At 33.6% G+C, this 72,089-nt stretch overlaps 5 protein-coding genes and 5 pseudogenes across 5 annotated transcripts; 6 read left to right on the top strand and 4 right to left on the bottom strand.

Annotated features, from left to right (window-relative positions):
• LOC120192127 overlaps positions 1–6,850 on the bottom strand; it is a 23,963-nt pseudogene extending 17,113 nt beyond the window's left edge.
• A 9,017-nt stretch (positions 6,851–15,867) lies between these two features.
• On the top strand, positions 15,868–17,068 carry LOC120191753 (probable 2-oxoglutarate-dependent dioxygenase AOP1). Its single transcript, XM_039194676.1, has 3 exons — positions 15,868–16,233; positions 16,319–16,640; positions 16,726–17,068. The coding sequence occupies exons 1-3, from the start codon at positions 15,887–15,889 to the stop codon at positions 16,990–16,992; spliced, it is 936 nt and encodes a 311-aa protein (XP_039050607.1). The 5' UTR covers positions 15,868–15,886; the 3' UTR covers positions 16,993–17,068.
• A 6,215-nt stretch (positions 17,069–23,283) lies between these two features.
• On the top strand, positions 23,284–26,471 carry LOC120192126. The gene is made up of 8 exons (XM_039194962.1): positions 23,284–23,446; positions 23,867–24,070; positions 24,230–24,585; positions 24,697–24,986; positions 25,268–25,339; positions 25,433–26,009; positions 26,106–26,130; positions 26,257–26,471. Exons 1-8 carry the CDS (start codon positions 23,284–23,286, stop codon positions 26,469–26,471), a joined length of 1,902 nt encoding a protein of 633 aa, XP_039050893.1.
• Positions 26,472–28,677: 2,206 nt separating this feature from the next.
• On the top strand, positions 28,678–30,575 carry LOC120191958 (annotated as a pseudogene).
• Positions 30,576–30,728: 153 nt separating this feature from the next.
• Positions 30,729–31,876, bottom strand: LOC120192125 (receptor-like protein 19). Its single transcript, XM_039194961.1, has 3 exons — positions 31,651–31,876; positions 31,340–31,559; positions 30,729–31,092 (listed from the first exon to the last, which is right to left on the bottom strand). The coding sequence occupies exons 1-3, from the start codon at positions 31,874–31,876 to the stop codon at positions 30,729–30,731; spliced, it is 810 nt and encodes a 269-aa protein (XP_039050892.1).
• A 1,095-nt stretch (positions 31,877–32,971) lies between these two features.
• On the bottom strand, positions 32,972–58,313 carry LOC120191957 (B-box zinc finger protein 25-like). The gene is made up of 5 exons (XM_039194813.1): positions 58,306–58,313; positions 44,303–44,308; positions 33,885–34,073; positions 33,272–33,574; positions 32,972–33,191 (listed from the first exon to the last, which is right to left on the bottom strand). Exons 3-5 carry the CDS (start codon positions 34,065–34,067, stop codon positions 33,045–33,047), a joined length of 633 nt encoding a protein of 210 aa, XP_039050744.1. The 5' UTR covers positions 34,068–34,073; positions 44,303–44,308; positions 58,306–58,313; the 3' UTR covers positions 32,972–33,044.
• LOC120191959 lies at positions 55,812–57,548 on the top strand (annotated as a pseudogene).
• A 2,745-nt stretch (positions 58,314–61,058) lies between the features above and the next one.
• LOC120191956 lies at positions 61,059–64,586 on the bottom strand (annotated as a pseudogene).
• A 699-nt stretch (positions 64,587–65,285) lies between these two features.
• LOC120192161 lies at positions 65,286–68,441 on the top strand (annotated as a pseudogene).
• Positions 68,439–68,879, top strand: LOC120192162 (probable dolichyl pyrophosphate Man9GlcNAc2 alpha-1,3-glucosyltransferase). The gene is made up of 2 exons (XM_039194993.1): positions 68,439–68,541; positions 68,633–68,879. The coding sequence occupies exons 1-2, from the start codon at positions 68,439–68,441 to the stop codon at positions 68,860–68,862; spliced, it is 333 nt and encodes a 110-aa protein (XP_039050924.1). The 3' UTR covers positions 68,863–68,879.
• The last annotated feature ends 3,210 nt before the right edge of the window (positions 68,880–72,089 follow it).

Raw genomic sequence — 72,089 nt, 5'->3', positions numbered from 1 at the left:
TCGCGTCAACGAGGAACAAAATCGATTGGGTTTTGTTCGTACGTCGCCGTTAAAGTTGATGAAAATGGCGATGAACGGCAATGCCGACTAGATCGACCGTAATTTGACAAAAACAATAGTGAAAATTTAGGGTTTTTGTAACGTGAAAAATCATCGATTCACGGCGATATAAGGCATTTCACGACACGACGATGCTCGGGCTTTGGTCAGGGCAGTACGGCAGTTCGAATGGGGGTGACAGTACATCGAACGGGGATTTGGTTTTGGCTAGGGATTTGTGGATTAAAATTGGGGATTTTGGGGCTTCACCGATCAAGGTGGTAAGTTTATTTTTCACTGGTATAAAAATGGTAAAATTTGGGTTCAAGACCCTGAACTCTCTACAGGTTTCAAAATTGAGCTACAACTTATAGAAAATTACAATTTGGTCCTCGACATTTTCCATTGTTACTACCTTAATTCGATTCTTAAGATTATTAAATTTTTGCCCCTAAATTGGGGTGTTACATAAAGTAACATTTTCGATTGCCAGCAGAAAATGTTATGAAGAATGTAACATTTTCAGTTCAACAAAAAATGTTAGAAAAAGTTAATATTTTAGGTTGCGCTCAACCTAAAATATTATGATTTTTATCACATTTTCCACTGTGTCCCAAAATCGCCTTTTTTTACCTTAAATTAGAATGCCGCTCCTTATACTTCCTCGATCTCTCTAGAATAACCAGTCCAAAGAAAAGAAGAGATATAACAATTGTACCCTCCTATGCATGTATCACATTTTGTGTGATGTTTGACAAAAGTAAGTACCAAATATGTAATGCCAGACATATTTAGGTGCCAAATTGATTAAAAAGGAAATTATGTGTATCTCATTTATAAAAATGAAAGAATATACTAAATGTATAATGTTTGATAAATATAAGTACCGAAGTAGTTAAAAATATAAATAGTAACTTTTTTGACAAATTCTAAATCTAATCATAATTCTATGTATAAGAGAGGGAAATGGAGAATTCTAGTGGAAGAAATGAAAATATTTCTAGTGAATCTAGAAGTCATGACCTAAGAGAATATATAAAAAAAATATTAACAACTTGATAAACTGATAAAATATATTTATTTATAAATAACATATTTTTAAATAACAAGTTGAGATAAAATAATTTATAGTCTTTCTTCTTGATATTGAACCTTACTATTTGTATGTTTCTAAAATAAAATTATTGATGGAGAAATTAAAAGTCGAATAAATATGATAAATGGACTTTAAAATCTTATATTTAATTAATTAATTGGTATTAAAAATTAAAGTATCCATCAACTATTTGTTTACATTATCTTGAAAACGATATGATACAAACTGATGACATTGATTAGGTAAACCTATACTAATGTATTTCTAGTATATATATATATATATATATAATGAATATTTATTAAAATATTTAAAAGATAAAAAATTAAGAATTACTAATCACATTTGTAAATTAAAATTTGAATATGTAATATCAATTTAATATAGCTTTAGAGGATGTCTGTTTGAACAAACTTAAGTCTAATTGTTTTAGATTTAAAGATTAAAATAATTATAGATAATTTAAATGCTAAGTAAAAATAAATATGTATAAAAGTTAATATGTATAATTAAAAAATGAAATCAAGTAATAAATAGTAAATCCAAAAATATTTTTAAAGACAAATATATATATATATATATAATAATATATAATAATAGAATTTTTTTTCGCTTAAGTATTGCATTCACCGCTTTAACTAATTAAATTTGCACATATAATTCTCAAATGTCAATTATGGAATCACGAGAAGTTAAAGAGAGACAAAACGACCTATACACAATAACAAAATAAACGAGAAGTTAATAGGTAATTATTCCATTTATTAGGTGGAGTTTTCTTCTTTTCAATCATTATCGATATTCATTGTTTTTTTTTCATTGTAGGTATCTTTGATTGTTCTTGTTTTTTTTTAATTTTAATAACTTTATCTTTATAATATGTTTTTATTTGTTTTAATGAGATGATTTTTTTATGATATGTTTTTGGTCGTTTGACTGTTATTTTTGTTTGTATTTTTACTAAATATTTCGTGCTTTGGGTTCTTGAATTGAATTGTATATGTGATTTGCGTTCATGGATAGTTTTTTATGTCGCTCGACTCTAATTTACGTTTTTTCAGTGATCTCTCAATAATTTGACTACCTTTTATGATTCGTTTGCCAATGCGATCAGATTATATTCGTGTCTATTTTTTGTTCGAAATTATTTTATTAGATTTTTAACATTTTTATTACATGTTTCTTTTTTTATCTTATGTGGCTAATTTTCTTGTATTAATGATTATAGGAAAATGTCTTTATTATATATATAGTTTACATATATAATTATAAATCTTCATTGTAATTTATTTTTTTCTATTTTTAATAAAACTAATTTTGATAGTTTATTACATAATAAACATTAGGTACTAATTTTGATTGAGAGAAAAATTTAAATATTTAAATAATATGTATAGATAGTTTAGACACATACTTTATATTAAAGTCTCTAAATTTATATAATATAAAAGGTCTTCAGAAACATCTTTGAATCACAAACTCTACAACAACAACAACAACAAAACTCAATTCCCATATGCAATGGGGTAAGGGGGAGGTAGGGTAGTAGGCTGCCCCCAACGCCAGGTTGAGAGTAGCTTCCGTGGAAGACCTCCGGCAGTCAGAAAATTAAAATATAGATAAAATGCAATGTATGTATAAATAAATACATAGTTGAAAAGTATTCATATATAGTCATTAATATCATATGCGTGTCTGTAATGGGAAGTAATCCCTGCGGGAAAAAAAACTCTGCATATAGACAGAAACGTAAGACCCGGATAAATTTAAAAGATAAAACATGAAGAGAATGATACACATAAGTCAACGATAGCAAGCCCAGTTCTAAGCCTTCATAAATATCAATAACAGAAACGTATAAAAAGTAGAAGTCATGGGAATTACTACAAAGGCATTAAAAGAAGACAGAGATGATACACCCTATAGATGTGACCCACACTACTCGACTACCCTAGTCTTAAGTCTCCATACTTTCCTATCAGAGGTCATGTCCTTGGTAAGGCTAATCATCAAATCAGATCTCAAGCAGTCTTCCCACTTCCACCTTGGTCGTCCTCTCCTTTCTGGCACCGTCGATGTAATCGACTCTACCCTTCTGACCGCATCCGATGGTAGTCACCTAAGGACATGCCCAAACCACCGTAGTCTTCCCTCCCTCAATTTTTCGGAAACAAACACCACCCCCAAGGACATCCTAATAGCAAAGTTTGTTGTCATATCCCACAGAGTCCTACCACATGTCCATCGAAGCATTCTCATTTATGCGGCCTCTATCCTCCTTACGTGATCCTTCTTGATTGCCCAACATTCTGATCCATACAACAGCGCTGGTCTTATTGCCATTCTATAAAATTTTCCCTTAAGTTTTAGAGGCACCTTCTTGTCACACAAAACTCCAGTAGCGGCCCTTCACTTTAGTCATCCCGCCTTTATACGGTGTGTAACGTCATCATCTACACCCCCATCTTTATGTATCATAGATCCTAGGTACTTGAAACAATCCTTTGAGGGGAGAACGTGTCCTTCTATGCATACTTCTACATCTTCATCGTTTTGGTTCCCACTGAAGTTTGAACATAAATACTCTGTCTTTTCAATATTGATCCTTAGACCTTTTTCTTCCAAAGCAGTCTTCCAGATAGTCAGTCTACTATTCACTCAGATTTTGTTTCAGCAACTAGGACAATGTCGTCAGCGAAAAGCATACACCATGGTACACCGTCTGGTGTCGCACAATAGATGCCATCCATAATCAAGGCGAAGATGTAAGGGCTAAGGGTTGACCCCTGGTGGAGTCCGATTTCCACCAGGAAAGCCTCGGTGTCGCCAACTGTAGTCCTGACGTATGTAGTAGATCTATAGTACATATCACGAATCGCCCGGATATAAGCAGTTGGGATCCGTCTCGTTTCCAAAGTCTTCCAGATCGTATCGCGGGGAACGCTATCATAAGCCTTCTCAAGGTCAATGAATGCCATGTGAAGATCTCTAGACTTTTCCCTATATTTCTCCATAAGCCGTCGAAGTAGATGAATCGCCTCCGTGGTAGACATGTCTGGCATAAAGCCAAATTGGTTTTCCGAAACCCTAGTAACTTGTCTCAACCTAGCCTCTATCACCCTTTCCCATAACTTCATGGTATGGCTGAGTAGTTTAATACCTCTGTAGTTACCACAACGTTGGGGATCTCCTTTATTCTTATAGATTGGTATCTCCGTAGACTCTCTCCACTCTTCTGGCATCTTGGCAGTCTCTAAAATAATATTAAAGATGTTGGTCAATCACTTAACTCCCTCTTCTCCTAGGGCCAACCACACAGTGATAGGAATTTGATCAGGACCGACAGCTTTGTCCCTTCCTATCTTTCTAAGAGCCATTTTGACTTCCTCAAACCCAATCATACCTGTAGGGCAGTCATTGGTCGTAGTATGATGGCCGACTGACCCATCAACGATACTATCTCTACAAGGAGAGGCACCGTCATTAAATAATTCAAAGAAGTAACTACCCCAAACCCTCTTAATATCATGATCTTTCGCTAAAAGAGCACCATTATTGTCCTTAATAAACCTAATGCTACCTAGATCATTTTTCCTATTCTCCCTAGATTTTGCAAGCCTGAAGATACTGTTTTGTCCTTCCTTAGTGTTTAATCTCTTGTACATTTCCTCGTATGCCTTATCCGTTGCTTTAGCCACCGTTTTCTTGGCTTCCCTTTTTGCCTCCTTGTATCTTTGTTTAGCTGTCGACCTTTCTTCGTCTTCATTGCATTGTAGAAAATCCTTGAAGCAAGTTTGCTTTGTCTTCACCTTAGTTTGGACTTCGTCATTCCACCACCACGATTCTTTATGTTCCTTGGCCTTCCCTGTCGACAACCCCAGGGTATTTTTGTCCACATCTCTGATGGAATTTGCCATATTTTTTCATAACAAATCTACATTATTTGAGTTTGTAGTTCCAAAACCTGTATTAGACAAAACCATACTCCTAAAGTCATCAGTTGTCGCTTCATATAAGTTCTTCCAAAGGATCCTAGGTTTACCAAGTTTAGCCCTCCTATGAGTGCTCCGCCCGTGGGGTACGCGAAACACCAAAACTAACAATTTGTGTTGTGATGCACATGTCTCTTCAGGGAACACCTTACAGTCAATGCAAGCCCATCGATCCCGATTTCGAACCAGGATGTAGTCGATCTGGGTACAATGTCCCCCGCTATGAAACGTAATCAAGTTCGCATCTCTCTTATTAAAGAAGGAGTTAGTGACCACCAAATCGTGTGCAGTAGCAAATTCAAGCAACGTACACCCCTCATCGTTCCTGCTACCATTATCGAAACCCCCATGAACACTGTCATACCCGTCGGTTGCACTACCTATATGACCATTGAAGTCTCCTCCTATGAAAATTCTTTGGTCCTCTGAAATGCTCCTAAGTAAATCATCTAACTTATCCCAGAAGCAACGTTTCTCCCCCTCCCCTAGGTCAACGTGTGGGGCGTATACTGAAAGGACATTCAACACTTCCACTTTTATAATAACCTTAATCATCATGATCCTATCCCGGTATCTACAAACTTCAACTATATTTTCCTTGAACCTAGAGCATACTAAGATACCCATCCCATTCCTAACATTATCTACGCCTGAAACACCAATAATTATCATAATCCATTTAGCACTGTCAAAAAATGATACAGTAAAGGTGAAACACCTCCTAACAGTGAAAATGAAACACCTGTAAAAAAAAGCAAAGAAAACGACCACAAGCATTCTGTTCACACTGATCCTTCTTACAAAATATATCAGTAGTAGATGCATTCTCTTACATGGAGTAAATTATAAGATTGAAAATGATAAGATTAATATGAGTAGTTCAACCTCGGATTGACAAAATTCAAATCGAAACTTGATTAAGTTATGAATATAGATCTCTCTTTAGCAACCTTAAGCTATAGTCAAGGTGGACAGAGGGAATGATGGCACTTCATAAAAAAATTTAAATTCTCTTATATATATTTTCTTTATATTTTATATATATTATTATTTTCATGCCTACAATATTTTATAATCTCACCCCCTTAAAATTTTATTATATTCGTCCGCCTTATACAAATTTCTGTGTCCGCCTGGACATAGTTGAACAGTGAGATTAAATTTTACAACAATAAGATTGAAAACGAGAGTAGATCCATTAATTAAAGTAGCTGAAAATGCAGTTTTAGTACAGTGGAAACCACAAACACAACTAAAGAACAACCCTCCAAGGGCATGAAAAACTAGAAGAATCTCCCAAGAATGGAACTGATTGGGAGATCATATATGCCTTATTTAAACATTTGGCATGCATGCATGAAAAGCCTAAACACGTGGACCAAGCATGTTGTTAAAATATCCCTTAGCAAAGCTTAGTGCAGAAGCAGCGGCTCCGGAAGCCTCGACATTTGCCGCCTGAGAAGCCTTCGTTTCTGCACACCAGGGCGCAGTTGTGGCTACTCATACACGCACCCTTGAACTTATGGCTCTGTGACTGGCAAACCCTCCTCGCTTCTGCTGGCTGCACCCCCCATTCTGCATCCACATACCCAAACATTCATACACAGTCACGTACATGGAAGAGAATCAGATGATGAAGAAGATGAAATATATATATATATACATACTTACCGGAGGCCAAGACAATGAGGAGCAGAAATAAAATCCCCAACAATCTTTTCATCGTCTTAAGCTATTAACACCAATACTAATTAAACCTTGACTAGCTCTTGATACAAAGACTCTTGTTTCACCCCCATATTTATAGAAAGGGAGTGATGTTAGAATTCTAGAGGGTTCATTGATGGGATTAATTTAGGCTTTTTAAATATATATAATAATACTTTAATTATAATATATTATTTTATTGAATTTTATTATTATTATAAGTTATAAATGAGATCAGAAGGTGTCGGATCAGAGTCTGAGAGAGTGGGAAAGCTCAAGAGTGACAGAGTGAAAGCAAAAGCAATGAATATAATCACGTGGGTTTGTGCAGAAAGTGGTGAACCATCCATCTCGTCCACATAAAATCTTTGTCGTCGTATCTGTTTTCTTTGCTCCCCTTTCGAGATCTTGGCTATGTCACACTCATGTTTCCTATATGGTTTTCGTTTTTCACCATATACATGCACGTACGATACATGTGAAGAACTGAAGATACAAGAATCTTGGTTTAATTTGTTTTGAAATTTTTTTTGTTGATATAGTGATTATAAGATGTATCTATTTGAAAGATTTTTAATTAATTAACAATAAATGTTTAAGCATTTTTGTAAATATGGTATTCGAGCTTAAAACATATAAGGATGATAATAATTCCTTTAATATTGAAATCAATTAATTCATGTTGTTTTTAAACATTTAAATAGGCATAAAGTGAGAGAAAATGTATCTAAATTTGATTAAATAGTTATTTTAATTTATATATTTTTTAGAATAGTTTATTTTAATTTATTTTTATATTTAATTAAATAGTTACTCTAATCTTTATTTTTTTCAATCTTAACATCTTAATTTAAGTAAAAGGACCATATTTTAAAACATTAATTATTTATTGACTAATAATTTTTATCTACGATTGAATCTTTTTACACAAAATAAAATATGTTTAAATGCTCTAAAAAGAATAAAAATTAACTGATAAGGGTACTTTTTATTATTATGCCCTGTTAAATATTTTGATTACTTTTAATGACGAGATGTAATGGTATTTGAATAGTTTATGCTTAATCGAAGTGAAATAAATTATATATTTAGATGATTTATTGTTTAAATAATTAGAAACTATTATTATTATTATTATTATTATTATTATTATTATTATTATATTATTTATTATACAATACAAAAATATTATCCTAGTTTTCTCTCTTAATTTTCTCTCATTAGTAAATCGTTCATCACTCTATCTTTTTGTCTTTATTGATCGCTGGTGGCATCAATTTTAATATTGGTTGTCGATCGTTTGTATTATTTATTTTCTCTTATTTTTTGTTTTCAGTAAGTCTGCCTATATAACACGTTTTTCTCTACCTTTATGGCATATTTTCTTCTGCTTTTTGATACGCTTTTCGACTGTTTGGTTCTTGTTTTCATTTATCTTTTTCTAAGGGTTTATTAGACATCGTTACGACTGATTAAGATTGTGTTTATCTGATATATCATTGATATTCTCTGCTTTGGACCCTCGGATTGGATTTGGATACCCGTTATGCGTTCGTGGATAGTTGTTCGAGTCTGATTTGCGGTTTGTCGGTGATCTTCTAGTAGTTTTATCCCCTTTTGTAGTTTATTTGTAGATAAGATCAGATCTGTTTGTATCTATCTTTGTTCCAGTTTTTTTGTTAGATTTTAATCTTTCTTTGTATGATCCTTATATGATCTTAATTTGTTAGTTTTGTTTCAATGATTATAGGAAATTGTCCTGATTATTTGCTTAATTTACGGTTATAATTGTAATTTTTATTGTAATTTAGGATATTTCTTATTTTGAATAAAATTAGTGATTTTTTTAAAAAAATCATGATTATTCAAGGAAATATAATATTTGAATGATCTATTATTTATAAATCATTTTTATCGTGCTAATATAAAAAAAATGAAAACCAAATGTTAGGGGTTGTTTGTTTACTTCAGAATGATTAAGTGCTGAATGATTTAAATGCTGAATGAATTAGCTATGAATGTGACATGTTGTTTGTTTACTGGCTCTGAATCATTCATAATGTACTTCTGTGCTGAATTATTCAGCACTGTTTTGCTGAATCAGTCAACACTGAATTATTCAGAGGTGCGAAACAAACGTGTTGAATACTGAACGGTTCAACATTCAGCGCTGAATGGTTCCATTAAGAGATAAACAAACAACCCCTTAATCACAACTCTAATCATGATTTAAATCAAATTATTTATTGGCACTCCAATGGGCAAGATGTTGAACGAAGAGCGTATATTGTAATAAGAGCATCGACAACGGAGTCCGCCTACGATTTATTTAAGGAAAAATTACTTTAAATACCATCAAAATTGAGTACTAATTCGTTTATATTATCAATTTTTTAATTTTATCAATTTTAACATTAACGTTTAGTTTTATATTTATTTATATCATTTTGTCATTAATGACTTAATAAGATGATAACATGACAGTTACATGTCGTTACATAACTAGCAGTTACTAAGGTAACTCTCGCATCAGAACGATATCATTTTGGTATGACTATTTTGATTTCCAAAACAACATCGTTTTGCTTAAGAAAAAATGTTTAATATATATTTTAAAGTAATAATTTTTATTCATTTGACATTCCACAACGGTATGAAAAAGTTCTTATCATGTAATACCCAAATTCGATCCATCTCGAAATCCGGAAGATTTGGGTATTATAAGGGACCACTGAAGTGGCTAATCATTTTTTTAAAATCATTAATAGCATTTGAAATAAACCATCCATAATTTAAAACATAAACATTTAAGTTTTACAAGTGGGGAGCTCCCGAAATAACATCTCAAAATAAAACATCAGAGTTTAATAAAAAGTTACGACTCAATTATACAAAAGTCTATAAAATGCATGCCTTTTAAAATAACCGAGACGTAATATGAGGCTCGACTAAATCTGAAATCCATAATATGGTGATAAGCTCTTCGAACTGGCACCTAAGAACAATCAAACGAAAACAATTCCGAACGCTGAGCTACGCGTTCAGTGCCACACAAATAACTTTACTATACTTAGGGATGGAACCAGAACTAAATATTGACAGGGGCCAAAATATTGGACTATTTAAAAATTACATAAAGACTTATTAAGTATTTAAACTCAAAATTCAGCAGGAACTAAGCAACCTTAGTGATTAAGGGATTGTTGTTATCCTTAAGGTCTCGAGTTCGAGCATTGCTCATGTGGGGGTATGAGCGTTCATGGTTAAATAGTTTAGAGTCTTTATACATATATTACCTTGTATTCACCCTAGATTTATTAAAAAGAAAAAAAAAACTCAAAATTCACAAGATAACACTTAATTTGTGTAATATTAAAACTTACAATGACTCAAATTGTTATTATACCAAAAATCTTGAGAACACGGGATTATCCATCATTAGTTCGGTCATACTTGATTAAATATTTAATAAATTTTTATATTTTTTAATTTAAATATTTATTTTTACATGAACCAAAACACTATTATACCAAAATTATATCAAATATACAAATTTAACAAGGGACGGGGCCCCTTTGGGCCCTCACTATGCTCGGCCCCTAATTATACTACATTCATCCATCAAATGAGTATGTTAGCAAGTATGTCCATGAAGCAACTGAATTCAGAAAACATAGATCACAACACATCATAGTGTGCTTTCAGAGATATGAAGTCTAGTAGTGTTGCCATCGAATAACTAAAGTGTCGTAGAACTCATATTAAAGTGCCTTAGTATTGATATGGAAGTTCAAGTGCACGGATACTAACGTGCCTTAGCACTATTGAGAATATATTCATATATCGCACAACATATACTTTAGATGATCATCATACATTCAAGTAACTTAAGTGTCTTCGTCGTTTTTCGAGTATCAAACAAAGGCATAAGTCTTATGACATATTACCTCATAACGTTCTTATGCTTATCACACAAAATTTAGGGGTTTTCAGTTTTATTATAATTGGAGGAAATCTAATGGCTCTAAACCCTCTTCTCGAGCTATTATCTAAAAGTTAGGCTTTTTGTCCAACTCAGCATGATGGTATCTATACTAAGCCCTTTAGTATTGATATCGACACTAAGCCCTTTAGTATCGATATCGACCTTTCAATATTAGTACCCACCCTTGGTACTGATACCAAATTTGCATTTTGGAATTTGAGAAGTTCTGGTAGTATCGATACCCCTATATGGAGTATCGATACTTTTATATTAGGGTATCGATACCAAATTTAGGTTTGATGTTTTGAAATTTAAGTCAGTATTGATACCCTTTCCTAGGATATCAGTACTACCTCTTGGAGTGGTATCGATACTCCCCAAGTATCGATGTCAAATTTGGCTACTGGAATCTACAATTGAGTGTTGTTATAGATATACAACACTTAGGTATCAATACCCTATGAACAATATCGATACCCTATGAACAGAATATCGATACTACCTCACCAAAATCCCTTGATTTTAGCCTATCATACGAATAATATTGATACTATTCATCCAGTACCGATATCTAAAACCCATAAAACTTTTTTTCCACTCGAAAAAATATCTCCTCCCATACTCAAAGCCTTCCTAAGACCCTTAAACGTTATTTAAAGCTTATGGGAGTTTAAGAGCATCATAATGTCATTTTAATGCATTAGAAACAACAAAACACCCCATTTCCCTCATAAATCACAAGTAACTCATAATGCACTCATGCACTCGTACAAGCAAACAATCTTACACATAATGATATACAAGCATTATAGACAAGTTAGGAGTGTGTTGCCTTAATCCTACTTGTTGGAAAACAACTCAAGGTCACCTAAGCACAAACTTCTTGTTCTTGCTTTTGGAGTTTTCTCCAACTTCTTTCATTAATCAAAAGCAAGGGAAAAAATTACTACCTTACTTAAGGACTTAAAAAGAATATAAACATGATTCCCCACTCCTAAAAATGAAATAGAATCGTCCTAGAGCCCTAAAACCCAAAACCAACCTCTACCATGGCAACCTTTGCCAAACTTAAATATGATATGCTTGAATTGAAGCTCTAGAGGAGGAGATTAAAAATCTTACCTTTGTAAATTCTGAGAGGACACTAAAATCAATTCATTTGGTGAACTTATGAGGAGATGGAATGAAGGGATGAATAAGAGAAAGACGACGAAGAAGACAAAGGAAAAGTTTCCCCTTCTCAACATGTGACATATGCCTTGTAAAGGGAAATCAACCTTATTTTCAAACAATGGGATAATTACCAATTTAATTTCTCGTCCCTTGACCAAAAATTAAAAATACCCTTTTTAATATCTTTTGGGCTCAATACTATCTCAAACTAATCCCAGACTTGACCCACACTTAATGATGGTCCATTATAATCACCTTAAGTCCAATTACCTAAAATTGCTAACATGATATTCAAGGTGTTACAAGTCAATAAATTGAATAAGATCACATATGTTTAATACATATATACATTGTATTGAAGAATATATTTTTAATCATCATTCCCAATAATTTACAAATTGCAAATGTTCATCTCAGAGATGATAATAACTAAATGTAAAATTCCAATTAATAAATTAAAAATTATTCTTGGTCTCTATTAAAATCTTTCACAAAATTAGATAAAATATGTTCTTAATTCTACTATTTTATTATAAAACAATTCCTCAGAAACAAACATAATTACTTAAATAAAAATTAGGGTAAACTATTGAAATCGTCACTTACATTTATATTTATATACTTTTAGTCATCAAAATAAAAAAAAATTAAATTTTGATCACTGGGACGTTGAATCTCGTTTAGTTGATGACGTGTCATGTTAGTAAAAAGATTTAATTTTTATTTTAGCCCTTAAACTTTAGATGAAATACTAATATATGCCTTTTTGTAAATCCAAAATAATTTAGGGATAAATTATCAATTTACCCCTTTGGTCTTCTTCTCCACCAACAAATCCATGTAGAAACCCTGGATGTTGCTAGTTTGCTCCATCTCAACTTTGTAACTAATCATGATTTCTAGGCCACCACAGCAACAATATTGGTCTCAACTTTGTAACTAGATGTTAACAGTAAAGGCTTTAAACCAAGCAAGGCTGGAAGCGAATGTGGTAACACATGGGAGATAAAGTACCAAAAGAAATGGCCAAGTCCTTTTGCAATAGCTTGTGGGTTGATGCTTTTTTATATCCCTTTTCAAGTATGTGTACCGTCCTTTGCAATGGGTAGCTGTGGCCGCGGTGGCTAGGGCTGTAAATGAGACGAGACAGATCGCGAGCCACTCGAGATCGACTCGATCAAGGCTCGATAAATACTCGGATCGAATGGACTCGAGCTCGACTCGAGTTCTTAACGAGCCGAAACGAGCTACTCGATATTCGACTCGAAAAGCTCGTGAGCAGCTCGAAAAAATGTTATATTATAATTTTAGATTTTTTAAAATTACATTATTAAAAATACATTATTGATAATTATAAAATTTTAAAAATATATTAAAAATTCTATAATACAACTACCCTCAAATTTTAATTTTAATATATTAAAATTATTTATCTAATGACAAATATTTAATATATTTCTAATGATAATATTTTTAATAACTAATTTTTTAAATTATTGTTATATTTTGAGGTTTCGGGTTCAAATATTGTAAATATCAAGGATTTGAACATTTAATATCAAAATATTATATTGTACTTACCTCATAACTAATTTTTTATTTGACAATAAATATAATATAATATAATATAATAAAAATATGATTCAATTTAAATATTAATAATTTAAAATATATATATCAAAATAGAGTGTAACCGATTTTATAAAGAATTAAGAAAGAAAAAACTCATTTAAACTTACATTAATATCTTAATTAACAAAATTAATGGCATCAAATCATATTTGAGAGAAAATGATCATCCCTACTACTAACATGTATCATATAAAGTAAAACAAGACAGATATATATGCATTACTATATTCTACTATGAAAAAAAAGTAATAATTGCAGAGTTGGAAAATCGAAACAGTAAATAAAGAGAAGACTGAGAAGAGAAGAGGAGCAGAGATAAAAAAGACTACAGCTTCTTATTAGATTTTTGTTCTTCAGAAAGCAAAAGAAAAACAAGACTATCCTCTCTCCTTTCACTAAGCCATCTCATTCCTTTTAATTATGTGATATGGTTTAGGGTTTAAGTTATACACATTAAGGTAACATACAAATTATGCAAAATGATGTTATGTGACTCCTAAATAAATCATTCACATACTTATACATAAACATATCAATATGCAAAATAAATATACACAACTAATTAAAGAAAACAATCCTAAACAGAGACTAAATTAAGAGAAACCTAAATGTGAGGACTAATTTAAGCAAAATAAATGACACCTGAACATTTAAAACAAATAAGAAAATTTAAACAAATGAGGGACTGTTTTGTACAAAACACATAAATCTAGAGGGCCTAAAGCTAATTTACCCCTAATTAAAAATAACATCAAGTTGAACTCAAATATCTTAAATGTTTACTTGACAGAACCCTAATTTTCTCACAATCAATAACATCAGTAATAAAAATTGATTTATTTAAGTTATTTTTTTTCAATTCAAATTTTCTAATTTTTAAAACTTGAGTCCGGATGAATTTTACAACTTAAATTTATGAATTTTTACAAATATCACTTAAATCTCTGATAGTTTAAATATATATAAATTATTCCTTCTCAACAAAAATTATAAAAAATATTTAAAATCTTAAAAAAGATTGTATACTATTCTTAAAAATTCGTTAAAACTTAAAAACAAAATAAAAGTTTAAATTAAAAAATAAAATTATTCCAAAATAATAAATTCTAGGCATTATATAAATAAAAATATTTATTTTACTCAATTTATATAAGAATATTTAATTTAATTTAAAATAATAAAATATCAATTTAATTACTTTTACCAAAAATTATCCAATACTTACATTCACCCAAAACAGAGAAAAAAAAAAGGAAAGTGAAAATGAAAATTGAGAAATTAAAAATATGAAACTAAATAGTGCGCAGGTGGCGTGAGAGTGGTGAATTGGTGACTCAGCAGGATCCATTTGAACAAGCAATGATGAAGAAGCAGCTCTACCACTCATCAGCTGGTTCAACTCTTGTTTTCACCTACACAAATTCCTTATTATTTTAGGAAGAAATGCTTCAATTACTGGAGGATTGACGGAGTAGACTTTAAAGGACACGATGAAAGGATGGAAAATAGATAGTATATTTAGCAGAAGATGGGAGTTTGCTGGAGAAGGGTCAGAGAAGCAGGAAAGACAAGAATCCCACATCTTTAAGATAGAAGCATGTGCTTCACAAGTGAGTCTATAAATTAAAGCGCTAACTCAATGGTTAAATTTACGGAGTCGTGTTGTTAGCAGTCTTGAGCTTGACTTGAGCTCAAAATTGAGCTTGAATTGAGCTTAAAATTGAGTTCCAATCGAGCTTGAGTCTTGAGCTTTAATCGAGCTTTTAAATTTTTTTGAGTTTGAGTTTTTTCGAGTTCGAGTTGAGTTTCAATATTTTTTTTTGAGTTTGAGTCGAATTTGAACATTTTAGGTTCGTGAGTTTTTGAGTCGAGTCGAGTTTACGTTTAATGTTTTTGAGTTTGAGTTGAGTTCGGCAATACTCGAGTTTGATTCGGCTCGTTTACACCCCTAGCGGTGGCTGTTGGCATCTGCCCAATTCTTTTAAAGGGCTACGCCAGCTGTGACGTTTAACCCTAAAATAGTCTGTTTTATTTGATAATTATTATTATCATCACTATCATCGTCGTGTCAAGTGAAAAGAATAGGATAACAGAAATTCACATTAATCCAAAGCAAAATGATGTTGATTTAAAATTATAATCAAACCTTTCACGGTGATGCTTACAATGCGCTATTAAGCCTCATAGATTGTATATATAAAGGTGCCATTCAGGTATAAAAATCAAGCATTCATAGTTGTAAATTCAAGAGCAACTCCGGATATGGTTCCAGTTATAGATTTCTCCAAGCAAGACCTTAAACTGGGCAGCCCCGAATGGGATTCGGTGAAGTCCCGAGTTCGGGAAGCTTTGACGGAGTATGGTTGTTTCGAGGCCTCGTTTGACGAAGTGATGGCGCTTCGAGAATCAATATTCGGAGCCTTGGAAGAGCTTTTCGACTTGCCGTTTCAGACCAAAAAGCTTTGTGCTTCGGAGAAACCCTTTCGTGGCTATAATGGGTCTCCATCGGGAGTGGTCGAAAGCATGTCGACTGATGATGCACATATTGCTGAAAACATTGAACAACGCCTCACTACCATTTTGTGGCCTCAAGGGAACATAAACTTCAGGTACTTATAGAACTCTGAACGATTATTCAATCGAATCGAGCGAAAATTGATTGATGTTATTAATCATTTGGTCTTGATTTGGCAGCAAAACACTGGTATCTTTTACTCAGCTAGCGTCAAAATTAGAAACGACGATCATGAGGATGATTTTGGAGAGTTTTGGCGTCGAGAAATACATGGATGAGCTCACTGAGTCCACAAATTATCAGCTGAGGGTCATGAAATATAGAAGACCAGAAAGCAGCGGTCCGACATTCGGGATTCCGGCGCACCGTGACTCGAACATGATGACTCTTTTGTATCAAAACGAGGTTAATGGTCTTGAGATTCAAAACAAAGATGGCGAGTGGATGGACGTCAAGCTTTCGCCCAACTCTTTCATAGTCATGATCGGAGAGTCTTTCAGTGTAGGTCACTATGATATCACAAATGATTTGTTTTTTTACACATTATTCCGTTAATATAAAATCATGTATTTGTCTGTGATTGCAGGTATGGTTAAATGGTGGATTGTCTTCGCCTTATCATCAGGTTACGATGAAGGGAAACATGGCTAGGTATAGCCTGGGATTGTTTGCAAGGCTGAGAGGAGGCTACCTCGTAAAGACACCGAACGAGCTCGTCGATGACAACAATCCCATGCTCTTCAAACCCTTTGACTACGAAGAGTTCATGAAATTTCACTCCACTCAAATAGCCCAACCTGCTACTAAATCTCAAGCTCTTGGGTACGGTCTTAAAGCTTATTGCACTGCCTAACATTTGGTCACTGTTTACTTGTGACGAATAAGCTTCTATTGTTGTGGGACGATTATGATGTGATCTACTTCCATTTACTCTATGTGATTGTAAGAATTCACAAAAGATCAATATTATGCACTAATTATTGGCTTAATATTACAATTTACAAGATAACACATTCAAAATCTTTCTTAACAATTGATACATTTATTTGAATCCAAAACTTCTAAAAAAAACATCATTCTTTTTAATCACCGATGCCACTCGATGGATTTAATATAGTATAAACCTTATTTAATATAATTTGTTGCATTTGGAATGCTGGAATTCAGTTGTTGCTCGATCCTTCATTTTGTTGAAGTATTCGTGTTTGACATCAATGTCCATCTCAATATCAATCAAGGTTTAAGGATATAATCACGGACTGACGTAAGATACTATGAAAATGAGATAAAACTTATAAAATTTTAGGAGATGAAAACATATTATTAATAAAAAATACAAAAAAATATTAAAATATAGAAGAATTTGAAAATTTTATAAGATATAATCATTAAAGATCCTTTGAATACTTGAAAAACTTAAAAAGAAAAAAGTTAAACGTATTCGAATATGATATAAATACCCATATCCAACACATACACTCGATTTTAAGTATTGTAATGAATTGGAAACATTAAATGTAACATCCTCAATACCGGGTTAGTGACCAAATTGAAATATTTTGGAATCTGGTGATTAAAGTAGAATAATTGAATAGCTCAATGATTTATTGGAAATATAGTTGAAGGTTGTTTGGTAATTATTGAATGAATTAAAGGGTAAAATGGTCAATTGACAAGTAAGATTTTTATTTTCCTTTATAAGATAAAGGAACCACGTGGGAAATGAGAGAATTCTCCAGAAGTTTTCTTTCTTCTTCTTCCTCTTCCTCCTCCCGTATCTCCAAGCTCAAAAGGTGAGTTTCTTTGTTTGTTGATTAATTGTTGATTTTAAGGTTGGGTTATGATCATTAGATGATAATTAAGCTTAAGGAAAGCTTAATTTGTTCTAAAACAACAAGATGAAAGATATAGAAGAGATTAAAGAAAATGAGTTTTCAGATGATTTTCTGGGAAAGAGTTAATAAGTGAAATTTGAGAAGGAATTTGACTTGTCATCACTAAGAATAAGAGATTTATAAAGTTAGAAAGGATTAATAACAAAGTTGAAAGTTTAGTAAGTTTCTTAATTTTAAGAATCATGATGAGATATGGAAAATAGAGATGGTTTATATGAATACAAGTTGGTTTAAGTAATGGTAGTTGAGTTTAATGACATGATATGGGCCTAAAATATAAGAATTGATGAAGAGTTGATGTTTTTCGGGCGTAAACTACAAATTCTGGGCAAAGTGTATCAATGAACATTCAATGTGTACCGATGCACTCTTTAAAGAAGAAACATCGAATGCTTTGAGTGTACCGATGCACAGTTAGTGCATCGATGCACCCCTTAAAATGAAAACATCGAAGGTGATTTGTGTATCGATGCATGGGTAGTGCATCGATGCACATTTTAAAGAATGCATCGATTCACTGTAGAATGTATCAATGCACTTCAAGGGGAAAATAGAATTATACCTTTCTTTTGGTCTAAGAAATGATAGATTAGAGTATATCAATTAGATACTGATAGTATAAATATATGATTGTGTAGATATCGATTGAGAGCAAGTTCCGGAATGATTGAAAGATTAGAATTGATCCAGAAGAGAAAGAAAGTCATAGGAGTAATTGATAGTAAGTGAGGCCAAGGTGAGTGCATATTAGTTAGTTTATGGTGCTAAATGGAAACAAGACTTGTGACAAGTCTATTTTCTATGTTAGAATGCATGAATATATGATTATACGTATATGCATGACATTAATTGTATGTATGCATGATTATATGTGTTAACATGCTTTTGAATGTAATGATATGAGAAGTATGTGCTATGTGATGTATATATATGAACATATGTGAAATCTGAACTATATGACTGCATGAGAAAGATATGAGCCATATGACATGATATATGTGAACATGAGAAAATAAAGTATAAGATATGAGCTATGTGATCCTATGAGAATATGAAAAGAACCTATGTGACTACATGTATATGTGAAAGAAGCTATGAGCTTATATGACATGTGATATGAAAGTGTACATGTGAAATGATAAAGTGAAAATGCTCATGTTATATGATACGAGAGCTATATGTATAGTTGGCATGCCAAGAGTCGAGGGTCTACGTGGTCCTTCGAGACATACAGTGATCCTTCGAGATATTTCATAGTGGTCCTTCGGGACAAAATTTCATAGCCCCTAGTGGGATCCCTTACGAGCTGTGGTGACAACATAGTGCACAACCTCAATAGACTCACATATCTACAGTTCTCACAGATGTATATGGGCTAACAAAGATATAACAATAAATATATATATTACATGTAAAGTATATGCTTTTGTGATATGAATTGTATTATATGATGGATATAAATGATAATGGTATGGATAATACAATAAGATTATGATGGAAATAATGTGTGATGTGTATATGTGTACATTATGTTATATAGAATGATTGTGTGACATCATGAAGTGATATGTTCATACATGTTTAAGCATTTAGAGTTTCCTTTATAAGTTTAATGCCTCACTAAGTCATATACTTAGCGTGTGATTGTTTCACACGTAGGTTATAGAAGCGAGAAAAGAAACGAAGAAGAGCAAGTCAGGTCAGCATCTCCCTTACAAAATTTCAGATCAGAAAATAGATTATTTAAATGTGTTTGGTTATTTTGATTATAGTTGGCATGTACTAATTGATTGATTTGAATATGCTCTGATCGATTTTGGTCAATTTATGTAAATAAACCGCTTTTATTTTAATGAAAGTTTAAATTTTCTTTGAATTTTGTCAAGAGTCAAAGTTTGAAAAGTTAATGTGACCCCTCAGACTCGTATTCGGGTCAGGTACGAGTTAAGGGTGTTACATTAAATCTTAACTGTGTTTGAAGTTATAAAGAACTTGATTTTTGTCACTTTACTGCATTTGTTAGAATCTGTTAATATGAAAACCGGTTAGCTTAGTTTGAGTTTCAAGATTTTCTCTTTATGTATTATCGTCTTCTTTCTCTGTCAGTATTCATGGTTATAAACCTTTAATATATGAGTAAAGTACACAAATAGTTTTCCGATTATACGATACTACTTTATTGAGTCACAAGATTATTAAAAGCTATAAAATGATCTCCTAACTATGGGGTATTGTTTTGTTGACTCCACCGACTATTAAAAGTTACAAAGTGATCACTTGACTATTCATATGTTTCAAACTCATCTTCTTCCGTTAAAAATTTGAGGATTATTTGAGCTGGACGTTAGCATGTTCCTGATATATTATAAAACTTTAGGTACTAAACGTTAGGTATGATTTAAAAAAAAAAGTTTAAGTATCAAAATTGAACAAAAGTAATAGTTTAAGTATTAAATGTATAGTTCACCCTAAATATTAATCTGATATCAAAAGAAGAAAAAGAGGAGGAATTAAAGTGTTTACCTAATGCCCAATCTTTCCTTTAAAAGGTAGGGTAAGCCGGTAAGGATTCCCAATCCTCCATCTCTATAGAACTTAAATCATACTTTATAACTTCCATAATTTAAGGTTAGGTCATAGGTGAAAGTACTTTTCAAGTCCCTTTATTATAGAGATTACATCAATTTAGTCCCTTTATGACAATGGTTAAAATTATTTCTTTTATTATAGAGACTAATTCAAATTGGTTCATCTACTTAAAAAAATAGGAAGAGTGTACTTTTAAAGGATATTTAATATTTCAAATCAATTTGGTTTGAAGAAAAATATTAAATCTTGAATTCAATTTGATTCGAATCAAACAAATAGAGTCAGAAAAACAAGAAAATATTTGTTGCTTGCTGGTAGGAGACAATGAAACTTCAACTAATAAAATTTACAAATGAATGTATGGAAACTAAATTTTACAAAAAAAAAAGTGGGAAAAAAGAAATCATGCTTAATTAAGCTGCTATGAAATTATAAATGAAAATAAAATTTCCATAATTCTGTACAAAGTAATATTCCCTTTTTTACCTTTTCGGTATTTTTCTAATTTAGTCCTTATTTATCTACATGTAGGATGTCTTTATCTACATGTAAGGCATGTGTTGTAATTATACTTTTTATTTTAATTTTTAAAATATAAAATAAAAGAATCGCATGCCATGGGATCCACGTGATGAGTTCAATTAATGAAATATTGTTGTTGAAAGAGAGAGAGATTTGATGTCGTTCAAATCTAAGAAAATAAAATGGGGGACTAAAATAGAAATTTTCATAAATTAGTTCTAATGAAATTGCTTAGTTTTTAAAAATGCTTAATACCCAAATAAATGCCCAAATATATTATTTTTGTGTGAATAGGTGCCTACATTATTTTTTGGATCATCCAAATGCCTAATGTTACAAACGTGACTACTTTAGGTGCCCGGGGCGTAACGACCATTAGTTTTCTCCATTAAGTGACACGTGTTACAATCTGTTAATTTTGAAATTTATTTTTTTAAATATTATAATTATTATTATATTTATAAAAAAAAAATCCTAATTTCTTTTAAATTACAAAAAAGCCTCAATCAATCGAAATCGCAATGTTCATCCTAGGCTTCGCAGGGTATAAAACATCGATTCGCCGTCGATCGGTCACGATTTCATAGCGGTTTTGATCGTCGGGGGAGGTGAGGTCTAGTGAAACTTCGTCGACGGCAAAGAGCAGTGGTCGGTGTGGGTTTAAGGGTTGAAATGAATGTTTTCAAAGTTTTTGGGTTATTTCAAAATTTATATTTTTTATTTTAAAAAAATATAAAATTTTATATAAAATTTTTAAAATTATAAGATTGTGACACGTGTCACTTAATAAAGGAAATTAACGTCGTTGACTGCTCAAGCACCTAAAAGTTGTCACGCTTATAACATTAGGGACCTGAATGGTCCAAAAAATACTATAAGCACCTATTCAGAAAAAGATGTATAATTTAGGCACTTATTTAGGTATTAAACATTTTTAAAAATTATTATTAATTGGAATTAGCAAACACAAAATTCTCTCTAAGCGCACATTAGCAGGACTAATGGGTCTTCAGGGCTACTTCTTCGCTGCTGATTCCTTTTCTTTTCTGCTGATTGTGAGTGCTTGCGATCGATTTGGTGGTGTCTATGGATTCAACAGCTTCGAATTTGGATTGGAGGAAGTTGTTTAGGGGAGCAGAGGAGCAATCCCTAAATTTCTTCCCGCCTGAGGTCTCAGATGGGATTTCCACGGTCAAACCTACATCTGCAGTGATTGATGAGGGGATTGCTGAATGGAGCCATGCGGTGGTGGGGCAATTCATAGGAGCGGCTCCAAATTTTGGTTATATGCAGAGAATCGCTGAAGTCCTTTGGGGGAAAGCTTCGACTGTCAAGGTAAGTATGGTTGGTTCAAACCTCTACGTCTTTTCTTTCTCGAACAAGGAGATGAGAGACTGGATTCTAGAGAATGGGCCCTGACATGTGCAAAACAAACAGCTTGTGCTGAGGAAATGGGAGCCAAGCTTACAGAAACTTGATTTTGATCTTAAGCACATTTCGGTTTGGGTGCAATTGTATAATGTACCCCTAGAGCTCTACACTAGGATGGGCCTAAGTTACATTGCAAGTGTTGTGGGTCATCCTCTATATATGGATGCCATCACAGCATCTAAGGAGGGGCTTGAGTATGCCAAGGTCTGCGTGGAGGTCGGGGCAGGTGCTGAAATTCCTGAGATGGTCAATGTGGTGCTGAGTGATGGATCTATAGTGAGGATTAGGGTTTATATACCATGGCTGCCTAAATTTTTCTTACACTGTAAAACTTTTGGGGACCCCTCAAATGTATGTGCTGAGGCAGTCACTGTTCCTTTGAAGAGCAAGGAAACTCAAATCTGGAGGAAGAAAATTATCCCTAATCCTGTTAAGCTTACTGGAAAGGAGATACTGGCTGATAAGGAGGGAGCATGCCATACTAGCTTACCTGTTTGTCCTAATGCAGCTAATTTTGATGTTAGTACCGAGTGTACAAAAATGACTGAGCTGAAGGTTGGTAATGCTGAGGAGATGACTGTAAAAGCCCTCCAAGAGAATAGTGATGATACACTTGTGACTGATGTTTGCCAGGCTAAGCTGGATCAGGCTGATAGGGGGTGAAACATATTGTAAGTGATGTAGGAGTTGAGCAGCTGGCAAGGGGTATGGCAGAACCTAGTGGTATTCAAGATGTTCCTCCTGCTGGTGGTGAATTTCCTTCCCTGCAGGACTCTATGGTGCTTAAGAAGAAAGTTAAGGGGATGAAAAAGGAAATTGTTGGATCCTCAACCAAATTGGAAATATTGGCAAGTGGTGGATGTTATGAAGGCACTTGAAAGCCTCGAGCAGCTGCTATATGAGTCACTATGCTACTCAATGAGATTAAAGTAAAGAAGAAGGATATGGTTAAGAAGGTTAAAGGTATTGACACAAGTGTTGGGGCTGGTAGCGGAGGCCCTCCTCTCTATGCTTAATTTTATTTGTTTCTGGAATGTGAGGGGTATCAACAACACCCTCAAGCAAGGTAAAGTATTCAAAAGATTAGAGAACTTAGGGGTAGATGTAGTCTGTCTAATGGAGACTAGAATTAGGAGAATTGATGTTTCTAAGTGGGTTGTTGCTTTATCAGATGAGTGAAATCATGAGGCTAATTATGATTTCACTGATGGAGGAAGAATTTGGATCCTGTGAAAGAAGAGATTATCATTTTTTGTGACTGGGGGTATGACCAAGCCCTTTCCATTGTAGGTGATATTGCTGGTCACAGAGTACTGATTACTGCATTCTATGGCAGTAACAACAGTCAAATAAGGAGGGGTTTGTGGGAATACCTAAGAAATATGGAGAGTGATGCAGGCACTTATCCCTGGGTAATTAGAGGGGATTTCAATGTAATAGCTGAGGTCCATGAGAGTTCTGACAATGTCTCACTGGGATCACATTCTTCATCTGGCACGAAAGAACTCTAAGGTTGTATGGAGGACTTGGAGTTACAAGATCATCCATTTGTAGGACCTCTATTCACTTGGTCCAGTATGTAAGAATGTTCCTATTTGGCTAGGAAACTGGATAGGATTCTAATCAACCCTCAGTGACTGCTGGAATTTCCAGATTCCTTTGCTGAGTACAGGGCCCCTAGAGTGTCAGATCACTATCTAGGGATATTTTGGACTCAGAAAGAGGCTCAGATTCATAAGCCAAAACCATTTAAGTTTTTAATTGTTGGACTGCAAATGAGAATTTTTTTAAGCAGTGTAAAAGTCTCCTGGTTGGAACACAGTGATGGTAATGCTATGCATGTGTTGTTTAACAAATTGAAAAGATTGAAGCCAATTTTGAAGGAGTTGAAAAGGACTTATTTTTCTGACATCTCTGCTAGGGTAACTGCTAAGAGAGCTGAACTGGAACATATTCAACTCTCTAACCTTGATGTTGTAAATCAAACTGGGATGGAGGAGGAGAAGAAAGTACATACTAATTTAGTTGATCTGGAAATGGCATAATTAGATTTCTACAGGCAGAGAGCTAAGGTACACTGGCTGTAGGAAAGAGATTTAAACACAAGGTTTTTTCACCAGAAGGTTGAGTCTCAAAAGAAGAAGAACGCCATTAGAATACTTAAGAATGAAAATGGGCAATTTCTAGAGACATTTGATGGTATGGCTGCAAAGCTGGTGGATTTTTACAACAAACTTATAGGTGATGCTGACCCTTTAGTTAAGGGATGCCATCCTGAATGGTTAAAAGACCTTTTGAACCATTCATTGCCTGCTGGTTCTGAGAGAGTCCTAGATGGTGAGGTCTCAGATAAGGAAATCAAGGATGCCTTGTTTAGACAGGGGAGGGATAAAAGCCCAGGCCCAGATGGGTACACCTCTTGATTTTTCAAGGTGGCTTGGGAAATTGTTAATAAAGATTTCCTTAATGCAGTGAGGTATTTTTTCCAGACCACTTACCTTTTACCAGCCTTTAATGCCACTACTATAGTCTTAGTGCCAAAGTTCTTGAATGCATGTATGGCTAAGGAATTTAGGCCTATCTCCTGTTGTTCTGTTGTTTACAAAACAATCACTAGAATCTTGGTCACTAGGCTAGCTCAGTTTTTTCCTGGAATGATTTCTGCTAGCCAATCTGCTTTTCTTAAGGCAGAAGCATTGTTGATAATACATTGTTAGCACAAGAGATAGTTAGAGGATATTCCAGGAAGAACCTCTCCCCTAGGTGTGCAATCAAAGTTGATCTGTAGAAAGCATTTGATTCAATTAGCTGGGAATTTTTGTTGAATGTTCTTGGTGATATGGGACTTCCTAATAGATTCTGTGATTGGATAAAAGCTTGTGTGACATCTCCTAGGTATTCAATAGCTTTGAATGGTAGCCTAGTAGGTTACTTTATAGGTGCAAGAGGTGTTAGGCAAGGGGATCCACTATCCCCTTACCTATTTGTAATGGTCATGAATGTTCTCTCAAACTTGCTTGATGTTGCTGTCAGGAATGGAATATTCAGATTCCATCCAAGATGTAAGAGGATCTCTCTTACATACTTATGCTTTGTTGATGATTTGTTAGTGTTTTGTCATGGATCTTTGGATTCAGTGATGCGGGTGCTTAGCATTTTGGATAAATTTTATGATTTGTCTGGGCTTAAGCTGAATGCTTTGAAGACTGAGATTTATACTTGTGGAATTTCTGGGGGTGAATTGGAGCAGATTAGGAGAGCAACAAGCTTTGTAGTTGGTCAACTCCCTGTAAGGTCTTTGGGGGTACCTTTAGTAACCAGGAAACTCTCTGGGACAGACTGTAAAGCTTTGTTAGAGAGGATCAAAGACAATCTGAGGCAGTGGTTCAATAGGAAACTGAGTTTTAGGGGGAGGTTGCAGCTTATTAAAGTGGTTTTGTTTAGTATCTTTAATAATTGAAATAGGCAGCTTATTCTACCTAAGGGAGTCATCTAGGATATTGAAAGACTATGTATGAGGTTCTTTTAGAAGGGAAATGATTCCTCTGCTCAAGGTACTAGAGTCAGTTGGAGTCAAATCTGTTCACTTAAATCATAGGGAGGTTTGGGGCTAAGAAGCTTGGCAGGTTGGAACAAAACGTGATGCTTGATGCTTATTAAAAACATCTTGGCTGGTGAAGGCTCCATGTGGATTACCTGGATCAAGGCTTACTGTTTTAAGCTTGAAGACTATTGGAGTGTTGAAAGCAAGCCTCACTTCAGCTGGACTATCAGGAAATTGATTAAGATGCGTGAAGAGGCTAGAAGTATGTTTACTGCTTCTGTTAACTGGTCACAAGCTAAAGGAGGTTGGATATGGGACAATATTCGGGACAGGAATGACAAAGTTGAATGACATCGACTCATATAGTTCCCTGCACACATCCCTAAGTTTTCTTTGATTACGTAGATGGATATTCTTGACAGGTTGCCAACTAAGGAGAGACTTGCTCATTTTGTTATGGTGACTGATGCTAGATGTGGTTTTTGTGATGTTGAGCTGGAATCGAGAAGTCACCTCTTCTCGGAATGCACATACTCGAGGGAGGTATGGGATGCTATACTGCAATCTTATGGACTGCAACAACAAAGTCTGAGCTGGGATGATTGGTTGTGCTGGTTGAATAGGAATTTAAAAGGCAAGTCATTGTTAGTTCATGTTCTTAAACTAGCATGGACATGATATGTTTACTTCATTTGGGAAGAGCGCAATCACATAATTTTTAGAGGATTGATTGATGCTATTGTAAATACTATTAAAGAGGCAGTTAGAATCAAACTGTATAGATATAATAGAAATAGGTTGGATACTATAAATAGTCAAATGTGTACTGATTTGGGGCTTATCTAGTTGTTTACACGTTTCTTGTAGCAGCATGCTGCTTTCTTTGGATGAAAACAAATTGATTGATTATCCAAAAAAAACGTTTTTAAAAATTAAATTTTGGTGTTTGAACAACAAGTAATGTAAAATTTTGAAAGACCATAATTTTTTTATATTTTGCTGTTCGATTGAAGCAAAATTTTTTTGACTCTGTAATTTTTTGAGTTTTACGCTTTGATAAAATGTTAATGGCATTTTGCCATTATTTTCGTCCTGAAAATTTTTATTTAAATTTTTATTTTTGAATTTAAAATTATTATTAATAATTTTAAATCTTTAAATTCATTTTTTAACTCGTCGGACTTAAAATTTGATTTTTTATACAATAATGAATCATTATTTTAAAAAATAAATTTGTACCTGTTATTTTACTGATAATTGTTGACAGTTTTATCGATCATCATAAAAACTACTCTAAACCCTAAATAAGTTTAAAATGTACACTTTCAATTTAAGCTTTCTAAAATTTCTCATTTTCGGTCTCTATAATTTTAGTTTCTTACAATTTGGTCCAAATAATAATATGATTAATTTTCTTAAACTCGCTGTTTCATTTAAAAGATCAATTTCAAAACTTTCATTTTAATCTTCAAACATTTATCTTTTTATAATTTAATTCTAAAATTATATAAAAAAAATTAAAGTAACATCACTGATAATTATCGAAAATTTTATCAATCATCGTAAAAACTACTGTAAACCCCTAAATAAAACCTAAATAACATTATTTTTATATTTTTTCAACAACGATATCTCTCTAATCTAACCCATATAATGTTGCTTTCGTTCCACTCTAGATTAATTGGGGGAAATGATTATCCATAATTTTTTTTAGTTTCCTCTCATTTTCAAGGTTTCGTCTTGATTAATTCGAACTGATCCGTGTTGCACATCTAGTTTTGGTGAGTGAGTCTCCCGACAAAGATTTTCTCGGTACACAATGATTTTGAACTCGAGACATTGCTTAAGCGATATAAAATTGGTTATCACTTAAATCAATCTCTATTGGTAAATTTTTTAATATTAATAAAATTAAAATCTTATTATTAGAATATTTGTCAGAATAGAATATTACGTCTAAAGGTTGATTTTCCAATTACTTTCTAAATTAGCATTTTTTATATAAGAAAATATTTACCAGCACTAATACATTAACAAGTTGATAAATTTTGAATATAAAATTACTAAACAATATTGAATTCTCATTTTGAATATAAAAATAATATTTTTTATTAATAAGTGAAAAATATAAGATAATATTTGTTCAAATATAACTTTCAATCATTTGACATTGAAGCTCATACCTCTTACATTCATGATATTCGAACTCGAGACTTCAGAATATAATAATTATTATTTTACTACCAAAATCGTTTAATTTGTGAAAAATAATAATTGAATAATCAAAATAAAAATATAAAAATAAATAAATAATTCAGCCTTAAACTTAATTTCATAATTAGTATAATAGTTTGATTCTGAATAGGACGGTTGACATATAATGTAAATTTAAAATATATTAAAATCATATTATTAAAATAAATTTTCTAGTTTTTCAATTTGAGTGCAACTCAAATCATATATTAAAATCAAATTTCCAGTTTTTTCTCCATTATTTTTTTTCCTATATAAACCTCTCCTTTATTCGTCTTCTTCATCTATTACTCTCTTATACTATATTCTCATACTATATCTTCTGTTCCACAATCAAATTCTCTCTTTTTCGAAGATATGGCAGCCAATGGCGTTGTTTCCGGCAAGAGCCTAATCGTCAGTTTCGGTGAGATGCTGATCGACTTCGTCCCCACCGTCTCCGGCGTTTCTCTAGCCGAGGGCTCCCGGTTTCCTCAAAGCTCCCGGCGGAGCCCCCGCCAACGTTTCCATCGCCGTCGCTAGACTCGGCGGAAAAGCATCTTTTATCGGGAAACTCGGAGAAGACGAGTTCGGTCGTATGCTGGCCGATATTCTCAAGCAAAACGGAGTCTCCGATGACGGGATCTTGTTTGACCAAGGCGCTAGGACTGCTCTTGCCTTCGTTACTCTACGCGCCGACGGCGAGCGTGAGTTCATGTTCTACAGGAATCCCAGCGCTGATATGCTGTTGAAGCCGGAGGAATTGAACCTTGATCTTATCAGATCTGTGAGTGATCTTTACGTATTTTTTACTTCATATGAACAAATCTGTTGATTTCTTCTCTTCTCTGATCTTTCATTGCTTTACTGCGTTTTTTCCCTTTTGTTCTACTTCGACGTTGACTTTAAAAACATCCGTGTTTCTCACGCGCCTATTTATGAGCGTCATATTTTGATATTAGAAGACCTTTTGTTCATTAGGGGACCGAGATACAGTATCTAAGCTCTGAAATTTAATATGCTTGCCTTTTCATTTAAATTCAAACTAAATATCTTAAATAAAATTTTATGGGTAAATTATATAAATGATCACTTAAGTTTGAGTAAATTTCTTTTTCAATACTGAAGTTTCCTATCAAAACAATTTGAGTAACAAAAGTTATTGTTTTGTAAAAAAATGATTAATGTTATTGTTTTGTAACAAATCGATAATTAAGGAAGCCGATTTTGCAATCTTTGACCGGCCTTTTATCTTTAATACTGTTTTCTGAATGATTAAAAATCATAAAGGGTAATTTTATATTATTTGCAGGCCAAAGTGTTTCACTATGGGTCGATAAGTTTGATTGTAGAGCCATGCAGATCAGCTCATATGAAGGCAATGGAAGTGGCCAAAGAAGCAGGTGCATTGCTCTCATATGATCCAAATCTCCGCCTGCCACTCTGGCCATCGGCCGACGAGGCTAGGAACCAGATTTTGTCCATTTGGGATAAGGCAGATATCGTCAAGGTGAGCGACGTCGAGCTCGAGTTCCTCACCGGTAGCGACAAAGTCGACGACGAAACTGCCATGAAACTTTGGCGCCCAACTTCACCCTGCTCTTGGTCACCCTAGGTGAAAAGGGTAGCCGATACTACACCAAGGTATGCTAAATTTCAGCCTCTTTATAGTATGCTTTATTTTCGATATGATCCTTTAATGATCTTGTTTGCATTGAAATTGCAGAAATTCCATGGGGCGGTAAATGCATTCCATGTAAATACTGTCGACACAACCGGTGCCGGTGATTCCTTTGTCGGTGCTTTGCTATGCAAGATCGTCGATGATCCTACCATCCTTCGAGGTGATACACAATATATTCACATTTTTTAATTATTTTTTAAAAATTTAATTTGTTCTAAAAGAAAAGCGTTGTTCTCCACAGGATGAATCAAAATTAAGGGAAGTACTGAGATTTGCAAATGCATGTGGAGCCATCACCAAAACCAAAAAGGGAGCCATCCCTGCACTCCCAACCTGAAGCCGATGCCCTTGCCTTAATCAATGCACCTTAGAGGCCTTCTATTATTTGCATTTTTTCATTGTTTTTTCCCACATTCGAAGAGTTTTTGTTCATGAGCATTAGTATATGAACTCGAATGAAGTTATTGATTTTCATGTTTATTGTATTCATAAATAAACTATTTATTTAGTGAGAAAGCTCAACAATAGTGTTCATCTTTGAATGATTGCAGTAGAGACATAAATTCTACTTTCCTTTTCTGTCGTTATTTCATCTCTGAATCACTGTTTTAATCACTGGTTGCCGATCTCGCCGATGCAAGCCGAAGCAGGCCTCTGCCCTCCGCCACAAATCGGGATCGTCAGCGGGCAACTCAGGCAATTATTAGCAAGATTTCCACTGATCCTGTTGCCATGCTATTGAACTGCCGCGGTATCCGACCCGATAAGAAGTTATCGTCTAGGAACAAGCTTCTCCATGGCCTCCCCAACCGCTGCCCGTATGCCAATGGGATTCGACCTGTCAATCCATTGTAGCCCAAGTTGATCACTTGCAAGTTCTCAAAGTTCACCAGGCTCACTGGCAGATGACCCTGCAACCGGTTCCTTGTGCGTTCAGCACCTGAAGCGGCGAACCGCTTCCAAGATGAGTGTTCACTTCGATCGAAGTGAGTTGATTGAAGGAAACATTGAGTTGATTCAAGGACGGCAATGAGAGAATCGATCGAGTAATGGAACCTGTGAACTTGTTATCACTTAGATCAATATGTCTCAGCTCTTTAAGTGACCCCAGTTCTGTAATATGTCCTGCAAGTTGATTATGGGACAATGTTAAAGATCTCAGTTTTGTCGGAAGCTTTGGTAAACTTCCAACAAACATGTTGGATCCAAGGTCTAATGTATCCAATTTCCATAGTCCATTAATGTCCGGAATCCTCCCCGAAAATTCATGTTCGCTAAGCTCATTCGTGTCAATCTTCTTAACTCGGAAATCCTCATTGGTATCGGACCGGAAAGGAGGTTTTCCGATAAGTCTATTGATTCAACGTTCTTCAATCCATTGATCCATCCAGCAATACCACCTGTGAAGAAATTCCCTGAAAGAGAAAGCGTAGTTAGTTTCTTGAGATTCTTTAACGTATCCGGCAACGGCCCTCTAAATTGGTTCCTACTGAGATCAAGCGAGGTCAACTCAGTGAGGTTCCCTATATTGTGTGTTAAAAAACCATCGTATCCCGCATTATCAAGCTCGATCGACACAATACGATTCGTCAAGTTATCTCCGGATTCGAACACAAAATCCCCAGGAATTTCGCGCCGGTACTATCACTGGATCCACCGAGAAATCCCACGAGCTGATATACGACGACGGTGGAATCATGTTGGGATCAATAGAACGCCTCAGCGCTTGAAGAGCTTCGGTGTCCGATCTCAACGTTATCGAATGAACAAGTGCGAAGATCGAAGCTAAAACCATTGCAATGACAACGGAATTCGAAGAAGACGATGAGATCGAATCCATTTCTTTGAAGATTTTGTCTGATGGTAATGTAAGCAAGGGGGGATAAGGTATAAATAGTTATATTAGATGGTAAAATTTCCATGAAGATGATAAAGTAAAGACGCTGAACATCAGGTAGAAAGATAGTGAACTGGTTTCTTTATGTTAGGCACAGAATTTGATCTCTACTCCTTTCAAATACTTTCTATCAACAAATATTAAAAAAAATTATAAATGGGTGAAAGAAGCATGGAGCTGTCACTAGATTTGTCCATGCTCAAATTATTTATTTAAATCTTGCTCAATTTAATTAAAATAAAAAAAATATACTTTATCTGTGGATCCATTTTTTATTATTAATAATATAAAATATTTAATGGATTTAGTCCTTAATTTTCTTTATCAAAGATAAAAGACAAAATAGTTGGGATATTGTCTTTGAAAAAAAAAATTCCCTTTTATTGCTATTGGAAGATCATTTTAGAAATAGACTAAAATGAATAGTACACGAAGGAAGTCGACCGAATTGTAAAATGATTTAAAAGACAACTAGACGACCCATCGATTTTTTAATTTCATAAGTTGTGCAGCTTACGTACAACATGAAAAAGATGTTGCGCCTTTCGTACCTTAACATTCACGTTATCTTAACAGAGTCATTTTTTTCCAAGTCATTATCCCATCAAAATTTTCCTAAAGGGATTCGGACACAACTACAACTTTTATAATTTCGTTGAATGACCTCAATAATTAAAATAATATTATTCTTCATAAAGAACTTAAGTTTAAAAAGTTACGTCTCCATAGTGTATTTACTTCAAATTAATAAAAAAATATAACTTTCATAAAGAGACTAGACTCGTACTTAACAAACCGTGCAGCGTTGGGCACTGAATATTTGGTTTAAGTTCCTTCAGACTGATTGGCATATAGTAGGGAAGGACGTGGTAGAAGTGAGATATTTTTTCAATTCAACCTTGCATTTGTTCTAGCTATCTGCAGTTGTATAAAATTTGCAAATGGACTCTTCTAGAATTGACCAATCTAATCTGAATGAAATTGTAATATGATTTCCCATGAACTTGAAGATCACATACGTATGTTCATGTTTGAATATGCATCGAAAACTCGTACATATAAAGAAAAACAAAGACAAAATAATCGAAAAGCAAGACGAGATGTATACGGCTTAGGTATGCGTACATATGAAACTATAAACATATAGTTTGATCACATACACCAACCTCATCCTAGATAAAGCCTCCTGAGGCAATTGATCACCGAAAAGACCGATGTCTGCTAGCCATTCAAGCTCTCCAAGCTCAGACTGTTCTTTCTGCAATAACACAAGGAAAATTAAACATTATAGGAAGACCAATATAAATTCAATCGAACTCGAATCGAATAGTTTCTCACCTTGTTTAGAGATTGAATATCCGAGAGTTCTAACAGATCATCAACAGCCCAAGAGGAAGCAAAGCTTGAGTGTTGATGATGTGGAGGCGTTTTCATTGAAGTCTGAGGTGCACTCTTGTTGGGTGGCTCCAACACATAGTTTTCAGTCTTTTTATTGCAACTTGAACTCAAGGCGATTCGGATTCCGGTAGCGAGGAACCTTTGATGATTCGCTGCAAGGCTGCCGGCCGGGTGGATCTGTTCGTCGCAATCTCGGCAAAAAAGGGCTCTATCTTCAACACAAAAGATGAAAGCTGCTTTGTCCTGTATAACATATATGCACAAGATAAAAACAGATATTACCCCAAGATTCACAGCATATGTTACAACATTCAAACTCAGCATGTTAGGAGGATTCAGATCCATAGTACTAAATTACGGTTGTGGACTTACAATTAGATTTGTTTCTTAAAAATAACTATGTTTTTCAATTGATGCGGTTATATTATCGGATGACCTTAAAAAAAAGATACTACGAGTACTATGTTCGGATCTAGTAATGGTAGTGATATATAAGATTACAAAACATATGAAAAAAATTCATGAAATGAACCAGAAAAGTGAACTTTTGTACCTGGCAAATATCACAAGGAGGAAGCCTGTCGGAAAGGCACTGAAGGAGAAGCCTTTGGTGTTTGCTTGCAAGCTTGTTAGCTGCATGAACTTCAATATCACATTTAGCACAAAGTGCAGCCTCATCTGCACAACATATCACTGTTGCCGGTGCTCTCTCGCAAACATCGCAATGGATTTTCATTTTGTTTTCTCAGTAAAACTTGGAACTTTTGATTGAAATCACACTCCAAACCAAATATTTCTCCTTGTTTCAGAAATTCAAGAGGAACCCATAGTTCAAAACCTTGACAAAATGATGAAAAACTGGACCCCCAAGAAGTAAAAAAGTTCTCTTTTTCTTTTCCTGAGAAACAAACAACCAAGTAATAGAACAGAGGTTATTCAGAAATTCAAGAGAAATCCAGAGTTTAAAGTCTTGTTAAAACGATGAAAAACTGAAGCCAAAAAGTGAACAGGGTCTGGGTATACCTTAAAAAAGTTTGCTTTCTAGTATTTTTTTCCTAAGAAAATAGGGGAGGAAAAGAAAATAATTCTGGGGAAAATATGGGATTTAAGAGAAGATAGGAGGAGATAAGAGAGAAAACAGTGGTGGGAAATGTAGGTGATGTAATTGGAAAAAAGCTAAGCAAAGCTTGGAATCAATGGAAGATACAAGAATGGAAGAATTAATGGTGGAAAATCGAAGGGAAGAGAGAGAGAATTGGATTGGAGATTGTGAATCAAAATCAAGAAATTTAGTGATTACAACGATGCAATTGGTGGGGTTACCATGTTCATGGATTCTGTGGCTAAGAACACTGCAATGTATTCATACTACAACCTGAAAACGTGTTCTGTTGTCACCATTATTCTTGGATATTTTATTAGGGAGTTCTGATTCTGTGGTATTCTTTTGTATTGGTATTATTGCGCCTTCAGTCCCTGTATGCTTTATAATTTTAAAATGGCATAATATCAAAATTAGCCCCCAATATCCATCAAAATTATCATCTTGGCCCTATTCTTTTGTTTGGAACATTTTGCCTCTAACGTTTTATTTTAGGACAAAAAAATCTATAATATTTGATAGAATAGTCATTTTGGTTGTTATCCTTTTTTAGAGCATTTTCATCCTTAATATTTCATTTTAGGGTAAATAATTCTTATTTTAGAGCGTTAACAGTATGCTAACTAACAATTTCTATCCACATAGAGGATTTTTTACCCTAAAATAAAACCTTAGAAGCCAAAATACTTCAAAAAAGAATAAAAGCTAAAATGACTATTTTAGTAAACGTTAGAGGTTAATTTTGACATTATACCTTTTAAAATTTAGTCAATCTTCTTTCTTTTTTCTAATCTTGATAAATAAAGGGATTAAATTCGTAGATTTGAAAATAAGAGACAACATTTCAATTTAAAAGAGTCCATGGACTGACAGAATAATTGAACCTTTATATTTTAACAACCATGTTCAAATTGTTAGATAATTAGGCGACTCAAACTTATGATCACGATGACGTAGAATTAAGGAGGGATATGGGACCTAAATTCGACGGATTTTAATTAGATCCGATTTGATTAGGTAAGATTTTTTTTAAATTTTGGGTTCGGGTCGAGTTAGATCGGGTTTTTTAAAGATGATGTTCGGGTCGGGTCGGATTCGGTTTTAGAGTGAAAATACCTGACCCGATCCAAAAAAAAATATAATTTTACCTTATATATTTATGAATAATTACAATAATACCCCTCTATATATTATTTATTTTCAATTAAATCACTGTTTTTATTGAATAAAAATAATATTTTTATTATTTTAGGTCGGATCAGGTTCGGATTTTATCTTAAAAAATTAGGTCGGATTCGAGTCGGGTAGAGGGCATATATTTTTCGAATCGGATCGGGTTGGCCGAAACCCGACCCAAACCCAACACATGCCCATCCCTACGTAGAATCTAGTAGTGTTTTTTAGGATTTATTTTTTTAGGCTTAATATAAATATCCAATTTTTTTTTTATTTTGGTACTTAATTATTTTTTATCAATCCAGGTACAAATGTTATCATTTTAAGTACCTCAACTGTAACGATTGTTAAAAAAATATGTTAAGTGACAAATGTCGTATTTATATTTTTTTAAAAAAATATTTTTAATAAAAACACTTAAAAATTAGTTTTTATAAAAAAAATCTAAATTCTTTGAAATTACAAAAAAAAACAAATCTACATCTTTTTTTTCATGCTGTCGGTGACTGCGAGTGGCAGAAAACTTAAATGAGTGTGCCTTGTAGGGTGAGTCGGTGACGATCTCCATCTATCGAGGGGGCTCTTGGAATTCGTTGAGGGAGCTTCTGGAATCCGTCAAAAGAAGCTCCTGGAATTTATCGAATGGGCTCCTGGACTTTATTGAGGAGGTTTATGTCACAAACTTAGGATGAAAAACGGAAGTTTTAGATTTTAGAGAAGAATAAAGGATTAAGAAGATGTTTTCATTCGAAATTCATCATAAGCTCTCAATTATATATATGATGCATATATATTCTAATGCACTAACAATTATGTTGAAAACATTTTGATGTTTCAATATAACAAATAAAACATTATTGAATTTTAAGATTTTATTCAATTTTAAATTATATATTCGATTAAATTATTCGAATATCAAAAAATATTACTCTAAGCTTTCAAATATCAATTTTAATCCTTACTTAAGTGTAAAATTGTGTTTTAGTCTTAAAATATTTTTGAAACAATTTTTACAAAGCATTTCGAACCTTACTCGAGCCAAAAATAATTTTTACAAAGGGATGTACCGATACACTCTTAGATGTATCGATATACACCCAACTTCGAATGTATTTTGTGTACCGATACACAACCGATGCATCGATACACTCCTGGCTCCAAGAAACATCAAATGTAATTAGTGTACTGATACACCTGGGATGTACCGATACACTAGGTCAACTAACAGTCGAAATATTTGAATTTTACATTGAGTGTAGCGATACACCTTGAGAGTGTACCGATACACCTACGCTCCCAACAGAATTTTTAAAAGATAATTACACCATAACGGCTCTATTGATTTCACCAATGATACCCAACATTCATAAGTGATCCAAGGTGTATATAAACAAGTTCTGAAGCCACTGATCAACAACAATTAAGAAGAGAAGCTAGAGAAAAAGAAAAAGCATCAAACATCAAGTTTGAGCATTTCAAGCCTATTTTCATTCAATGTTCAATTTTCTTTCAAGAACACCATTTGTACTCAATTATATTCATTCTTGAGTGTTCTTTCTTTATTATAGAATTGTGTAAACATCTTACCTTGTGAGGTTTTTCTGTAAGTTTGCGAAATTTGTATTCTTCTCTTTGGGAGAGAATGTTCTCAAGAATTTGGAGTATAATTCTTGAGGGAGTTGTAAGGTTACTCTTTGTCCTAAAAAAAGAATAAATTAGTGTATTTGTTGGAAAATCCTTAGTGTGGATAGTTAAGGTAGTGGACGTAGACTTTAGTTGAGAAAGTCGAACCACTCTAAATCGTTGTGCAAATTTTTTCAATTTTCTGCAAAAGCTTTCACCAAAATTTTAATTGTCAATTCACCCCCTCTTGGCTATTTCATCGATCGATTAACTCAACAACTGGTATCAGAGCCACACTAATTTGAAGGTTTAACCACCTCTTGAGTCAATTCGGGAAAAGTTAAATCGATAAAGATGGCGTCCACTTCTGGTTCATTCTCCATGGAAGACTCACAACCAATTGACGTGCCTCCTTACTTCAATGGAACAAACTATCGTCATTGAAAGAGGTTAATGATGATATTTATACAAGCACATGATCTTGAAGCTTGCATGATAATCAAGAAAGGATATGTCTCACCTACTAAGAAGGCAAAGAAGTGGGGTGATCAAGAACGGAAGAAAGCTCAACAAAACACAAAGGCTATGCACATGTTATGTTGTGCAATTGATCCAGATATCTATAAAGGAGTTTCTTCTTGTTCAAATGCCAAGGAGATGTGGGATAAGCTTGAGGAAATCTATAGAGACGAGAAAGAAGAACAAATAACGTGATGTCTCTATTAGCTCTAGAAGAGCCCGAGGTATCTTCAAACTCAAATAAATTAGATTCACATTTTTTAATGAGTTACAAGATGCCTATGATGAATTATTTTCGGAGTTTGAGACCATGAACTGCGAATATAAGAAATTGATTTCTAAATTTCTAGCTAAAAATGATCTTCTTTTGAAAGCTAAGATAGACTTGGAAAATCAGAATGAAATATTGAAAAAAAAGAGTTAGAGCTTTCAAAAATGAAATCTGAAAACTTTGAATTTTCGAATTAAACAAACTTCTTCTAGAAACTAAAATGGATTTTGAAAATTAAAATGAAATATTGAAGAAGGATTTAGAACTTTCAAAAATGAAATTTGAAAGTATTGAAAAATAAAATTTCGATTTGAAAGTTAAGCTTGAACGCTTAACAAAAGAAAAAGTGATCATTTTAAATAATTCATCTAGTTCAATGATGACAATATGCTCACATTGTTATTATCATGGTCATAAGGAACATACTTGTCCTTTAAAGGAATGAAAACAATTTAAAATTAGACAAGTATGGGTTCCAAAAGGAATAAGGGGCATTAAAACTAACGTTCAAGGATCCAAAGCAATTTGGATACCAAAATCTACTTAAATGTCACTTATAGGTGTGTGGGAGCAATGGTGATGAAGGTTATGATACTCAAGATGCTCTAGCCACACATGAAAAAGGAATGAGTAACCTTTAAGCTTAATGATTTTAATTTTGATTATTTGGTTGCTCATTTGATTTAAATCATGCATGAGTTTTTATTTTAAATAATTATGCATTTTAATCTCATGTATGTTAAAAAGATTTTATGATGAACATTTTTAAGTTTTAATGATTTTTTCATCATAATAAAATTTTGGTCAAAATTGGTTTTAATGCAAATGATAAATAATTTGATTTTATAAATTTTTGACCTTAAAATTTTTAATGTTTATGCAAGTAATTCAAGTTATAAATGATATCTCTCTAATAATTGATATCAAATTTTTAATACATAACATTTTTAAAATTTTATGCATATGCACTTAATCTCGATAATAGATATTGCATAATGTTTTATATGTGAATAGGTTAAGGGATAATCTTTTAAATAGTGAATTTGACAAAAGATACAATGCCTTATTTTAAATGATTGCAAAAATGATTAACATTGCATCTATTTCGATTATGCTTGTTGGTTATAGAATATGAAACATATACATGGTGCATCTAGATTCAATAAATATGACTAACTTGTGCCTAGTTGCTAAAGATGAACATGATAGTTGGTTATGGAATAGGAGACTATGACACACTAGCATGAGTGTTTTACATAGACTAATTCAAGGAGATTTAGTAAGAGGGTTACTAAAGCTAAAATTTGACAAAGATAAAATATGTGATGCATGTGCTAAAGAAAAACACAAAAGAGCCTCCTTTAAATACAGTAATTATGTATCAACTAGTAGAGTATTACAATTGATCCATATAGATCTTTTTGGGACAATTAGGACTACTAGCTTGGGTGGAAAACAATATGCATTTGTCTTGGTAGATGACTATTCTAGATATATATGGGTTCTATTCTTAAGTACTAAAGATGAAGCATTAGAAAATTTCATCTTGTTTTCAAAAGTAATCTAAAACGAAAAGTTACTCCATTTCTAGTGTTAATAGTGATCATGGTACAGAATTTGAAAATCTTGGATTTACTGATTTTTGTAATTCTAATGGTATTAGTCATAATTTTTCAGCACCTAGAACCCCTCAACAAAATGGAGTTGTTGAGAGGAAAAACAAAACTTTAGAAGAAATGGCTAGAACCATGCTTTGTGAAAATAATTTTATAAAATTTTTTTGGCGGAAGCCACAAATACCGCTTGTTATGTTATAAATCGACTAATGATTAGGCCTATTTTAAATAAAACTCTATATGAACTTTTCAAAAATAAAAAACCTAACATTAGTTATTTTTATCCTTTTGGATGTACATGTTTTGTTTTAAAAAATGGTAAAGACAATCTTGGCAAATTTGATGCTAAAAGTGATAAAGGAATTTTTTTGGGTTATTCCTTAAATTCTAAAGCTTATCGAGTATTTAATAAAATAACTTTAGTGGTAGAAGAGTCTATACATGTTATTTTCGATGATAATCCCCTTCCGAGGAAATATTCTTGTGTTGATGATGAAGTAGGTATTGTAAATGCACATGATGTTGGAAAACCATCATCAAAGGAAGAAATGAAAGATGAGGAAACTCACGATGTTCTCGAGAATCCAACCATTGAAGAAAGGGAAGTCACTTACCCAAGAGAGTACAACTATGTCAAGGATGGTGAGATTATAGGTGATCCATCCAAAGGGGTAACAACTCGATATTCTCTTATAAATATATGTAATTATGTTGCATTTATCTCATGCATAGAGCCTAACAATATCCAAGAAGAATTAGAAGATGAAAACTGGATTATGGATATGCTAGAAGAGTTAAATCAATTTCAGAGAAGTAAAGTGTGGACATTAGTTGAAAGGCCTAGTAATAAATCTACTGTAGGTACTAAATGGATATTTAGGAATAAGCTTGATTAAAGTGATAATATAGTGAGGAACAAGGCTAGACTTGTTGCTCAAGGCTATAATCAAGAAGAGGGCACAAACTATGATGAAACATACGCTCTCATAGCTAGGATGGAAGCAATAAGAATGTTATTGGCATTTGCATGTTTCAATGAATTTAAATTATATCAAATGGATGTTAAAAGTGCATTTTTAAATGGTTTTATAAAAGAAGAAGTGTATGTGAAACAACCTCTTAGTTTCGAAGATTCAAAATTTACAGATCATGTTTTTAAATTGACAAAAGCTTTATATGGTTTAAAACAAGCTCCTAGAGCTTGGTACGAAAGATTGTCAAACTTTTTAATAGAAAAAAGGTTTTTCAAAAGGGAATATTGACACTACATTGTTTTTAAAGTGAAAATGTAAAGATTTATTAGTAGTTAAAATTTATGTTGATGATATAATATTTGGTTCTACTAATGATGCTCTTTGCCAAGAATTTTCTAAGCTAATGTAGAGTGAATTCGAGATGAGCATGATGGGGGAGCTCTCATTTTTCTTGGGACTCCAAATCAAGCAAAGAAAAGATGGCATCTTCATCAATCAAGCAAAATACGTCAAAGATATGCTCAAAAAGTTTGGATTGGAAGATGGAAAACCCCAAGCCACTCCAATGAGGTCATCTACAAAGCTTAACAATATGAAGGAGGTAAGTGTGTAGATGTTAAATTGTATAGGTCTATGATTGGCTCTTTACTTTATCTAACCACAAGTAGACCAGACATCATATCCTAAAGAATCACATCTAAAAGCCATTAAAAGGATCTTTAGATACCTTAAGGACACTCCTAGATTAGGACTTTGGTATCCTAGAGACTCTAGCTTTAGCTTGCATGCCTTCTCTTATTCGGATTATGGAGGATGCAAAATAGATAGGAAAAGCACCTCCAATACTTGCCAATTCCTAGGAAATATGTTGATTTCATGGTTTTCAAAGAAACAAAATAGTGTTGCATTATCTACCACTGAAGCAAAATACATTTCAGCCGGTAGTTGTTGCGCACAAGTTTTATGGATGAATAACAACTTTTAGATTATATAATTGAAGTTGGTACCATACCTATAAAGTGTAAAAATACTAGTGCTATTTGTCTCACTAAAAATCCCATCAAACACTCTAGAACTAAACACATTGAAATTAGACATCATTTCATTAGAGATCATGTCACTAAAAGAGATGTAGTTCTAGAATTTGTTGATATTTTGCATCAATTAGCGGATATTTTTACAAAACCTTTAGATAAAGAAAGATTTTGGACACTTAGGAGAGAATTAGGTTTAACCAACCTACCTTGACTTAGTGTTTAAAATAATTTTAGCACTTTTAGTAAGAATTTGAAAAATGCTTATAAAAATAACACTTTTGATGCATTCTTTGCTAATTGTTAGGGGGAGTTTATGATCTTTAGTGAAAATTAATAATATGTTCAAATAAAATTTAAAGATAGATTTGATTGATTAAACATTGTTAATTTTCGAAATATGAGTTGCCAATATCACTAAAGCTAATTAATTTAGCATTCTAAGTGTTTAAAACAGATTTTTGACATTTTTGTGCAAAGTGTATCGATACTTCCTCGCTATGTATCGATACACTATGAATGTGTACCGATACATTCCTTGAATGTGTATCGATACACTCAGGAGTGTAACGACACACTCGTCGGGTTTTTGGCTTTAAATCCCTAAAATATAATTTTTGCCCAAACCTATCTCAAAGAAACACTCCCGCCGTTCGAAACCCCTATCACCCAAATCTTCATTCTTTCTCATTTTCAACGATTCAAGTTGAAATTTGTTCATTTTACAACGTACAATCCTGCTGCATTCATTAAAATCGTGCAAACAACATCACATTCCACTCAAATCCAAATTTTCATGGTATTTTTTCTTCTAAAACTCTATTTTATTGATTTTTTAACTTAGGATTAGTTTTGATTAGTTCTAGGTTGAAATTAATATCGGACATTTGTTAGATTGTAGTTTAGAACTATAATCTACAACTAATTTCATCAAAAACACAATATTTTTCAAAATATTTCTAAATTTTTGAAATAAAAATTTTTTATTTTAAAATTGTTGTTTTTGATTTAATTATGTTGTTTTCATTAAAACTATACATATTATGATTGTTTTCAAAATTGGTTTAAAAAATTGCCCATTAGGATATTCTTAGAGAACATTGAATATTGAGGACTCATATTGAGTTTTGGGATTGATTTTGTTGCATACATGTGTTCTAAAATTGCAGGTATCCTTAACTATTTCGATTTAACCATGTCTCATTCTAAACGCCCTAGGTCATCGTCTAGTCAGTCAAACCAACCTCAAAATCGACCTCATATTCCACCTCAAAATCCAAACCCAAACGCTCCCAAAATGAATATCCTAAATTCATGTTTTAACGAACCTGGCTGTCGAGAAGACCTCTACCATAGGTTTGTTAATCTTTTCGAGTCATATAAAATCCGGGAAGAGTGTATCCCCTCAATCCAAGCTATGGTCGATATGAAATTTCAATATCTTTCTACCCTTAAATCTTGGAAATTTGATAAACTATTTCAGCTTAAACCTATCATTTATCACCAACTCGTCTGCATTTTCTATTCCAATGTGGTTTGTGTCCAAAATGAGTCTCGAGCTGTCACCGTAGGGATTCGATCTTATCTCTTAGGTCAATTCATTTATATTGATTCCAACACAATATTTAACACCTTTGGTTTAGATAACGAGGGTTCAAATAACGAAAGAGAGATTGTGGCTACTCCCTATAGAGCCAATGCTAGTGCAAGTACATTGTTAACTCATTATGAGCGTTTTCTTCACTTAATCATCTCTTAGTGGTTTAGACTATTCGGAGGTAGATATTTTACACTTAGAGTACTAGAACTTTGGTGGATACATTGTATCCAAAATAAAAAGAAAATAAATTTGCCACAAATTGATTTTGTTGAGCTAGTAGAAACTGTAAAAAAAGTCCCGTCTAAATATGTAGAAACCTTAGTTTACGGTTGTCTTCTTAGTAATTTGTTTATCAAATCCAATCTTAGGGTCCAACTTGATGTAGCCATCCCTATTAAGAACCAAATAAATTTCACAACCTTAAAGAAATCGAGATGGTCCGAGGAAAAGGATCAATGGGTTCGATCAATCGAGAAAACACCGGGTGCTAGCTCTTCACGAGCTGCTCTAGCACCGACACTGGCAGCTGATGATGATCCCGAGCTTGAAGAAGATATGCGAGATATCGATGATCATGTACCCGAGGACGAGCCGGTCCAGCAAGAAAATCGAATGCCTCTATACTTTCGATCATTTTTGGAGACATTTGATATGAGATTTGCATCCATAGAGTCCCATTTAACCGATATGGGGGCTCAACAATTGCATATTCAACGGGAGATACGAGTTAACCACGAAGTTGTTAACGAACAATTAAATGCACTTACGCTCGATATAACTGCAATGCGAGCACATTTTCCTCCTCCCTGTCCACCTATGGATGATTAGACCTTTTCTTGCTTAGTTTTCTTGGATTGAATTAGAACTTATTGTTAAAACATTTTAGATGTTTTTGGATTTGTGTGTTTTTGGATGTTTGTATATATTTGAATGGTTAATTTGAACTTCATGTTTATTTTGATTTTATTAATTTTTGCATCATTTACACATTAGTTGAATATGACCAATTACAATTACACATTGTTTTTTAATATTGATTATGGACTAATGGCTAATCTTTCTCTTGATTATGATCTTAGCAGTTTAAGTTATATCTATTTAAATTAATTGGCTATTTTCTTAAAACCTTGTTTAAACGTTTTATAGAGTCTTTTTGATTTAACAAAAAGGGGGAGAATAAAGTAAGGGGGAGTAATTTTCAAAATTGATTTCAAAAATGATTTTCAAAGAAAATCTTAAAATTACTTAAATGTTTTGTTATATCAAAAAGGGGGAGATTGTTGAAAACATTTTGATGTTTCGATATAACAAATAAAGTATTATTGAATTTTAAGATTTTATTCAATTTTAAATTATATATTTGATTAAATTATTCGAATATCAAAAATATTACTCCAAGCTTTCAAATATCAATTTTAATCCTTACTTAAGTGTAAAATTGTGTTTTAGTCTTAAAATATTTTTGAAACAATTTTTAAAAAGTATTTTGAACCTTACTTGAGCCAAAAATATTTTTTACAAATGGATGTACCAATACACTCTTGGATGTGTCGATATACACCCAACTTCGAATGTATTTTGTGTAACGATACATAGCCGATGCATCGATACACTCCTGGCTCTGAGAAACATCGAATGTAATTCGTGTACTGATACACCTGGGATGTACCGATACACTAGGTCAACTAACGGTCGAAATATTTGAATTTTACACTGAGTGTACCGATACACCTTGAGAGTGTATCGATACACCTACACTCCCAACAGAATTTTTAAATGATAATTACACCATAATGGCTCTATTGACTTCACCAATGATCCTCAACGTTCAGAAGTGATCCAAGGTGTATATAAACAAGTTCTGAAGCCATTGATCAACAACAATTAAGAAGAGAAGCTAGAGAATCAAAGATAAAGCATCAAACCTCAAGTTTGAGCATTTTCAAGCCTATTTTCATTCAATATTCATTTTGCTTTCAAGAACACCATTTGTACTCAATTGTATTCATTCTTTAGTGCTATTTCTTTGTTCTAGAATTGTGCAAACATCTTGTCTTGTGAGGTTTTTCTGTAAGTTCGCGAAATTTGTATTCTTCTCTTTGGGAGATAGTGTTCTCAAGAATTTGGGTATAATTCTTGAGGGAGTTGTAAGGTTACTCTTTGTCCTCAAAAGAAAGATCAAATTAGTGAATTTGTTGGAAAATCCTTAGTGTGGATAGCTAAGGTAGTGGACGTAGACTTTGGTTGAGAAAGTCGAACCACTCTAAATCGTTGTGCAAATATTTTCAATTTTCTGCAAAAGCTTCCACCAAAATTTTAATTGCCAATTTACCCCCTCTTTACTATTTCGTTGATCGATTAACTCAATAAACCACCAATTATTTGTTTACAGGTGTCAATGCTCTTGTCTGGTAGCATAACAGATTACTCCTTAGCTGGATTCCTTCAGACGACATTCTCAGTGGGCTCCGTAGGTGGGTTGTCCTCTTGGCTAGTGAGTCCTTTAGCTGCTTCACCAATCTGGATCTCTCCCTTGGTTTGGTCCATAATCATTTCCTCAATATTTATATCAGATAATTCCTTAACCCTAATTTTCTTTTTACTGATCACTTTCCCTTTTTCCCAATTCATATCCTTCCCAATCCCTAACGATTCCAACCTTAACTTCTGATTTCCCAAATTTCCCAATTTAGTGAGCCCTAACTCCAATTTTTCCCCAAACTCTCTCTCCCTTTCACCTTCAACCATGACAATACTTCCTCATTCAGAAGATCCTTGCCCCAATGATCAAAATCTGAAAATTGGGCACGCAGAACAATGTAGTATTCCCACGTTGCATCTACCTTCCCCAAATTTGTCCACTGAATCAGGAGTTGTGTAACTGCCTGATTATTTTGTTTCACGATCTTTTTGTCTAACACGCTAGCTGAGTGTATCTTTAAGTGTCCTTTAGCATCAATCTCAGGAGAATCGAGTGAGGTAATCGTCTATTCACCTACTTTCTTCTTTAATAGACTAACGTGGAAAATAGGGTGGATTTTTGAATGGTAATGCAATTTTAGTTTATAAGCTATTGATCCCACTCTTTGAATCACTGCGTATGGACCAAAAAATTGACCAACAATCTTTAAGTTCTTTCGAAGTGCCAAGGATGTTTGCTAATATGGCTGTAGCTTAAGGTAAACACGATCCCCCACCTGAAACTCTTTGTTTGTACGTTTTTTGTCTGTAGAGACTTTCATTTGCATTTGAGCTTTCTGTAGCTGATCTTGTAGAATTTTGTTCATGGTATTTCTCTGGTCTAACAACTCCTATACTGTATGCACTATAGATTGACCGCCCCAAGATAAAACTTGAGGTTTATACCCATACATAGCCTTGAACGAGGTTATACCTAAAGCAGTGTGATAATTAGTGTTGTGCCTTCACTCTGCTTGTGGTAACCAATCAACCAATGTAGTAGGTTGAAGAAAACACATGCTCCTTAGGTATTGTTATACACATTGATTTACTCGTTCAGTTTGACCATCCGTTTCAGGATGATAGGCAGTGCTGAAGTGAGTTTTTGTGTCAACTTGCTTCATAAATTATTTCAAAAAAATATTTGTAAATAACTTGTCCCTATTTGACACAATAGACTTGGGATGACTATGTAATTTGTAGATCTAGACCAAGTAAAGCTTGGCCAATTTAGCTGCTGTATAAGGATGTTTTAAAGAAATGAAATGAACATATTTTGTAAATTTGTCCACAATCACCCAAATGTAATTAAATTTCTTTAAAGGTGGGAAGCCTTCAATGAAATCCATGGAAATCATTTCCCAAGCCTGGTGGGGAATTGGTAGTGGTTGTAGGAGACCAGTCTTGTGAGAATGCTCAACTTTAGTCATCTGGCACACTTCACATTGACCAATAAATTCCTTGGTCTGATTTTTTAACCCATACTAGTGAAAATAGATTTGAACCCTATAGACAGTAGCATGTATTCTAGAATACCCTCCCAAAGGGGATGCATGCAAAAGGGATAAAATTTGTTGCCTCAAACCCCCAGTACTGCCCACATAAACTTTCTTATTGAATCTAAAAACTCCGTGGTAAAAGTCCATAGGCTCTGTACATCTGTGCAGATACTGAATTCTACAAATTTTCTTTTGCAAAGTCATCCTTTGCATAACTCTTTTCAAGGTATTGAACACACTATGGAATAATAGTTGTGACAATAAACTATTGTAATTCAACTTCAGATTTTCTAAACAAAGCATCAGCAGCCAAATTTCTTCTTCCCTTTCAGTAAAAGATTTTATAATCTAATCCCAGAAGTTTTGTGAGTCATTTATTTTGGATGGAAGTAGTTAATCTTTGCTCCAAAAGATTTTTAAGTGCCTCAAAGTAGTGTCTCCATTTAGTCACTACCATAAGAATAGCTAGGTACTCCCTTTCATACATAGACAAATCAGTATGTTTAGGACTTAGAGCCTTACTCGAATAAGCTATAGGGCTCCCATCCTGAGATAAAATAACCCCTATACTAGTACAACTCACATCTATCTCCAAGTAGAATGGTTTGCTAAAATTTGAAAAAGAAAGAACAAGGGCTTAGCATATGACTGATTTGAGGGTTTCAAAAGCTACCTTAGACTCAAGTGTCAAAGTGAAATTATTTTTCTTTAACATGTCAGTCAATGGCCTGCTAATCATCCCATAATTTCTTATAAACTTCTGTAATAGCATGTGAGACCCAAAAATCCCCGAAGAGACTTTAAATTGGTAGGAAAATTCCAATTCCTCATCGCTTCAATCTTTGTTGAGTCAATAACCACACCCTGAGCTGAAATTATATGGCCCAAATATTCCACCTGAGTTTGTCCAAAAAACATTTACTTCTGTTAGGAAATAACTGATGCTTTCTCAAAATGTCCAAAACAGTTTGTAAATGTGTTTTGTGATATGCCATAGACTTGCTATATATGAAAATATCATAAAAAACACCATAATAATTTTCCTCAAATATGGTCCAAAGACTTCATTCATAAGTGTTTGAAAGGTAACTGTAGCATTTGAAAGGTAACTGTAGCATTTGTCAATCCAAATGACATGACTTTGAACTCAAAGTGGACATGGTGAGTTCGAAAAGCATTATTCTCAATATCATCAGTTCTTATTCGAATATGCCAATACCCAGATCTGAGATCAATTTTAGAAAAAAATATTGGGAACCAGCCAATTCATCTAAAAGATCCTCTACAACCGAAATGGGAAATTTGTTTTTAACAGTCATTGAATTCAACTGTCTATAGTCAACACAAAGCCTCTATGAACCATTTTTCTTTTTAACCAACAAGCAAGGAGAGGAAAAAAGACTCTTGCTAGTTTGTATAATGGAAGAGGCTAACATCTCCTTGATTTGCCTCTGAACTTTTACCTTTTGATGATGGGGAAATTTATATGGGCGTAGATTGACAGGTTGAGCACATTCTTTAAGGAAAATTGCATGGTCTTGGCATCTCTCAGGTGGCATACACTCGGGTTCAGCAAAGATATATGCATATTTTTGTAGTATTGGCTGCAAGTCTGTTAAAATAGAAAACGGGTCCTCTTCTGTAATCATTAAATATAATTCACCAGTAAAAACAACATCTTTAGCAACCATTCTCTGCAATCTATTATCAGAAAGTAACTTTACAGTTGACAACCTTTTCTCTCCTTGTAATAGAATTTGTTGGCCATCCTTCTTGAAAGTCAATGTCAAATTATTAAAATCTATCAAAATAGGATTGTACTTTTGCATCCAGTCAACTCCTAGAACCATGTCACTACCTCCCAGTTGTAAGACTCTGAAATCATGTTCAAAGAGATGCCCCTACATTTTCCATTAAAGTTGCTTACTGGTGAGAGTGCTGTAAAGTTTCTCCCCATTTGCTACAGTGATATAAAGAGGTCTAGTAGAAAGAACCTCTACACCTTCTTTAGCCCAACCAGCAGTTACAAAACTATTTGTGCTACCACTATCAATCAAGATATTTAATGTCATCCCTTTTACAATTCCCTGAATGTGCAAAGTAGAAAAGCTAGTTTGTCCCGTTAAAACATTATTAGAAATTTCAAAATCCTTGTCTCCTGCAATTTGAGTTGTAGGTTCTAGTAATTATGCCTACTGAACATTCTCATCTCCCACATTTTCCAAAAATTCCCCTTTTTCCATACAATTTAATTGCTTCAGTTTACATTGGTGTCCATGAGTAAATTTCTCTCCACATATAAAACAGAGATTGTTAGCCCTTCTATAATCTAGAAGACTTTATTTAGTATTGGCAGGTGAAGCACTAAGCTTTGGCAGATTTGGTGAAGGAAAATTCTTCATCGTGGAATTTTGGTTAGAACTGTAGAAATTCCTAACAAGAGGTTTGAACCTTTTACTTTCAATTTCACCAGTAATTTCATGAAGTTTAGTTTGTTTAAATATGGCAACCAAAGACTTGGGTTCATGTGCTCGAACTCAATGCTTCAATTCATCATTTAATCTACTGATGAAGCTAGAAATGAAATACTCTTCCCCAAGGTGAGGATTTTGTTGTATGATAAAAGGCATTAGTTCATCAAAACATTCTTGATACTCTTCAACAATACATTTTTAAAGTAATTTGTTGAATTCATCCACAACATCAATATATGTGCTACTTCCATACCTGTAACACAAATCAACCTCATACTCAAGCCAAGTGACCTTATGTTTGTGCATAAGATGCCCATTAAACCATGTTTCAGCCTTCCCAATCAAATACATAGAAGCTATTTCAACTTGTTGAGGTTCAGGAATAGAAAAAATTCTGAAATATTTTTGACATTTTTGCAGCCAAATCCTAGGATTTAAACCATCAAAGAACTGAAGTTCAATCCCTGGTCGAGAAAATGAAATAGAAGCACCAACATTAACAAGAATGTCACTGGAATGCTCCCCTAATTCATCTCCAGCAATACCCAGTCGCAAAGATTGAATAGATGGCAGGGTATGCTCATAGAGCTTTTCAACATGCTTAGATGTTCAAATACCTGGTTATCTAGGTTTAAAAGAATATCTTTCATGCTCATTAATCACAGTGACCTCAAAAGGTTTCTTACCTTATGATTTTGATACAGGTGGATCAGCTCATTTCTTGCTGCTTGTTGGAGTTAGTTGATCTACTTCATGTGCACTTTTGGCAATCATCTGAAGAATTCGATGAAGATAACCTCTATTCTTTGTAGACTGAGTTTCCAAGGTAGATAAATATTCTTCCCAGTTATCTCTTTGAGTTGCCCACCACCTCGGTACCTCTTCCAGTGCATCATCCGCTATATTTTCTGTTGCATCGATCAGATTGGTTTCAACCATTTTTGTAGTTTTTTAGACATTCAAAAAAAATTCTCGCTTTTGGATCAAATAACCTGGCTCTGGATACCAATTGTCACAAAATTAGGATGAAGAATGGAAGTTTTAGATTTTAGAGAATAATAAAAGATTAAGAAGATGTTTTCATTCAAAATTCATCATAAGCTCTCTGTAACATCCTCAATACCGGGTTAGTGATCAAATTGTAAAGTTTCAGAATTTGATGACTAAAGTAGAAGAATGAAATAATTCAATGATTATTTGAATATATATTGAAGGTTATTTAGTAATTATTAAAGGAAATTAAGGGTTAAATGGTCATTTGATCATTCAAGGAATTATATACACGTGAAAAGGGGAGAGAACTCTCCAGAGTGCTCTTCTCCTTTCTTCTTCTTCATACGTGGGAGAGCAAGCCAAAGGTAAGTTTCTGTGTTTGTAAATGAATTGTTGATTTTAAGGTTGGGTTTTGATTATTAGATGATAACTAAGCTTAAGGAAAGCTTAAATCATCTTAAAAACAAAGGATGGAGGGGTTAAGAGAGATTAAAGATTTGGAGTTTTTATATGAAATTTTGGAAAGGAATTGATAAGTAGAATTTGAAGTTAAATTTGACTTGTCAATAGTTAAATTAAGAGATTTGGAGTGATATAATTGGATTTAGAACATATAGAAAATTTGGTATGATTTTTGAATCTCATATGGAAGATAGGATTTTGAGGTTTAAGATGAAATAAATGAATATAGATTGGTTTAAGTATGTGTACTAGAGTTAAGGATGAAAAAGGGGATGATATATGAAGTGTTTGAGAGAAAATGAAGTAAATTTCGGGCTGAAATATGATTTCTGGGCAAGGGGAATCGGTACCCATTCAAGGGGAACCGATACCCCTTCAAACGACAGAATTCCAGAATGTCTTGAGGGAATCGATACCCCCATGGTAGGGAACCGATTCCCCCTAAAGGAAAATGTTAATATTGGTTTAATAAGTTCGTTTAAGTTGCTAGTATCCAATTAAAAGGTGTAGGTATCTAATAATTGTCTTAAAATGTATAATTATGTAGATTCAGAGCCTAAACGAGTTCCGGAATCATTGACGAGTAAGATCGATAAAAAGGGAAGATAAGAGATTGAAATGGACTAGTGAGGCCAGGTGAGTGCATATTAATTCATTTATGGTGCTAAATGGAAACAAGACTTGTGACAAGTCTATTTCCTATGTTTAATGCATGAATATTATTATATGTATATGCATGACATAAATTGTATGTATGCATGATTATATGTGTTAACATGCTTTTGAATGAATGATATGAAAAGTGAGATAAACAAAGTATGGTTGATATAGGGTAATATAAGAATAACTCATAAGGTTATATGCATAGGTAATATAAGTTATAAGATGAGAATATATAGGAATATCAAATAAGTTATGAGATAAGTTATGTGACATGATCTATATATATGAGTATGTGATATAAAAGTGTATAAGTGAAATAACATGATAGGTGATAAAACGTAAGCCTATATGATTATGTGTTATATGTTACATGATATAACATGCAAGTTACATGAACAAATAAGAAATGGTATAAGTCATATGAAACGATCTACGTGAATACATGCACTTGTGATATATGTGATATGAGATATATGGTTACACATACATGTGGTATGTGATAGAAAAGAAATAACAAGTGATATGACTTATAGGTATTTCTATTATAATGTTACATGATATGTTATGTATGTTAAAGGAATTATGTGATGGTATAAGAAATGATATGAAATATATGTGAAACAAGTATATGTTATGAGATAAGACCCATGACTATAAGCTACGTGAAAGTGTTCTAGGTGTTTCTATATGTTATATGAAGTATATGATTTTATGTGAATAAGATATGATAAGTATGTTTACCTGAATAAATGTGATTGGGTGAGAAATGATAGAAATTATCTGAAAACATGATATATGTGACATGTGAATTATATGGAAATGATCTACGTGTAAGTGAACTATGTGACTATGTGATGATATGAAAAGAAGCTATGCGATACGTGATATGTGAAAGTGAATTACAAGTTTATGTGAATATTTGAAATGAAATTAATGATAACGCCCATGTTATGTGTCATGAGAGCTAGGGGTATAGTTGGCATGCCAAGAGTCGAGGGTTTACCTATGTCTTTCGAGACATATGGAAAGTTTACCTAGGTTCTTCGGGACCTATGGACAGTTACCGAGGATCTTTATGACCTCTGGATAGTTACCGAGGATCTTTATGACCTCTGGACAGTTACCGGGGTCTTTGTGACCTCTGGATAGGTCCTTCGGGACATTTATATGAGCTGTGGTGACAGCATACTGGTGCATAACCTCAATAGACTCACATATCTACAGTTCTCACAGGTGCACATGGGCTAATAAGAGATAACATGGAATGTACTGTATATGATATATGTGTGTTAGTGATTATTGTATATGCTATAAGATATATGATATGAGCTTAATTGATTATATGAACAAGAAAATAGAAATATGAAAGGTGATAATATGATAATGATAGGAAAGAAGATAATTATATGTATGCGTGGATATGTATATATATATATATATATATATGAAAGGTGCATAGTAGGAATCATTACATGTATATGTGGGTATGATGCTTGTATGTGATATGTTAGTAGAAATTGTTCAAGCATGATTACGAGATAGAGTTTTATTATATGTTTTATGCCTCACTAAGTCAACGACTTAGCGTGTGATTGTTTCACACGTAGGCTACAGAAGTGAGAAGAGTAAAGAGCTAAGAGGAGCAAGCCAGGTCAGTTCTCCTTACCCAATTGTCAGATCAGAAAATATATGTACTGTATATAGAGTGTAGTTGGCATGTAGTCTAAAGACATAAATTGTATGAACTCTGATATATATTTTGTAAACGTTTTGAATAAGTTAAATGTTATCAAAGTTTTTAAATTACTCACTATTTTATACGAATAAATGTTTGAAAAGTCAATGTGACACTTCGGACTCGTATCCGGATCGGATACTGGTTGGGGGTGTTACACTCTCCGTTACATATCTGATGCATATATATATATATATTCTAATGCATTAACAACCACCAATTATTTGTTTACATGTATCAATGCTCTTGTCTGGTAGCATAACAGATTACTCCTTAGCTGGATTTCTTCCAACGATATTCTCAGTGGGCTTCGTAGCTGGGCTGATCTGTCCTCTTGGCTAGTGAGTCCTTCAACCATGACAGTTTCGCACTAGTGAGAGGGATGGCGCTAGATAGGAATGACGGGCCAGATGACACTGGAGAGGGATGACGAGCCGAACGACGTTTGAGAATAACAATGAGCCGAACAACGTTGGAGAGGGACGAGGGACAGGCTCCTTCATCCTTTTCTCTTCCATTTGCTTCTCCTCCATTGATGGAAGTGTTGTTGCTCGTGAGATTTGACAATGGCAACTCGAGATAGATGGTCGACAGTGGTGATGGCCAACGACGATGATAGACTTTGGGTTAGGGATTTATGGGGTATTTAGGGATTTTAAGAAATTTAGGGTTTTTCTATAATTTTAAATAATTTAGTATTTAAATATAATAATACTTTTTTAATTTTTTTCAAATAATTTTTTTAAAAAATTACCTGAATGTGAAACGTGTCACTTAATGAGATTTGTTAACAGCCGTCATGGTTCAGACACCTAAAATGATAACGTTTGTATCGTTAGACACTGGGATTGACCGAAAAAAGTTTAGGCACCAAAATAGGAAAAAATGTATAGTTTGAGCACTTATTTTTATATTAAGCCATTTTTTACTTAATTTTTACTCTTAATAAAATAACTTGTTGAAATAATAATTTTTGCAATTATAAAAATAAAAAAAAATTACAATTTTTATTTAAAAAGAAAAAACATGTTTAGTACTTGTTGAAGACGATATGTTACGAGTTTGAGTCGACGTGTATGATATGATATTCAATCATTTAATAAATACATGTTTAAAAAATATTTTCAATACTTAAAAATATTAATATTTTGATAATAACTGCTGACATGATGAATAATTTCGACAGTAATCTCTTATAAAAGCTTGGCATAATGAGTATAATTTTATGATTATTTTCTTTTAACTTTTTTATTTTGTATTTTGTTTAAAAGGATTAAGTTGATTAAATAATAAATTTTAAAAAAAATCAAAAATAATATTTATTATAAATAATCTTACATTACCGTCACTAAATAATATTAAACAATCAAATATATTTAATATCATTTCGAAAATTTACATGATAAAAGATTATTCAAACTAAATGCATTTTAAAAATTCCTTGAAAATCCGATTCTAAAAAAAAGCATCAACATTATCAAATAACATTACTAAATTCATGTTATAAATGTACGTATGCATGGGCGAAGTCAGCTAATATAACGAGGTTTTTTGGGAAAAATAATTTCTTTATAAATTTAATATGAAAATATATTAAAAAATAAAATTAACATATTTTAAAGAAATATATATCTTTAAAAAATATTGGCATCTATTATTTATATTCATTCATTTAAAAAAATTCTTTATATAATTTTTAAATTCAACATCCCAAAATAAATTGTTTTGTTCCGTCCATGTATGTATGTATGTATGTATGTATATATAGAGAAAACTGTTGTTTCACTCATATTAAATTTTAGGTATGAATGTACATAGGTAGGTAGACTTTGATTTATTCGGAAGAGATCGGAAGAAAATATAAGAATGATTAAAGATAAATTACGAAAAAAATAATAAAATAGGAATACATGATGCTAAGCTTCACTGGAAAATATACGACATTGATCCATTCTCTAGCAAATTACTATCTTATGTTATTTGGATTCAAGCTCGTAAAATTTTCTTATAATCGGAACAAAAGATAAGATTCAAATTTTAAATGTTATTTGAAAATTTCAATTTACGAGTCCATTAGATGATCTTTCTTATAAAACAAACATGAACAACAAGAAGCAACCTGCTTGCATTATATTGTTTGTATATATCACATCAAATGCGTGTTTTCTAACTTCTTAACCAATGACTTCCTACCCAAGTAAACAAAAACACACTAAATTAACCACTAAATTCATCATATTTGATTGATCTTTCAGATAGGAAAAAAAAAAGAACCATCAATGGAGAAGAAAGTCAAGCATAAAGAGGAAGCTTTTTTGCAGCACCCAGCTCTGTTCATCGCTGTTCTGGTTCTCGGTTTATTTTTTATGGATCCTTTTGAGATTGGACCGGTCGGTGGTATCGAATTCAGGCCAGTGAAACATGACATAGCACCATACAAGGAAGTGATGGGAAGTTGGCCTAGAGACAATGAAAGCCGGTTGGGAAACGGGAAACTCGAGTTTGTCGACAAAGTTTTCGGCCCTGAATCGTTGGAGTTTAACAAATTCGGTCATGGCCCTTACACCGGATTGGCCGACGGTCGCATTGTTCGATGGATGGGCCAGGGTATCGGATGGGAGACATTCGTCATCTTTACATCAAACTGGTGAGCATGTTCAAACCTTCGTTTAATACTTTGATGGAAATCCAAACCGAATATCATCCCTTTGTTGTTCGAATTCTTTCTTTTTCGAGTCCGAACAACATAGGATTAGATAGACATAAACCATATGCTAATTCGTGGTGGAAATGTACATAAAATAAAGGTCATAGAAGCTATGTGCCAGAGGTGTGGACTCAACAACATCAAAGCAATGGAGACATGAGAAATGGTGTGGTAGACCACTCGGGCTAAGGTTCAACAAAGACAGTGGAGACTTGTACATTGCAGATGCCAATTACGGACCCCTCGTGGTCGGATCAGGAGGTGGACTAGCCACACCGTTAGCGACTCATGTGGCCGGGAAGCCAATACTATTTGCAAACGACCTAGACATCCATAAGAACGGTTCAATCTTTTTCACAGATACTAGCAGGAAGTACAACAGAGTGTATGTCAACAATAATACATAAAACATCCCATTATTTTTCTCAAATCTGACATATATATAGTGAAGGGTTACTTACAGAAGATTATTGAGCAGGTATCATTTCTTCATATTGTTAGAAGGCGAGACGACTGGAAGGATTCTCCGATATGATCCTCCGACAAAGACAACTCATGTAGTGTTGGATGGCTTAGCTTTTCCAAATGGAATTCAGTTATCTTTGGACCAGAGCTTCCTTTTATTCCCCGAGACTAGCAATTGCAGGCAATTCCATCTCATTCTTTTTGCTTGCATGAACCTACCGGTTAAAGCCAGAGGTTGATGTTATTCGTTTCGGGCACGTACATGTATCAGACACCTGCACCAGAAACTTATTCTGCATTTTGATACTGATATTTGGCATGGTGGCAGGCTGATGAAATACTGGCTTGAAGGTCCAAGAACCGGGACAACGGAACTGGTGACTGATTTACCTGGTTTTCCGGACAATGTAAGAATAAACGAGAAAGGTCAATTCTGGGTAGCCATAGATTGTTGCAGAACTCAAGCACAAGAGATTCTGGTTCACAATCCATGGATGAGGAGCTTATACTTCAAATTACCCATGAAGATGAAGATTTTAGCAAGAATGATGGGGATGAAGATGTTCACGGTGATCTCACTGTTCAAGAAAACGGCGAAATCGTAAAAGTTCTGGAAGATCGAAAAGGCGTGGTGATGAAGCTAGTGAGTGAAGTTAGAGAAGTTGAAGGGAAACTGTGGATTGGAACAGTGGCTCATAATCACATTGCCACTTTATCTTACCCTTGAAAATCTTTGCTCTCATTTTACCTATAAATTATGTGTTTTGTTCAACTCTCTTTCCTTTGATTATCAACTTTTTATCCTTGTTTTTTCTCTAGTTAATCAATGAATTTGCTACATTGTTGAGAAAACCGGATTTAAAATCAAACCGGTTTGATATTGACTGTGTTGGCAACGACTTCGTGCCCGGAAATGAAGAAGTGAACAACATTATTTGGAGTACAATTGCTTCCATAACAGGTAACACATTCATATTAGCTCGTGGATGAAAATAATTTGGTCTAGTCGAGTCGTTGGTGGTTTAACTTTTCTAGTTTGGACGGAGGGTCGTGGCCGGTGAGAAAACGATGATTGACCGTTGTTTCTCTATAAAAGAGAGTTGGTCATAAGAAGATTATATTGAGATTCTTGGGCAAACTACATACTTAATACTTAAATTATTATTTTTGTTTCGTTTTGATAATCTTTATTTTTTCTTAAAACATGCATAATGTTTAGTTTAGGTTTCAATTTGGTACCTGTTAAAAAATTAACAGAATTACTGACGTGTTTTTTTCAATGATAACATTGTAACACCCATCTCCCGTATACTTTTTCGTACACGAGATATAGATGTCACATCACCTTTAAAACAGTTTTTCATTTTAAAACCCATAAATTTTTTTTTTCGAAATTTAAACTAAAACATTTTAGTACCATTATAAAACAGTTGTTGAACTATATTACCAAAATTTTCACTTTACATACTTTCCATAGCATTTTTCTTAATTTTGATTACATGCGAACAATGTTCAAAATAAAAATGATTGTCCTACCGTTACTGATGAGAGTCAACCTTAGATTTATGATAGCTGCTATTGCACCTCATATCCAACTAGACTTTGCTTTTACCTACGCATGAAATCAACACACGTTAAGTATTTACTCAATGAGGCATAATATTATAAAAAAACAGAAATTTATACATACGTATCTCATGACTATTAAATGACAAATTAAATCGCCTATTCCATAAGGATCAAATAAATCCTTCTCAGCTCAACCAAATTTCTTTTATACACTCATCGAATTTATTCTTAGTAGGTCCAGCCTACCTATCCTTTCGTATATTCTTCTCAATTATTCTTTATTTTCCCTATGTACGTTAAATGAGAAAGTAATGCACATGTATTACACTAAAGTGTCAATTAGTCATTTATCTTTTATAATTATCATGAGTGGCACTTTATACACCATTAATATATCGTTATGTATTTTCATTTGTGACATCCTTTCATGCCAATTATGCACTGTTATATATATATATATTCATTTATGGCATTTTTCCATACCAATTATGCGTGGTTATACATTTTTATTTATGACATTCTTTCATATCAATTAGCACGAGTAAGCAATTAGTCATTTATCCAACTTGCATTATTGACATCTTTCTGTCAAATACACCGTTAGACATTTAGTCTTTTACCCAAAAGTATTTAACCTTTCATCTAACTTGCATGATTGACACATTTCTGCCAAAGACACAGTTAGGCTTTTAGTCTTTTACTCAAAGGTATTTAACCTTTCATCTAACTGACATGATTGACACATTTCTGTCAAATACACAACTAGACCATTAATCTTTTATTTTAGAACATATCATACTCTAATAATTATTCATATTATCAATAAACTATTTAATTCCATTATAAATTCTATAGTTTACACATGTAGTGCCAAAACAGTCATTCCCCAAACATTACTATAATTTACATGGGTTGCACACCCACTACCAATATGGAAATTCATAAACTTATTATGAATTTCTTAGTTTTTGAACTAATTTGTATCATCCATAAGGATTAGATAAGTCCCTATTATTGAAACCAAACTTCTCTCATACTATTATCATAAACATCCTTAGTATGTCCAACATACCTTTCTTTCTTATACATTTTTCTTTTCATTTTTCTTTAGTAATTATTCGTTAATTTCATTTATGACATCCTTTCATGCCCTAATGCATCCTTTCATGCATTTCATTTATGGCATCCTTTCATGCCTTAATGCATCCTTTCATGCATTTCATTTATAGCATCCTTTCATGCCTTAATGCATCCTTTCATGCATTTCATTTATGGCATCCTTTCATGCATTTCATTTATGGATTCGTTTTAGAGCAGTTCATACTCAAAAGCTCATTCATAATATCATTTCCATACATATAATGATAACATATTAAATACTATAAAACATACATTAACTTAAAACGTTCTAATTTAAATCATTGTGAATCTTATTTATCTCAAATAATTACAATAAATGTACTCACCTGGCTTGCCTCGTGATTATATCCAAAACGCAAATCTGATTACTTAGCTACTTCACTTTTTCCTTTCGTTTTATTTGACTCGGGAGTTTGATTTCGATCTTTTGCTATGGAGAAGAGTACCACAAGGGAAGAAGAAGAAGAAGATGAGTAATTAATTTCCCTTTCCTCTTTTCTCCTATTAAATCTTTAATAAGAATATGTATTTTAAATTCATTTTATTCCAAATGACCAAAATGCCCTTTTAATCATTCATTGTTACAATTTAGTCTAAACCACTATTCCAAATCATTTCTCATCTTTTATCATTTTATCAAATAAATCCTCACATTTTAAATCTTTTAAATAAAGTCACTGACCTAATATTTAGGGTATTAAGACATGATATTACCTTATGGTGACACGTCAATATCACCGTCAAGTTTTTAACGATGAACGCCAAAATGAAACATAAATTAAACGTTCGGTATAGCTTTAAAACAAAATAAGGTTAAGGTACTAAAATGAAATAAAAGTAATAGGTAAGATACTAAACATGTAGTTTACCCTTGATTTAATTATAATTTTATAAATTTGACTTGATTAAAAAATTTAATAAAATTTGAATTATAGAATAGAATTCGAATAACTCAGATTTCTTAATAATTAGTGAATTTGTTTTCAAGTTCTAGTCGAGTTTGAATAATATTTGCATATGAATATATATATATATATATATATATATATATATATATATATATATACACAATATATGATTATAAAAACCATTTAAATTAGAATCAATTAGTATGATAACATTATAAATATTCACAATTAAATATAAATAAAAATTTAAACAATTTGACTCAAAAAAATTTAAAATAAATATTAGGTTATAAATAAGACTCGTAAATTTAACTAATTAAAAAAACTAACTTAACTCGATCGGACACCAATCCCTGGGGTGAAAGATCAATATTTTTCCTTTTTTTTGTCATCATATAATTAAGATTTACAAAATAGTCATTTGATTTATTTATTTTGTCAATTGAGCTTTTCTAAGTTGGTAAAATAATACATTTGATCCTCAAATTTTATACATTATAGCAACTTAATCCTCAAATTTTTTAACCAAAACCAAATGTTTTTTTGTATCTTGTTATAATTTGAATATATAAATTATATTTGATTTTTTAATATATACTAGAGTGAATTTTCTTGAATTTGAATCTAATTTTAATTCGATTATATTTTAATTCGATTATATTTTAATTCATTCTCTTATTTAAAGTATATCTACAAGATTCAAATGGAAGAGTAACTATACACATACATAAAAAAACAACAGTACATAAAATACTAACGTCCCGTGATCGATTAAAAGTTCAGGAACCAATTTCCCTATTAACCCTAAAAGTAATCCTAGAAACTATCCTTTGACCGACGGATGACACCCAAAGCTTCTGCTTCATTCATGGTGACCGGAATATCTAATGCCTGTCGGATTTCTGTACTCGACGTCCGAAGGAACGGATTGCATGCCTTCTCCATCTTTAATGTAGTCGGTATCTGAAATAACATGTTGACAATTAACTTATCCCGCAAAATTTCGATTATATATGCAACAGCATCATACAAAACAGGTGCTTTCTGAGATCATTGCGATCGAATCAAGGTACAGCCTATCGAGAAAATCGGGAGAAAAAAATGTTGATCTGCCAGTCAAAAACAGACAACACATGCATGCAAACATGTAGAACTTTAATGCACAACAGCAAAAGCCGTTCACTCCTTTCAACGAATCATATGTCGGAAAAGAATCGTCGAAAGAACACTTAATTAACAGTCGGAGCATAATTGTTAACCCCGGAAATTACAGTAGGCAATCCTTTATTGCGAAGTTGAGCTACATGGGCTGCATATGACCGAAGTGCCTCGTTTTTAGGTTCTATAGATAATGCAAATTTGGAATTACTCTGCCAAAATGGGTACATACACAGGTTAGCACCTATCTGAACTCCGCTGGAAAAATTAAGTGTTTTCCCCGAAAGATAAATAGACTAACCAAAGTATATTCGTGACCGCAATATATATTTGTATCATCAGGCAGAGACATGATCCTCTTAAGGGAAGAAAACATCTGTGAAACAGAATTCAGCAGTAACGATATCATCAAGAACAATGAAGAAGATTTGTTGGATTATAAAGGATCACAGTGTTCAAAATTTATGTTACTCCATTCTTCAACTATATTTTTCATGAATGCATGGAAAAGTGTTTTGAAAAATGAATATCCCGTGTCAAACACAAACTCGTATCTAAAGAACCCAATTCTGAGTGATATGGTAGTCAATATTGCCTGCTCCGGGGTTCCTTCAAAAAGCTTGCCACATGATAGGCTGAACAAAGTGTCTCCGGTAAAAATTGCTCCAGAACCAGGAAAATAGAAGCTAATATGGCCTACATGTCAATTTTTGATTTATCAACAATAATAAACGGGAATGAGAAGGAACAAGCAACCATAAAGCTGTAGAACCTAAATCATGGCTTCTCTGCACTCGAGTATTACTTCATTGAATTTGAAATAGTTAAAAAAATAATAATTGAATCCACATAATTTTCAATCGAATTGATTAATGAATCGAACCTCGAGTATGACCGGGGGTTTCAATGACTTGCACCTCATGACCTGCGAACATCCACTTGTCCCCATCTTTTAGAACAATATCGATTCCAGGAATTCTATCCTTGTCTATTCCCGAACCAATCACCTACATGGAAAAGAATATTATTATTAGATCATTGTCTATTCCAATACTCGGATGCGGGTGTCAAATACGAGTACAATGTTCAATTTCTTTTTCATAAGTTTCCTCGTGTATTTGGAGAGACCTTGGAAGTTCATATCAATATACCCCCTGTTCGAATATTCATCAGACAGGTATAAGAGTCAAAGCTACATACTCATCATTACAAGCAAGATGCAAACAGCGTATTATACAATAGCCGCTCTATTTACGTATTAATTTGAAAGGAAATTAGTAGTCGGATATGAGCCAAAACAAGGTGATAGAAAAGTTACTACGAGATGACATTTTCATACCTTAGCACCATACCTTGCTTTTAACTATGCGTTCCCACCGGTGTGATCATAATGGTGGTGGGTATTCAATATATAAGTCAAATCCCGGTTTTTCCGACTCAAAGCATCAATAATTGGCACAGCTTCCGAAGGATCAACAACCCCAACTGTGCCTGTGTCCGCATCATGTAAAAGATATGCATAATTGTCTTTGAGACACGGAACCTGGAAAAAGATAACTGTCAGCAAAAGGTTCATATCTAATATACATGTAATGTGCATGAAATAGCTATTATAACCTCCAAAACAACAAATAGACGAACTCCAACCGCAGAATCCAGGAAATCAAGCATATGAGATTCAACGCCAATCTTTCAGCTCAAACCTAAGAGCAATATACCACATGATCTTTTTCCCTCGAAGAAGGGGCAATGGTTACAACTTGAATCTCCTATTTTAGTAAACTAGGGCAAAACAAAAAGCATGGTTACAACTCGATTATACCTTTGAAATCAAGAAATACCACATAACAGTCCTCTATATTTAAAATAACTCTCACGGAAGGCTTCCGTCCTTATAAATATTAGAATCCAAATCGGACACCAGATATACATTTTAGTTTCTAAACATTTGCAATTTTCATTTCAACAGTTTTCTCAACATATTTGATTCCGAACACAACACTCCCTGTGTGATATAATCAGTACTAACTTAGTCAAAATGATGAAAACTAAGCGTTAGAAAGCAGTGTTCTCACCAGTTCAATTTGTAATGAGGAACACGTGTTGGAAACGCTGCAAAACTCTGCAACCCTAAGAGACCGACTTGCTCCACGCAAGGATTTGAAGGGTGTGGATAATAAGCGCATAAAGCCATACACGAGACCCTTTCTAAGGTGAAGTTGCCTCATGCCCGGCTGCACACAGGGTCCACTCCTCACCTAAAGCATTGACAAAGCAGGCTTTTAAACTTAAACTCCATACAGCAACATGCAATTAAGAAAATTTCCCACAATAAGTCAATAACAACAACAATCAATGGATTTCAGAGAACCTCTGCAGAAAATAATAGTACAAAATCACATAAAACGATTGGGAACGATTAACTAGATTGTAAACCACCAATCATTTTTCATAAATACATAGTTCTACTCCGAATGAATCGATTTCAAAACAGTCGGCATCGGTACCGGCATACAATATGGAGACAAAGCAACAAGTTGAAGTTCATATCAAAAGGCAAGGCTTTATTTTTAAGAGATGTAGGAAATGATTTCATACCATATATTGAGAAAATCGAAAAACAAACCAACAATCCTGTACTGAAAATCATCCCCGTTCACATAGAACATTACAAGAAAAGACGAGATTCACATCAAAATGTGGTGATAAAGAATTTGCAATCTTCTTCAATACAAGATTAACTTGTCCTTGTTAAGGTAAAACTAACAGAAAGCAAATAGAGAACATCCACTTCCTAAATTAACCATAAAAAGTGTTCTTGTTTTCCTAAAATTGGTAGAAGAAAAAATCAGATCCTTACCATTATATTTTCATTTCTCTTCCTAAATGGAAAAAGAAAATCCAAATTCAACAGAAGAAAGATACAGACTTGCCAAGAAAAATCCATGAGGAGGAAGAAAGAAAGCAAACCCTGGAACAAGGGAAGGAATAGGACGCCACAGTAGATGAAGCCTTACAGAGCATCTGCATATCACTTTCTCTCTCTAAAACGGATTCTCCTTTTCGTGAAAGTTCCCTCTGCTGAGATTTGAGAACAAGTACGTGTGTTAATGGGGCTGTGCCTGTCACTCAATATACAGTGATTCTAATTTTACTTTTGTTTTTGTTTTTGTTTTAAGTAAAATCGAAGGAAAATGAAAAAAAAATTGTTTTATATGGTAGAGAAAGAAAATGATACTATAAGTTATTTTGAAAGCAAAATACATTTTGTTAATTTTTTTTTAAAAAAATATTAAGTTTTCTCTGTAGAAAAGAAAATAAATAAAAACTTTTTTATGTTCTAGAAATGTGTAATTTTAGGATAAATTATATTAATGGTCATTAATATATGAGTAAGTTTTCAATTTTAACACTTAAGTTTTAAAAGTAATGAAATGATAGTTAACGTTAGAGTTTTATAACAATTTGATCACCCAGTCGTTTAACAATTATTTTTGTAACTATAGAAGTCTATCATGATATGTTTGAACAACTGAATTGATATTGTTTAGTCAAATTAATACTCTTTAACTAGTTACTTTAATTCCCACTAAAAAATTATAAATATGTGATTAATTAAAGAACGTCAACGTGGTTAAATAATGCAAACTCAACTGTTTAAACACGTCACATTAAATTTATGTGAACGATGAGTGACTGATCTACTACAAAACAATAACACTACTAACTATTTTATTACTTTTAAAACTTAAATGCACTTTACGGAAACTTATTCATACTTCAAAGACTATTTATATAGTTTACCGCATGCGGCAGCCGCAGATGAGCTTTTACTGAAGAAATGAACTTTACAAAATAAGAATCGAAGGATGAAGTAGAAAGGAGAAATGAAAAAGGTTAAAAAGGTGAAAGATAAGGTATACGATAGCGAACATGATGATCCTTGGTGGTGGCTAGTTCAAAACGGGATCAAAGCCTCGTTCCTTTGTATATCAATATTCGCGCTATTGGTTCGCGTCGACCACCGTTGGTCTTCATCCATATTCTGGTGCCAATACTCCACCCAAGTTCGGCGATTACGAGGCGCAAAGGCATTGGATGGAAATTACTCTTAATCTTCCACCAAAAGACTGGTATCGCAACAGTAGTGTTAACGATCTTTCTTATTGGGGCCTTGATTATCCGCCATTAACTGCTTACCAGAGTTACATTCATGGGGTTTTCCTTAAAACCTTCGATCCTGATTCCGTTGCACTTTTCACTTCACGAGCCTATGAATCTTACCTTGGGTGGGTGTTTTTTTTTGTTTGTTTGTTGGGTTTCATTTGTTTCTTCTTTGGATTTTTAATTTTCGTTTTACCGGCATTTGATTGTGGTGTTTGGGGCTCAAAATGGTAGGAAATTGCTAATGAGGTGAACTGTTTTATCTTCCGACGTGCTGATATTCTTCCCGGCAGTTCTTTATTTTGTGTTTGTGTATTCGATTCGGCTTGGCACGGGTCGAAACAGCGATGCAGTTTGGCACATTTCAATGGTTCTGCTGAACCCATGCCTTATCTTAATTGATCACGGTCATTTTCAGGTATTTTCAAGCCTTTTTTTCCCACTCCATTTCTACTATATTATGAAAGATTATATTGGGTATTAATATTTGTTTGGTTCCTTTTGCAGTATAATTGTATCAGCTTGGGTCTTACCATGGCTGCCATTGCTGCAGCACTCTCTCAGAAGGACCTTGTGGCTTCGGTGCTATACTGTCTTGCTCTCAACCATAAACAGGTGACTTATGGTTTAGCTTTTGTTTTGCTACATATCCATGTTCTCTATCACATATCACATATCTTAACAACTTTGTGATGTCATGTAATTCTAGACAGTTGATAAATGCTAATAGATGTGAAAGGAAGGAATTTTGATGTAACATAAGAAAAGTTTAGATCATTCGTGAGTTACTGCATCAAAGATAACTTTTCAAGAGATTTTAACTTCATTTTTATGAAAGAATGGTGTATGGCTATTTTTATTGGGGTCACTGTTAAAGGAAGTTATGTGATGTTCCCTTTAATTTAATAATTTAAACAATATTGGGAATAATTAGGTGATGATGATAAAAGAAAATGAAAAAGAAGGAAAATTGTTGATATGATGCTTCTGCGAGACAAGATTTCAGTATACTATGGTAACCATGTTGCATCGAAACTTTCAATGTTTTAAGAACATGTGTTAAATTCAATTGCATGTGGCCTTTTCTAACTATTACCCTTTGACAGATGCTTTAACTTCTGGACATGATCAAGCTGTTGGCTGTTTGAGAGATTTTATTACTAGAAACTATTAGCAGGTTACATGCACATTGGAAATACTTTTCCCCTCCATGATGGTTTAAGTTATTTAGAGCATGATCATCTTTGTTCCTGCAACCTTAGATATAGATCCATGAAAAGAAACTTTGCTGATTATCGTTATGCTTTAGCTCTGGTGATGAAGAAGGTCCTTTTAGGCCTATAGTTGTGTAAGGGTCATGTGCATATCTGTTGGAATCTTGAAAAACCAGCTAGCTTTATAATAACTAGTAGTCTAATTTGAGTATTGGAAGATTTGATCCTTTTCTAGATAATTATATGGCTTTCATCTGGTTATATGTATTTTCTGGGCATTGCTTGGTAGGAAAGATAAAAAGAGGTATTTTAGTGGATAGATTTCATAGTGACCTTCCTATTTCTAGCTCAACCATTAAACTAAACATTTTTCCATCCTTATCCATTTCCTTAGTACTAAGAACTAAGAAGTGCCTCAGTGGAATACTTTGGACGTACTAGCATGAGGGATATATTTCAGTTAAGAAGCTAACAGAGGATACACTAACAAATGAAAAAGTACAGCTGAGGATTCCAACTGTATCAAATAAATTAACATGAAAAATCACTACATCCACTTAAATTTATTTGTTCTGTGTGAGATGTTTATTAGTTGATTTATTCAGGATTAGGATTTTAATATGGATCTTCCTATGTTTTTATGTTTTCCAGATGAGTGCATATTTTGCACCTGCCTTTTTTAGCTATCTGTTGGGTAAATGCCTGAAGAATAAAAATCCACTGGTCGAGGTGACAAAGATGGGATTAATGGTTATAGGAACGTTTGCTGTTGTCTGGTGGCCATATCTTCAGTCAGAAGAGGCTGCTTTGACTGTAAATTGCAGAATGAAATCCCTATCTCTCTCGCTAAATTTCTTTACTCGCTAATTAGCTTTCTATTCTTAGTTTGCTCTTATTGATTTTTATAGAACTTCTCTTTTCCAGTTTTTCTCTTCCTTGTATGTTTGTGTTATTTATGCAGAATACATGGTTGTTGTTAAAGGTCTGGTTGTTTGTATATCTTATGTTAATTACCTTTTAATTTTTTTATTGAGTATAAATTTATTTATGGGATTTATTTTGGATTGGCAACTATATCTGTTAGTCATTTTGTCAAACAAGAGCCCAGATGCTTCTCAATTTTTACTCGTGTTGCATCTTGTTGGTGTGGAACTAACTTTTAAATGAGATTGGAACTCAAGGCAATTAGCAACCTAGGACATTAATTAACCTTTCCTTGAGATTCATCCATCAAAGTATCCCATATTGTAAATTAATCTTGTCTGGGGAGTGAAGACTGGAGAGTATAATGCTTGAGGACTAGGTGAAACTTATGGATCATTCCTTCACAATGGATAGAAAAAAGTTCTAACATCAATATTTGTTATATTCCTTTTTACAGGAGGTGATGCGTCATACTTATAGATTGAAAACAATATTGGTGCTTGTTGCTGGTTCTATCTCGTCTTGCTCCATTTGAGAGAGGGATATACGAGGATTATGTGGCTAATTTTGGTGCACCAGTTCAGTGCTGGTGAAATGGAAAAAATTATATACTACACAATCATTAAGGATTTTTAGCCTTGCTGCAACCCCTTTAACATGTCTACCCTCAATGGTTCAACAAGTCCTTGCTCGAGTAGTAAGGGCTTTCTCTATGCATTGCTTAATAGTTCTTTCTCGTTCTACTTGTTCTCTTACCAAGGTTTGTATCTCCTTTCGTTCTTCATCCTTCTGGCCTTATTTATTTTCTCGTAACAGTGCTTGACATCATTTCTTGTCGTTGAAATATGCAGTGCATGAGAAGTCTATTCTCCTTCCGCTTCTGCCTCTTACCCTATTAGCTTTGGAAGAGCGTCGCTCCATACTCTGGCTAACACACTTTGCAATGTTCTCTATGCTTCCCCTTTTACATCGGGACAAACTGATTCTACCGTACATGGCACTTTATGCTCTTCATCCTTGTCTATTTTGCACCTGGTGGTCCAGGGGGGCGATGCAACGGAAGCAAGATTCTCGATCATAGCCAAAAGAAGACCAGGAGAGGCACGGAATTCATTTCTTTCATCGCTTTCCACCCACTTATAATGGGCTTTCTGGGTATGTGCTCTCTGATTCTGCATGTTATTTATTTAACATTGCTTCCACCGAATAGGTACCCTTTCCTCTTCGAAGCAGTGATCATGCTTATCTGCTTCTCTCAGTTCGTTTTATTCACTCTTTACTTCAATTCAAAGCAATGGATGTTACCGAAACATCTAACATCTAAAGATAAACAAAAAAAGCTTATTGATTATTATACTGTCATTAGTGCCATGAGGACACATCTGATTTTTTATTGGAATGTAGCAGCATACTGATTTGTTAGTACTTGGTTCATCAGAATTTACTCACTTGATTTTGCGTATGTATATACGTATGCTTCTTCATGAACAGATATGGATGTTACTATATGTCTGTATTACCTATGAGTCTCAGGCTCTGAGAAACATAGCTTCATCCATATCTCAAACCAAACTAAATGCTATTCTTATACGATATAATGACAAAAAATATTTCCAACATTTGACCCGACCCATTTATTAGGTTTTATGTTGAGACAAAAAGACCTCTCCATAGATGAAAATCATTAAGCAACAAACTGTCAAATGTTCCAAAATACGAGTTTTTTTATGTTAAAATGATATGTTGGAATTCAAATGTTCAAAAAAATAAGAATAAGGACAGTTAAACATTAGAGGTATATTTACTCTAAAATAGAATATTGGGGGCAAAGTACTAAAAAGATAGAGAAAAATACTCAAGTATTAAGGGCATTTTTGGCATTATGTCTTCTTCTAAACTGGACAAACATAAGCACGATCATTTCATTAATCATCAAAAAGTGCACATATCATCCTCTAAACAGAAAATATAAATCCATCACAGAACTATTTGTTGTCTGGGTGTAAAATGACACCAAATACAATAAACCAACAGTCAAAATCCAGCTTTCTAAGACAATGGTAGAATGATAGACTTGGCGCAGCCCTGTTTTCACAGGTCTCGAACACTCAAACCCGCAGACATGAAAAAAATGATTTGTAAAAATAAAAAACTCGTCTGAGAATGATCCGATGTTACCGACATGATAAGAAAAACCTGAATACATGACAGTAACAGAAACTACGACATGTTTCTGCTGCACATTTACAGTTCTATAATATCAAGCTTCTTCATTCAATCAAGAAAAGAATGAGAGATGAACAGATCATGGCCAAGAATGTTGATATGTTACTAACACGACAAGGAATTAAAAAAAGGATCTATCGTAATGTGGCGGGCAATTGAAACAATAACTTGTTATATCTACAATTCTATAACACGCTGGTTCATTCAAAACAAAGAGAAGAGGCTACTCTATTAATGCATAACAATTTACCTGGAGGAAGGGACTGCTTCAACTTGTCAGCCTTCTCTACATCGGACACATAAAGTGTGTACAAGTACTTGGAGCAACGGACCTTGAACTTAACTACATCTCTGCTCTTCTTGATCTTCACCGAACGTGCATCTTTCTTCTGGCAGTGAGAAGGAAGTTCAGAGATCATAACCATAAACGCAGACGGGTGACACCTACATTAGACCGACCCTTTGTTTTCTAAAAGTATCATATCTACAATTCTATAACACGCTGGTTCATTCAAAACAAAGAAAGAGGCTACTCTATTAATGCATAACAATTTACCTGGAGGAAGGGACTGCTTCAACTTGTCAGCCTTCTCGGCATCGGACACACAAAGTGTGTACAAGTACTTGGAGCAACGGACCTTGAACTAACTACACATGCTCTTCTTGATCTTCACCGAACGTGCATCTTTCCTTCTGGCAGTGAGAAGGAAGTCTTTGATCTCATGAATTTGCTTAGGCTGTGCATCATAACATGTAAATCAGAGATCATAACCATAAACGCAGAGGGTGACACCTACATTAGACCGACCCTTTGTTTTCTAATAGTATCATATCTACAATTCTATAACACGCTGGTTCATTCAAAACAAGAGAAGAGGCTACTCTATTAAATAACAATTACCTGGAGGGAGGGACTGCTTCAACTTGTCAGCCTTCTCTGCATCGGACACACAAAGTGTGTACAAGTACTTGGAGCAACGGACCTTGAACTTAACTACATCTCTGCTCTTCTTGATCTTCACCGAACGTGCATCTTTCCTTCTGGCAGTGAGAAGGAAGTCTTTGATCTCATGAATTTGCTTAGGCTGTGCATCATAACATGTAAATCAGAGATCATAACCATAAATGCAGACGAGTGACACCTACATTAGACCGACCCTTTGTTTTCTAAAAGTATCATATCTACAATTCTATAACACGCTGGTTCATTCAAAACAAAGAAAGAGGCTACTCTATTAATGCATAACAATTTACCTGGAGGAAGGGACTGCTTCAACTTGTCAGCCTTCTTGGCATCGGACATACAAAGTGTGTACAAGTACTTGGAGCAACGGACCTTGAACTTAACTACATCTCTGCTCTTCTTGATCTTCACCAAACGTGCATCTTTCCTTCTGGCAGTGAGAAGGAAGTCTTTGATCTCATGAATTTGCTTAGGCTGTGCATCATAACATGTAAATCAGAGATCATAACCATAAACGCAGACGGGTGACACCTACATTAGACCGACCCTTTGTTTTCTAAAAGTATCATATCTACAATTCTATAACACGCTGGTTCATTCAAAACAAAGAAAGAGGCTACTCTATTAATGCATAATAAAGAAGAAAAAAAACTTGTTCAGAATAAATCGTGTTTATTTCTGCTGAATATGGCTGACTTAAATAGAGTTTACAATGTAACAACTTTACATAAAAAGATGCATAAAATTAGCAAATAATAAAATGATTCTATCTAATTAAAAATGATCCTATCTAATAACTAATAGAATAAAAAACTGATTCTATCTAATTAAAAATGATCCTATCTAATAACTAATAGAATAAAAATTGATTCTATCTAATTAAAACTGATCCTATCTAATATTTAATTTAGATATTCTCGACACCCCCCCTCAAGCTGGAGAATAGATATCGATCATTCCCAGCTTGGACAGAAATCCTTCGAACATCGTAGTAAACAGTCCCTTGGTGAGAACATCGGCGAGCTGCTCTGATGATGGAACAAACGGTATGCAAATATCGCCATTTTCCAGCCTCTCCTTGATGAAATGTCGATCTATTTCGGCATGTTTGGTCCTGT

This window comes from Hibiscus syriacus, unplaced genomic scaffold (genome assembly GCF_006381635.1).
Source record: "Hibiscus syriacus cultivar Baekdansim isolate YM2019G1 unplaced genomic scaffold, ASM638163v2 tig00116971_pilon, whole genome shotgun sequence".
Classification (NCBI taxonomy): Eukaryota; Viridiplantae; Streptophyta; class Magnoliopsida; order Malvales; family Malvaceae; genus Hibiscus; species Hibiscus syriacus.
The sequence above is the reverse complement of the archived record's forward strand: the minus strand, read 5'-3'. Positions and strand labels throughout refer to the sequence as shown.

What these genes read in the sequence shown, in the direction of transcription:
- LOC120191753 (XM_039194676.1), top strand. Translation starts at nt 15,887, where the DNA reads ATGGTTCCAGTTATAGATTTCTCCAAGCAAGACCTTAAACTGGGCAGC. An exon ending in CAAGGGAACATAAACTTCAG is followed by an intron (nt 16,234 to 16,318) that starts GTACTTATAGAA and finishes TTGATTTGGCAG; the next exon opens with CAAAACACTGGTATCTTTTA. An exon ending in TGATCGGAGAGTCTTTCAGT is followed by an intron (nt 16,641 to 16,725) that starts GTAGGTCACTAT and finishes CTGTGATTGCAG; the next exon opens with GTATGGTTAAATGGTGGATT.
- LOC120192126 (XM_039194962.1), top strand. Translation starts at nt 23,284, where the DNA reads ATGGCAGAACCTAGTGGTATTCAAGATGTTCCTCCTGCTGGTGGTGAA. An exon ending in AAAAGCCCAGGCCCAGATGG is followed by an intron (nt 24,987 to 25,267) that starts GTACACCTCTTG and finishes TTCTTAAGGCAG; the next exon opens with AAGCATTGTTGATAATACAT. An exon ending in GGTTGCAGCTTATTAAAGTG is followed by an intron (nt 26,010 to 26,105) that starts GTTTTGTTTAGT and finishes AGGTTCTTTTAG; the next exon opens with AAGGGAAATGATTCCTCTGC.
- LOC120192125 (XM_039194961.1), bottom strand. Translation starts at nt 31,876, where the DNA reads ATGGATTCGATCTCATCGTCTTCTTCGAATTCCGTTGTCATTGCAATG. An exon ending in GCGAAATTCCTGGGGATTTT is followed by an intron (nt 31,560 to 31,650) that starts GTGTTCGAATCC and finishes CACACAATATAG; the next exon opens with GGAACCTCACTGAGTTGACC. An exon ending in ATACCAATGAGGATTTCCGA is followed by an intron (nt 31,093 to 31,339) that starts GTTAAGAAGATT and finishes ACAAGTTCACAG; the next exon opens with GTTCCATTACTCGATCGATT.
- LOC120191957 (XM_039194813.1), bottom strand. Translation starts at nt 34,067, where the DNA reads ATGAAAATCCATTGCGATGTTTGCGAGAGAGCACCGGCAACAGTGATA. An exon ending in CTCCTTGTGATATTTGCCAG is followed by an intron (nt 33,575 to 33,884) that starts GTACAAAAGTTC and finishes TATGTTATACAG; the next exon opens with GACAAAGCAGCTTTCATCTT. An exon ending in ATATTCAATCTCTAAACAAG is followed by an intron (nt 33,192 to 33,271) that starts GTGAGAAACTAT and finishes GTGTTATTGCAG; the next exon opens with AAAGAACAGTCTGAGCTTGG.
- LOC120192162 (XM_039194993.1), top strand. Translation starts at nt 68,439, where the DNA reads ATGTCTACCCTCAATGGTTCAACAAGTCCTTGCTCGAGTAGTAAGGGC. An exon ending in CTACTTGTTCTCTTACCAAG is followed by an intron (nt 68,542 to 68,632) that starts GTTTGTATCTCC and finishes TGAAATATGCAG; the next exon opens with TGCATGAGAAGTCTATTCTC.